At 33.3% G+C, this 60,948-nt stretch overlaps 2 protein-coding genes and 3 pseudogenes across 2 annotated transcripts; 3 read left to right on the top strand and 2 right to left on the bottom strand.

The window, feature by feature from the left end:
* Positions 1 to 11,480: 11,480 nt before the first annotated feature.
* Positions 11,481 to 15,437, bottom strand: LOC124846324 (Serinc-domain containing serine and sphingolipid biosynthesis protein). The gene is made up of 6 exons (XM_047323560.2): positions 15,087 to 15,437; positions 14,291 to 14,530; positions 12,918 to 13,029; positions 12,628 to 12,802; positions 12,176 to 12,416; positions 11,481 to 12,010 (listed from the first exon to the last, which is right to left on the bottom strand). Exons 1-6 carry the CDS (start codon positions 15,268 to 15,270, stop codon positions 11,733 to 11,735), a joined length of 1,230 nt encoding a protein of 409 aa, XP_047179516.1. The 5' UTR covers positions 15,271 to 15,437; the 3' UTR covers positions 11,481 to 11,732.
* A 2,530-nt stretch (positions 15,438 to 17,967) lies between these two features.
* Positions 17,968 to 18,802, top strand: LOC148197587 (putative CCR4-associated factor 1 homolog 11 pseudogene; annotated as a pseudogene).
* Positions 18,803 to 30,174: 11,372 nt separating this feature from the next.
* Positions 30,175 to 31,761, bottom strand: LOC148197588 (uncharacterized). The gene has a single exon (XM_088116334.1). The coding sequence runs from the start codon at positions 31,759 to 31,761 to the stop codon at positions 30,175 to 30,177; it is 1,587 nt and encodes a 528-aa protein (XP_087972460.1).
* A 5,875-nt stretch (positions 31,762 to 37,636) lies between these two features.
* On the top strand, positions 37,637 to 38,455 carry LOC148197589 (putative CCR4-associated factor 1 homolog 11 pseudogene; annotated as a pseudogene).
* Positions 38,456 to 58,466: 20,011 nt separating this feature from the next.
* LOC148197590 (putative CCR4-associated factor 1 homolog 11 pseudogene) lies at positions 58,467 to 59,294 on the top strand (annotated as a pseudogene).
* The last annotated feature ends 1,654 nt before the right edge of the window (positions 59,295 to 60,948 follow it).

Consider the following 60,948-nt stretch of genomic DNA (forward strand, 5'->3'; position numbering starts at 1 on the left):
TTCTTGGATGTTCTTACGTTTATTTGTGCAGCTGAAATTATAAGTTTCGTTGGTCCAAATGGCAATTCAAGGCCCAAAATCAGATTTTATTTGGAAAATAATGTACAGATGGGCCAAACAGGCAACTTTTACCCTTGCACCTCCCAATTTCCTTACATACACCCCTCTTCTCTTAAACAGGCCCAATACTAAGCCAAACAGTAACCCTATTCTAAATACACCTCCTAAATTTTCCTACCCATACCCCTCCTAAGCTAGACTCCACCAGATCATGCCACGTGTCCAAATCCTCCCCACATAGATCTAGCCAACCATGTTCCGCCACGTCAGCCCTAACCCATGAGCATCATCTTTCATCTTCTCCATTCTCGAAACCCAATCGCGTCTCCATCAACGCCAACCTCCATCCGGATCTGAAACCGCAAGACCGTCGCTACCCATCATCAACACGCCATCAGACCTCCACCTGCAAATCCAAAAACACGACAGAATCAAAGACGCGGTGCAGAGCAATTTCCCCAATCTGAAACCCTAATTGGGTGAGAAAGGGGGATGCCACGCGGCGAGCCCTCATTGGCCACGCCCTCTCTGGTCAAAACTGGTCAACTGAGGAGTTTTCTTGCAATTTCAGGAATTTTGAAGGGGCAAAAGTGCAGATAGAGGAAGTTTCAGGGCACTTGCGTAATTTTGAAAAGTCAGAAAAACTAAAAGATAAAATTCAGTTGTTGAAATTAATGTAATTTGGGAATATCAACAGAAAATATCTTCCAAATAATGTTATAATCTAAATCTTTTAGTTATTTGAAAGATATAAGATAAAAGATTTTGTCAACTGAATATCCAGAGTCCAAACCCAATCAAGCCCTATATAAAGAGACTCAGGGGGGACTCAGGGGGGACTTCGAGGAATTCATTCTCTCAAACTCCTCTCACTTTTCTTTCATCTTGTATTCAACTCCATTCATGGAGAGCTAATCATCTAGGGCTATTCTGCTGTAATTTCATTATGGATTCTGAGGTTAGATTGAGTTAATACAATTGTTTATTTTGATTATTGATTTAAGTTGTTCTCTCTCTATGTCTGTCATCTCTTTATCAAATTAAAAGTAAAGATTTTTGCATCATAATGTATTTGAATCTACATGCATATTGATTATATGAGTTCTAGGGTTTCTAGGTTTAATTGAGAATCTACTTTGATTTAATTTAGGAACTTTCATATGATTAAATGGTTTTTACTATCAATTGAGAATGTACTTTGATTGATTAGTAATGATTACAACTATAATCAATTGAGAATTTACTTTAATTGATTAACTTTTAATTTGGTTAGGAGATTTAAGAATAGACATGATTAAACACAATAGAATTTGATTGAGAATGTACTTTGGTTGAATTTATTGCGAATAATCTAGAAAGGTTTTGCATTTGATTGAGAATTTACTTTGGTTAAATGCACGATCGCCCTCAAATTAATTAAGAATGTACTTTAATTAATTTGAAACTTAAACAATAATTAATTGAACAATTATTCGTGAATAACCGATGATGAATCTATCTTGGAAAAGCAGTGGAATTAGCCTATTTTCATCATAACTGTTTTTAAATTTCTTATTCATACTTTAAACATTCTTAAACCATTACTTTTATTCATAAGCATTGCATAACATTCATAAGAGTCAGATATTTGAAAGCAATTCCGTGTTCGTTGGGAGACGACTCAGGGTTACGTTAACCCTATCTACTTTCTTAAATACTACTTGTCAATACTGAAGTTGCCTTGAAAAGTAGTATTAATTTGATAGCTTCAACGACAGCCTATCAAAGATGAAAGAAGAAGGTGGAGCTTGAAGGATTTTACTCTTGTGCAGAATCACTTACTAGTCTTCTTCTTTTATCTTTGTAAATATGTAAAAATTTTGTTTAGCTTTGTTTTAGAAGCTTATTAGCTTTTAGAGTAAAGTAGCGCATCATAAACCTTGATGTAGGTGAATATGTGCTTAAAATGGGTCATAGGAAGCCTTTGGAACATGTCAACATCAAGGAAGGCTCCTATACATTGAACTTGGATGATAGTTAGGGAGGAAGGCTCCTAAACATTGAACTTGTATGGTAGTTAGGGGGAAGCCTCCCATTCATCCCCCCTTGCCATAGGAAGCTTCTAGTTCCTTTCTAGTGCATTAAATGCTAGCCTACTCCTTCACCTATAAAAGGAGAGGCAACCTTGTATAATTTTTTAGAACTATTTTGAATGTTAGAGTTTCTTTGTCAAATTTGCAAGTCTCATTCACTTTAGTTCTCACTCTAAGAAATGTCTTTCTCTAGACTTCTTCTTACCTTCTACTTCAAGGTTGGCCTCACCTCCTAGAAGAACTTCTACCTAGACCATCCAACACCATCAACCATATCTCTTCATCTTGAAAAGCTTCCGCAACATTCATCATCTCACATGGAGTCCATCCTTTGAAGAGCTTCATCAACGCACCTTGGAGAGTATCTCTTGTTGAAGAAGCATCCTCAAAGCAACCTCCATCAATAGTTGATTTGGAATTCTATATTGTCAAAAACGAAACTCAAAAATCGATTATGCTTTCATCGAATTTCGAAGTCCGATGAAGGCAGAATCAGTTTTCGAAATCTTATTCTGTCGTTTTGAATTTAATTTATTATTATTTAATTTTTTTAAAATAATACATTTATAATTGTTTAATTTTAGCATGAGCATACGTTCAAGTAGAAATTTTGCACCACAAATAGTTTGATAACATCACAAATTCAAGTAGAAAAAATGACCAAATGAATAGTGCACAAGGTTGAAACAACTTTGTATTTTGACACAACTTCCAATAAGAAGCAAACAATTAAGATTGATTAAGAAAGGAGGCACTAAAAAAACCTAATAATAGCTCTAGAACAGACAAATAAAGAAATAAAATATGTTAAGTTGAACCAGATTACTCAATTAAAGATTCTAAAACTAAAAAACTAAAGTGTTCGACGAAATGCCTCAATGAACTAGCCAAAATTGCATAATTTCAAATTTGGAATCACAGTTTCTATGTTGAACTGCAGAGATCCTAATTTGCCTTTTAAATTGATATAATATCTTTAAGAACTTGTTTTTATCATATTTTTAGACCTTAAGCTCTTGCTACAATTCAACATACACCATAACTTCACAACAAACGCATTAATAACACATTGGTTCAACTTTGCACAAAATCAGTCACAACTTGGTGGTTTTAGAAGGTGAGATTTCATTTTAGCTACAATTGATCACTTATGACCATTCCAGCACATTTATTATGACCAATAAACTTTTGTTTGGACTAAAAGAATGCACGAAAACAACAATTAACATGGAAACTGAAATATCATGCATAATTAGCAAAATGTGCATAAAATTCACTCAACTAGACCCCCCATTCTGTGTTTGCTTGATTAGAATGATAACACAACAATGCAACTGACTCTAGAATGATTAAACAAAGGAGAAATAAATGGTCTAAGTCTAAGTATGTATGGCACTCCAAATTGGACTCTCGTGTCACATCAGTCTTAGTGAAACTGCATTAAACATAATTTTGTTCCTGTTTTTCATAAACACCCAAGCTTTGCTAGGAAATTCACTACTCATATGGTGTGCTTAGACTTGGACAAGTATATATGCATAAAAACAACACTTTAACTAATTTAAAAGATTCAAAATGCATCAAAAAATTAAAAAGAACAGTAAGGAACTCAATAGAACGTGTGTGGGTAATCTATCTCCAAAGCTAGCTTCTTTTAGAGTAGACAAAACTTACACCACACCATTCTTCAATATTAAACCAAGAATTAACACCAGAAACATATTTAAACTCGGAAATTAAAGACAAACTAAAATTGCATCAAAAGTTTGATTCAAAAAGAAAATGACTCAAACAATTGGAAGGCACCGATTAAAATGAAAAACCACACCGAGTTCCTTCATGGGTGACTCTCAGCATCTCCCACCTTGCTTGAGCCTTTTTACATGTTGAGATTTTGTTAAACTCATCAACAGTTAGCGTAGATGATATAATGGTACGGGCCTTTACATCATGTTGGGATCTTCTTCTATCTTCAGCGTTCCATTGTTCTCGTGGTTTGGGTTCCAACAAATTGTTAATAAATACAGTAGGAACAAAAGGACCATTTGTGACAGTTTCCCAAATCTCACTATCAATAGATTCCATGAAAATTTGCATTCTTACTTTCCAAAAAGCATAGTTTTCTCTAGTAAACAATGGAGGTCTATTGATAGAGGCACCCTCAGCAAAGGTTTGATGTTGCCCTATCATTTTGAATTACTATCAAAGCAAGCTCTAATACCAATTATAAGAGCGGTGCAACGAAATTGTTAACGCGTTCAATAAACCAAGAGGGAGGTGAATTGGTTTCTTATCGCAAATCGTTCTTTAAATAATTTTCTCACATAAATATAAATTCCTTAAAACAATTTAAACAAATTTAAAAAGTAAGGAAGAGAGAAATTTGCACAGGTAATTTTATACTGGTTCGGATCACACAAATCCTACATCTAATTGTTAATCTCAACCGAGAATTAATGTTTCACTAGCACAAACCAACAAACTGTTACAATCACAAAGAAAATAAACAAGTTGAATGTTAGAACACCTCTCTTGCTACCCCAAGAGATGAAACTCATTTCCCCTACAACCCACAAGGGATGAACACTTCCTCCAAATGCTTCATGAAGGATGACCACCTCCTTTGATCACATAGGATGAACACCTCCTTTGAATCTTCACAAAGGATGGCAGGCTTTCAACTCAGCGATATCAACAACACTCAATCACACTTCCAGTGAAAGTTCTCGCTCTATGTCAACTCGTCAAGTTCTCAAAGTCACAACACAAAGGTTACACAAACCCTAGAACACTTATCACCGCACGTAGCAGATAAGAATTTCGAAATACACTTATTTTGTATGTTGTATATTATAATGAGAGTCTCAATCTAATTTATAGAGATTCAACTCAAGGATACCTCCAAAAATTCATTGTCATCTATTTAGCATGTAATAATCGATTATCCAGTTATGGTAATCGATTATGCATCAATGAATGCACAATAATAAAAAACTTGCTTGAAAAATCTCATAATTTCTCGTGATAATCAATTATGGTAAGTCATAATCGATTGTTGATAATCGATTATCATAAGTGGTAATCAGTTATCTTGAGTATAAAATGAGATTTTCTAATTAAAAACGCATTTAAACTAGAGCTATCAAAACGGGTAATCCGGCCCGACCCAACCCGACCCACCACAGGTTGGTGGGTTAAACGGGTTGACTCATTGGCTCAATTAACTTTTTTTCACCCTCTTCTTCTGATATTCTTATAACATGTTACTTTGATCGATCAAATTGAAACAACAATAATTGGACCATTTGATATAAAAGAAAATGAAACAAAAGAACTCTATTGTTATATATTCTAAGCTATCAAGCATAAAATTTTGCCAATTTAGCTTAATGAGACATACACAACCGTTTGACCAAGAAACTACATATAACCATTAACAAAAATATATAGCAGGGGAACTTTTGGATAGACAACAACATAACACAACACAACACGAAAAGCTCTACTGCGAAGTAAATTTTTTGTGTTTTGAATAATTAAGCTAATTAATTTGATTTCAATAAAAAAAATAGGATTTGAATAATTAATTTAATTAATTTGATTTCAATAAAAAAAATAGGTGTGTTGGTGAGCCAACCTGGCTCACCACGGGTTCATCCCAAGTGAGCCAGGTTCTTAGCAAGCCGAGTCAAAATTAGCTCGCATCAAAATTTTCACATTTTTTTCCAACCCAACCCGCCTCAAACTCGTGGTGAGCCGGGTTGGCTCACTGATTTCAACCCATTTTGACGGCACTAATTTAAACGCTACCTGAGGCAAACAATACACATAATCAAATATAAACCACACCCTATAATCAATCTACTAAATTACAAAAACTTTAATATAAAAACAAGTCTTCATGAGGATCTTCTTGCAATAAGATCACTTGAGACTTGACTTTGAGATATCATCAAAACTTCTGCTCTTCAGTTTTATACTAACACATATAGCTTCTTATATCACTATGTGTTAAGTTACTTGATCTAAGATTGGTTCATATAACTTGCTATACCAGCTCTGATGCATTACAACCTATGAAACCCAAGATAACAGTTTTTTATCTTTCTTTTGCAATATGTGGGGGATTGTTATATAATAATAATAATTGAAAAAGAAACGTTAGTTTTAAACGTTGGCCAATAGTTTTTATTTTCTCATTAACATTCATAAGTGAATAATTTTTTTTTTCTCTCATTAAAGTTCTTAAGTGCCAACGGTTAGGTTTTTATTATTCATTATTGTGACAACGATTTTTTACTTGCGTAATACACCGCAGATAAGTCCTTAAGGACAGTGATCTACACGCCTTGGGAAAATTTTTTTGAGTTTGCAGCTTTTCTACAACAAAAATAACATAAGGTCTTTGATAACCGTTGAAGTCTCCACGACGAGTCGTGCAATTGTTCCTCTAATTTGTTTTTTCTGTAATGGAGTTCCATGAGGTAGATTGAGTAATCCACCAATTTGGACTTCGCTAATTTATTCCTCTTTAGCCATTAAACTTGGATAACATTCATACTATAGATATGAGAGGAAGAGCAAAAGAAATTAACCCCAATATTATAAAAAATAATAAGAATGTGGAATGATCGATACAACTGTCTAATTGAAGGAGAGGAATTCCACAAGAATGGTCATTTGTGTGATATTACTCAATATATGCAATTGTACATACAACATATCATTTTGTACATAGCATTGCAACAAACATTATTGTCAAACAACAATTTAAGTTCATTTTCTACTTAAATGCTCATATCTGATTTTCAAATTAAATTAACAATTATATTTCCAACAATATGACACACGGGAGCCTCAAACTCCACAACCTCCTCCATATAATCATATTATATCTTCTTTTGGGTATTCTAATCATTTCAATCGTAGTATGGTGCTCAATTTGCCATGTTCAAACACCTCAAATGTTCATGGACAATATTCACAACATGGTTGCTCCATATTCATTTGTACATCTTGTTCCTTCCACATACATTATCTTTTCATCTCAACCTAACTTCTTTTTAAGTCCATCTCTCAATATATTTGGAACCTCTACAATCATATCATTATCTACTTACAATCCAACTCCACCTATGGATTGTTATCGACATATATAATGTCTTCACATCGATATGATAATGAAAGTGAGGATGATGAAGATGACGATGGTCAAAATGATGAAAATATTGAACAACAATTTATTGTGCCAATTATACCATCATCGCAACCATCTACTAAACATGGAGGAAAAAAACCTAAAATACAACTAAGAAGGTCACTTGTGACACTTATTCACACATAATATTTATGTGTTTTCAATTTGGTTATTTTTTTATAATTATTTTTAATTTTGCTCATGTTCTTACTAATGTCACTGCAACTTTTTCTTACTTTTAATTAGGTTATATATTCAATTAATTAAATTAATTTCAGACATCATATTAAATAAATAAATAAATTTATTATGAATAAAAATTAGAAAAAAATGCTTTAAATAAAATTAAAAACCAATTTGAAATAAAAAATATATATATTTTAAACTGAAATCTTCACAGGTATGGTGATTTCAATTTTAAAGGAAAAAATATAAGTCTTCAAACTTCATACAACTTCAATTATAACAAAAACAAAAAAAAAGTTTTAAATTAAAGTCTTCGTAGATATGAAAACTTCAATTTAAAAAATAAAAAGAAAAAAAATGAAGTCATCATGCTTTAATAAAGTAAAATAAAAATCAACTTGTTTAAGTAAATTAACCTTGTTTCATAAATTACTCTTAAAATATTTAGTACTCTTGGTCAAATGATGTAATAAAAGGTAAAGTGTCATATTTTCACTTAAACACAATATTAATATATGATTTAAGTAAAGATTTAAACACTTGATTGGATTGAAATAATAAACTCAAACAAAAAGCTAACCATATTATGTTGGAAACTACCCTTCAAATGACAGAAGATTTCCTTTATAACGTTTGTTTTAGAAATATGAGATAAGAAGAAACCTAACGACGGAATATCTACCCATCCAACGACTCAATCAAACCCTCATCCTGCACCGTCAAATTTTGAGTTAATGACCAAATTACCCTTCTGACAGGGTAAAAAACAATCACTTTTTTCTCTTTCCTGTATAATTAACTTGACGCTGCACTTCTTTTGAATTTTCACACAAGATTTCAAAATTCGTTGAATTTTGAATTTCAATGATATATTAACCAAATTTCGAATTTTAATGAATACTTTAACTAAATTTTGAGATTTGATGATGATATAAATTTAATTTTGAAATTCAGTCACTTTTTAAGCTAGATTTCAAAATTGGTGACATTACAAACTAGATTTCAACACTGATTTTGAAATCCGTCCAGTTTTAAAATTCGATAAATTTCTTAACCCAACTCAAAATTTATTGATTTTCTAAACTAAATTTTGAAATTTGATAATTTTTTAAACTTAATTTTCAAATCCGATTTGTGTCCATAAAGGTTAGAAATCCGATGCATGGTAAATATAACTATATCAAATGAAAAAAAAAATTCAAACTAAAGACTTAAACTTGGATGAAATGAAATGAACAATAAGATGAACTTCAATAATAATAATAATAATAATAATAATAATAATAATAATAATAATAATAATAATAATAATAATAATAATAATAAACAAAACAAAACTCATCACCATATAGATAGAGTTGTCAACTTGATCCATGACTCATAGTCCAACCTTAACACATTCTTAAAAAAATCTCCTTTTAAGAAGTCCTTCAAATGGGAGTTAAAAGAAAGTCCTAACTCCCAAAGCCTCTTCTCAAGTGGGTTAGGGTTAGGGTTAAAGTAGGTTTAGTCCTACTACAAAACTTTAATTAATTTTTAGAAACAATATCATTTATATATACATATAAAATTATATATTTTATTATATAGTTTAATATGTTGTAATTTTATTATATTTAAATTAATACTTTTATATCATATTTATTATTATTTTATTAAATAAAATATATAATAACATTTTATAATTTTTGAATTTTCATATATTAAATAAAATATACAATTTTATATTTTTATATTATACTTATAGATAACAACTTTTATGAAATAACATTTCATATATATTTCTTATATATTGTCAGTCAAATATTTACTGATTTTATTAATTGTTAACTTTTGTAAAAAAAAATAAAAAAATTTAACAAAATATAGTCTTTATTAAAAAATAATATATTTAAATTAGTTGTAATAGTATCTAAATTAGAATAAAGTTTTAAATAATGTCAAACCACTACCTTATTTGAATATATGTATTTTTAATTGACTTCTATCTAAGACTAAGCAAAGAACATCTTAAAGATAAATGTGTTTTTGTGTTTTTAAGATAATACATGAAGAAATATAATATGTATATCTTATTTCACTCTAAATCAACAATAAATATAATTAAAAAGATCTTTATAGATATATTTAGAGGTCAAAACGTCTGTTATATAGTCCATTAAGGATATTGAGTTAAAAAATTGAATTTATCAATCCATTGATCTTATTCGTTTAAGTTAAAGACACGTGAGTCTATCTTAACGAATTAGTCTTTTTCTTTTTTAATTTAAAAGTTAAAATAAAAATAATTTAAAAAAGTAATTTTTTTATATTATATTTTTAAATATATAAATATACATTAATATTATAATTTAAATAATAAACACTAACAAATTAAATTTTAATTTTTAATTATAATATAATAATTTAGCATGTAAATATAATAATTATTTTAATTTATCCCAATAAAATTTTTAATTATTCAATTGAAATCTTAAAAAATATTTATATAGTTAAATATGTTTTTAATATATATAAATAATTCTTAAAATTTTAAAAAAAATATATAAATTAACTCGCAATCTATCCTTACCGGATCAAGAAAGATCAGGACAAAACGGCTTAGATATCTCATACTAAAACAATAAGAAAACTTTACCAGTATTTTCCATCAACTTAAACAATAGCAATAATCCCTTCATATTTCCCATCAACTTCAGCATGCAATATTTAAAATTAAATTTGTATAAATAGGAATATTACATTACCTGTAATTAAGTTTTTTTTTTTCAATTGAAATTTTATTATTGTTTTAAAATTAATAATAAGCGTAATGGGTTTTAACAGTCAACTATTTAAACTTTTAGAAAATGTTTTACTTAACAATTTTGGTTTATATTGAATAGTAAAAAATAATTGCATTTGAAAAAAAAATAATGAAATTGAACTTTGTTAACGAGATTTAAAAGTGTATATTAATAAAAGAAAATTAAACTAGTGGTTATTATTTATTTAACAAGTTATCACTTCTAAAAAAAACCCATGAATTGGCTCTAGACCACAGGATTTTTGTAAATCTTTTGATCCTGTAGACTTTTTTTATGGAAGATTTTTTGGTCATGTAGATTTTTCTTACCCTAAACCACATGGATGAGGACCAAAACAGAGAGACCTAATTGATGGGTCTACCCATAGCAATGAATACTATAAGTAGGAGAACAACAAAACAAGAACAATGATGAAGCATACAGACAACGTCAAGAGAAAAAGAATGATGCAATGGTGAACTTTGGAGTGCGGATATGACGATAAATATAGACGTTGAAGTAAATGCAATATGGTAAACAGTGATTACTGTGTACCAATTATTCTTTTTAACATTTGACATAATGATCCACTTGAAAGTGCACGAAAAAGAATGGGAGATGCAAGGGCAAACACCCATCAATGTACTAATTAAATGTTTTAAAAACAAGATCTAAAAAATTGTTTACCATTTTTTCCAAAGTTGATTTCTTCTTTTAAACTGAAAAAAAAAAACACAGGACATATGTATTTAATATTCCTTGTAATAAAACTTGATGATAATAACTTTCTAGAATAATTGTGTTAAAAAAAACTCGTTCTAAAAAATACCTACTTTTGCTTATCGTTGATTAACACTAATTTTGCATCTCCCTCAAGGATCTATACATCGCACTCTATCCAACTCTTCATTCTAAAATTCATATTTTTCAAACCTTCGCTTTTAAAAAAATAATAACTTTTTATTTTAGTCAATGTCGTGAGGAAGTTCTTTTGAAACACAATAATAAACTTGATTGGACTTTTGGTTTTGTAGTTATAACCATAAAGTAAACATGCATAAAGTAATTACTTTCCTTGTAAACGCACTAAAATACCCCATTGTTTCAACTATTATCATTTTCATAATCAAGAATGATCTTATTCATTCTTTCAATTTTAAAGATCAGTCACAACACACGTAAAAGGCAACGAAATTGCATAATTTTAGATGCAGAGAGTCATACCATATGGACAAATAAAGATTTGTACAAGGCACAAATCTTTCACTATACAGTTAAAAGCACAGGAGTATTGATAACACTTTATTCCAATGTCTGTTGATATAGATGCACACCGTATTTCCTGAATAAAGCAACAGCAGTCGACCGTAGAGAAGTTACTTAATTAGGGGACAAATTTTTCCTCAATCTTGAAACTGAGGAACATGATGCTCAGAACTCCCTCTCTGGGAACATGATAGGAGCTAAGAGAGACCATATGTACAGCAGAGCAGTTGCCCAGGAAGTGACAATCCGAACCCACACAGAAGGCCATCCCACGTCAACCAACTTCCCACTCTCTCCCACAGATGTTGACCAACCTGTCAGAAGCATTGCAGAATACATGCTTGCAAGAGAGAAGATCAAGTGGAAGAAGGCATATGAATATGAAACTGGCTTTGCTTTCTCCTCTTCTTCCTCCCTTGCATCTAGTGGAAGCAGAGGCTTTCCTGCAGAAACACCAGAAATGAAAGATTGTCGATATTTGCATCTGCAATTTTTTGCAATTTAATGCCAATCAAATAAAATAAGACATTATTTTTCTTCATGGCACCAAATTCAGCTTCGAGATCAATAAAACCATTATTCGAAACATTGGATTTAAATAATATTACCAGCTCGAGGGGAGCTAGGGGGGGAAAGTACTGCAGCAGAAGATCCAGCACGCACAGCAGAATAAACCACAGATAGAACAGTTGTGAGTAAACCCAATGTAAGGGTGCCAGTGGAAACAGCTTTGGAGTGTTTGTGAAGACCATTGCACTCGTAATCTCTTGGCTCACTAGCCAGTGCACTATAGCAAAGATAAGTGCAGTACAACGATATTACTGAAGCAGGCAAAACACTTCCGTTTACCTGAATATGAATATAGTTCAGAAACCTCAAATCCAACTAAAGTAATGAATGATCTACAGATAGGTAAAACCTATTCCCATCTAAACAATAAAACTTCAGTAGTTTATGCTTCAAGCCAAAAACTAGGAAAATTAACATACGCATATGAAAAACCAGGGAAATAAATTAGTAGTTAACTACAATGAAATAAAAAAGAAAAAAATAAACTTACTGCAGGATGCAAAGCCACTATGGCAAAAACAAATGCGAGAATCAGGGTCATGGTAATGAAAAAGACGTTGAGGCCACAGTCTTGTCCAGATGGTGTGAAGAGGTGATAAAGAACACCCGAAAATGCAAATGTTGCCACATAACAAACTAGTGAAACAACAAATAGAGCAACGTACCTGTATAAATACACAGGTAAATACTGAAAAAATCATTCAAAAATATAATGACAACTTATCAAATAAAGAAAATGACATTACAGGAATGATATAAAAATCAAACCCCAAAACTAACCAGAATTGTTCATCAAATCCAACCCATTTGTCATTCCATCCATGAACAAAATCTAACAAGAGCATGACTTGAACAAGAAGAAACATGCCTGAGCCAAACTTCGATATTGTTTCTGCATATTGTCATACGTCATCATTATCACAAACAACGAAATAATTTACACATCAAGTGCATATGAAGTGTATGCGAACTATACATATCCTCTTTCAATTCAATATGTTTAAGCACGATAATCTTTGGTATCTTTAAAATTTACGGCTTTTATTAAGACCGGATGCTGTTTTCTTTATGATTTCAAACAAATTGACTACACTGGGCATATATAAAAAACAATAAAGTGATAAAATGATATTTAAAGCAATATTTTGATCATGAGAAGTAATTCCAAATTCAAAGCTATAGCTCAAATAAATAAGGCACAATGATATATTATTTCAAGAATATTAGAAAAATCTTTTCATTCCAGCTGAACTTCCATCATCCAATGATATTGGGCGCTCCAAAAGTCCATTTAGTGAGCATGTCACGTAGCAGTTACATACATATTTTTTTATTTTAGTATGATCTGTAAACATTCAAACTTAATGCTCAAAAACATGGAGCTACTCAGGTAGTCTCTTCTTAAAAAAGCATTAACATATTTCAAATGATGAAAAAAAATTATCAATATTGGGTTGTTAACCAAATACACCTTTCACTTCCAACCCATTATCAAATTATGAGTAAACTCATACTTATGAAATGTTAGTCTAAGGCAGTCAAACTACACCCATGATTCAAGTCTTCTAACTGTGTGTTGCGGACAATAAATGAAATTTGTAAAATTCCTTTTCTTGTCTCAAATACAAGTTCTTTTCATATTTTGAAAATTTGAAGCTTATGATTATTTACCAACAGCTTTTCTTTCTCCAAATTACCCCCAAATTTCCAAATAGCTTTGTTCCCCTTTCTATAGACACATACATAACCACTTTTGTAATTTACTATGTAAAACTAATTTATTGTTGTATCCAAAGAAATATTTTAACATTATTTTGAGCCAACTTACCCAAACAAAACTGATTCTAATTATAATCAATTATTGAAATAATCTAGTTTTTGCAGTTGTCTCAAGCACACCCTATGTCTAGAAGCACAAAGAAGTCGACTTATTGAAGACTAGAGACATCAGGCATGAACCAGAAGTATAGCTACATTTTCTATTAACAAGTTGTATGTCCTGAGGTCATCCTGATACTGTTTATTGTAAAATTGTAATCATATTATGCAGGCCCAAATATAAGACTAAAGCAACGTACAAGTACAAAGAGTTCAACATGTATCATAATCAACTATCATGGATCAATGGAAATCACATTAGAAGAAATTCTTACCATAGAAGCTGATGATCTCGTTTGGAACGAAAAACATAAAGATTACCAGAATGAACCAGCAGATAATTTTCATCATCCAACCTCCATGGTGCATACTATCCCGAGGATCCCTCTGGGTTTTTACACCAATCATCAAAACCGCTAGAATAGTGAAAAACAGAAAATTCCCCAAGCTAACCCGCAAAACTGCATCCGTTTCAAACCATTCTCTGCTAGGAGTGTGGCTGAAGTGATTAATCCCTGCGGTATTAAAAACAGCATTAATAACAACGATGTCACCTACACATCTCATAAACTTCAGTCATCCATCAATATACTCTCATTATCAAAACCAAAATTAACATACACATCCTTGGAGAAAAAATATGATAATTCAGCGTGACTTAGCCCCCAACCAAAAATTAGGTTCAAAACTAATTCGAGGCCCCACTAGATTGCAAGGCCCTAATTATGGCTTAATATGCAACAACACTTCAGTTCAGAAAAGAAAATTATGCACTTGTACTACATAGGATATCCGGAATTACGTAACAAACCAATTTTTTACTGAAAAAAAATAAACACAATAGCCAGGCCTATATGCTAGATAAATAAGACCCCAGGGGCATCCTTTCAATCAACATCTTGTTACTTTCAAGACCAAATTAATTTTGTTTCGAACCTCAAAATAGTTAAAAACACAATGGGACATGGATTGCATACAGAAAACTAAAAAATCGCAGAGAAAATTAACGACTGAGAAAGAAGATGAAATCAATGATTATAGGGTAAATAAAAGGGGGGAAGGGATGGTTACATGGAAGAGACTCCATGAGAGGAGCCGCGACCTCGCGGAGGATCCAAGCCACGATGAGGGAGAAGGCGAAGAGGCCGCAGTAAGCGATCCGCGCGGAACGACGGCTGATTCCCGAAACGACGGTCCTGCACGCGTCGCATGCGCACGCCGCGCAGCATGACGCAAGGCAAGAAGCTGCCCACATCGATATCGATCCTCTTCTTCTTCTTCGGAAATCGAATTAGGGTTTCACGAGCGAGAATTGGTTCAAGTACGAGCTTTGGTGAGAGGTGTTAGGAATCGAATTTGGTTAGGGGGCACACGAAAACGAGTGAAGAGAACGAACAGAAAGAAAAAGAAAAAACTATGAAGAAAATTTGGTAATTACGCGTGACTTGACCTTTTCACCCCTTTTATGACGCGTTGTGTCATATCATATATCTTTAGGGGCATGATAACAATATATCTCTTTATTTAATATATTAAAATAATTATTATTTTTAACATTTTAAATGTTATTTTTGAAGAGGACTGTTTAACAGAAATATATTTAGTGATATTCTTATAACTTTTTATCTTCTTTGATCTTAATTTTATATTTTTAGTTATTTTTTCATGATTTTTACAAGAGTATTTCACTTTATGATAAGCATTTAGTTTTACTTTTTTTTCTTTTTTTTCTTACAATATATTTTTAAATTTAATTCATAGTTCATTTAATTGAGCAACTAGTCCAAAAAGAAGACCCCATCAAAAACGATTTCAACCTATTATTAGGTTTGGCCAGTATAATTAGACATACATTATGTATTTAATTTCAAAAAAATATTTATTTAAAAAATATTCGATTTGCAACTTTAAAGAAAATATTTATTTAAAAAAATGTAAGATTGAAGATGTAATTAAATCAAAAAAGACTTTATGCAAACCATTGACAAAATATTTATTATTATCCACCTCTCAAATTTTTAATCAACAAAAATAATCAATAACTTCGTTAGAAGTATATAGGCAAATAAGTTTGATGTCGAACTAAGTCACAAATTAATATAGTATATAAATTTTTTATTTCTTTTTTGTGAAGATATAAATAAAAGTTATATTTATTTAAAACAAAAAATAGAATAATAATAACAATAAATTATTTTATTTATTAAGAAATTAATGAATACAATCGAACATAATCTTTGTCTTATAATAAACTTGGATATTTTGATGACTTAAATTTTCAATCTATCACTTTTAGTTTTTTAAGGGGGAGAATAAAAAATTACAAGAGTTTGAGAATTTTTGCATCCAGGACAATTTATACAAAAGTGGATAATAATAGATAGAGGATTACTTCCTACACCACTCCACTTTGCTTCCTGCATCACCACATTTATTTTAAATTCCAAAATTATCCTTTATATTTTAAAATATCCTACACCATCACTCTTTTTTTCAACCGATTTCAATATTCGTTGAAGAAAAAATTCTTCAACGAATGTGCCACATCTGTTGAGTTTTTTTTTTAATTTTTAGTTTTTTAATTTATTGTATTTTAAATTAATATATAAATATTATTTAATTTTTTTTAAAATTATTACTTAATTATTTATAAATTAATTTTATTTTATTTAATAAAATAATTATTATTAGTTTTAATTTATGTATTATTACTTAAATAATAATTAAAAATTTTGTTATAAATCTACTAAACGGACATGTCACATCTGTTAATGGATGTGGCGACATCCGTTGAATTAGTTTTTTTTTTTAGTTTTTTAATTTTTTATATTTTAAATTAATGTATAAATATTATTTAATTTTTTTTAAATTATTACTTAATTATTTATAAATTAATTTAATTTTATTTAATAAAACAATTATTATTAATTTAATTTATATATTATTATTTAAATAATAAATAAAATATTTTTTAAAAATCTATTAAACGGATGTGGTCACATTCGTTGAAGTTTTTTTTTTAAATAAAAAACAATAAACTAAAATATAAAATATGTAAACAGATGTTAACATCCGTTGAAGGTGAAACGGATGTTAGACATCCGTTTTATAGCAAGGACAAATTAGGTATAGAGTGGTGTGGGGAGCGATTGGTGGTGGTGGAGGGAGCAACTCTCTAATAGATATTTATTTCACCTTTAAAAAAATTTAAATTTTAGAAAAAATAATGAAATTGAAAAAAAAAATAGATAAACCAAACACGCGTTAGAATATTTTGCAAGAAGGTTATTTTTCACCTAAATAGATTTCCTATTTGACTAATGTGTTATGAAGGAAAAAACAAAAACTGTTTTTTAAGTATTCAACTATAAAAATATTAAACACACTTCCTACCTACATTATGTTAAAAATGATATATTTTAACAATCAAAAGTTAATTTAACTTCATCTAGATCTTAACTGTAGTCCTGCAATTTAAATATAATAATATCACAAAATAGATAAGTTATCTACTTTTAATCATAACGATATAAACAAGTGTTTTAGATTTTAAATATATCTATCTAAAAAAATAATTATATCATTTTTAACTTGAACTATTGAAAAGATAATTTTTTTTGTAAATACATGTCAAATAAAATTATAGTTTATCATATAAAATTCAACCGAACAAGTCTAATCTGTTTTAAAATATCACCAACTCTAAAATATAAAATATAATCTCATTTTTATTGTATTTAATAAAAATATTAAATCTATTTTATATTATATAAAGAATATCTTTTAGAGAAGATAAAACAAGTTTATCATAAATTTATTTATACAAATTACTTTTATCTTATCTTTTTATCTTTTTTAATTAGAATATAATTTTTTTTTCATAATCCATCACTATAAAAGTATATAGTTGTAGCTTTGCATTATTAATTTTGGAGAGAGATATGAATAGAAATACTAAGATGGTCATCCTTCCTAGACCTGTGATGACACGATCAGTGTGGTCATATAATCTTGAATCGGAGTTCGAGTTGATTCATAAGATGATTAGATTCTTCCCTTTCATCTCTATGGACACCGAGTTTCCTGGTGTCATCTTCCAGTCGGATTCCATACTTCGACAACCACAAAATAATTACACTGTGATGAAGGCTAATGTGGACAATATGCATCTCCTTCAAGTCGGCCTAACCCTTTCAGACTGTCATGGCAACCTACCAACCTTTGGAACCTCCAATCGCTTCATTTGGGAATTCAACTTTTGTGAGTTCGACGTCACGTGTCATCCCCATGCTCCCCACTCCATTGCCTTCCTCCAACGTCACGGCATGAATTTTCACAAGAATCGAATTATTGGAGTTAGCATTATGCGATTTACTGAGCTCATGATGCTTTCAGGACTTGTTTGCAACAATTATACTCATTGGATTACTTTTCATGGTGCTTATGATTTTGCCTACATGATAAAAGTATTGAGCCACCGTTTTCTACACATGCAACCTCTTCTACCTCCTAACTTGAGTGACTTTCTACAACTCGTTAAATTCTTCTTTGGAAAGGAAGTATACGATGTTAAACACCTCATCAGATTTTGTCCAAACCTTTACGGCGGTTTAGATAGAGTTAGTGAGTCATTAGGTTTGGATAATAGTGCTAGAAAAAGTCATCATGCAGGGTCCGATAGTTTAGTTACTCTGCATGTTTTTAATGAGATTAAAAAACGCTATTTTCATACACAAAATGACTTGAAAAAACATGCAGGTGCTATCTACGGTTTATAAATATTCTGATTTTCCTGTTTTAGAATGATTGTATTTGTTTTGCCTTTATTATTTTCCTTACAATAGTAAAAATGTATAAATTTGATTTAATTACAATCATCTTATGTGTATTTTTTTTAGCCTCATATTTCGTATTTAATAATAATTTATATAATGATATAATTATATAAAAGGAATTTATATTTTCTTTTGTATATATATCTTTTAATTTTAATTTTTAATAAGTAATTTTTATAATTTAAAATAATTATGCTATCAATTTTATTTTTAAATGATTATTTTTTAAAATTTAAGTATTTTTTTCATTTGATCTCATTTTCTCACAATTATCATTTACCCAAACATTAGTTTCTTCCTTAAAAAAAAATAAAAATATTTGTATTCATTAAAAAAAACTCAAATCATTTTAAATATATTTAGTTAGTTCCTCTTCCATTAAAAAATTAATTGATGAATAATTATAAGTATATAATTTAATATTTTTTCAATAAATATTATACTTGTTAATGATAAATTTAATTTTATTTCATATATTAATTTATTCAAATTATAATCTCATCATCATTTATTAATATACTATATATTGTAGATATTAAATATGTATGTTTACCCTTATAGTTCCTAAGAGTTCTTATATACCGGGTTATATATACATATATTCTAGGCTTAATTACCTACTTAGTCCCCATGTTAGGAGGTAATTTTCTGTTTAGTACCCGGTTTTAAAAATGTAGGCATTTGGTACCTATGTTTTGAAATTTGTATCAATTCAATCCTATCCAGTTAACGGCGTTATAATTGATGCGAGAAATTAAGGACGTTAATGAAGATGCATTCAAACATTTGATAGCTATTCCACCCAGGCTATCATTAACGTCCTTAATTTCTCGCATCAATTATAACGCCGTTAACTGGATAGGATTGAATTGATACAAATTTCAAAACATAGGTACCAAATGCCTACATTTTTAAAACCGGGTACTAAACAGAAAATTACCTCCTAACATGGGGACTAAGTAGGTAATTAAGCCTATATTCTAATACTTTTAAAGGAATGTGACGAGTATAAAATTTTTTCTCAAAATATTTTCAAAAAAAAAAAATTCAAATAATCAAAACTTTATTCAATTATAATGCGAAAGCGAAACCATAATTATAAACGTAGTCTGTACAAAACAAAAAAATCAGAATATCACTTTTACATTAAAGTACTAAGTCTGAAAACTTTTAAACTATGAAAATTAAATAATTAACCTCGAACTTAAATGTCCCAACTCTCGTCGGCTACTTTGAACTGGTGTATCTGTAACAACATCTACTTTCGAACAAGTACAATCATCGTAAGTGAAAATCACAATCATAAACATGCAAAGGTGAGCAACCAGAAATTTCATAACATATAGCATCATATATATTCATTTTAAATACAGAAAAAGATAAACTATAGACTCATATCCCATCACAACCTTAACATCATAGTCAAACCGTTCATAACCAACGTTGTTTCCTTGCATTTTGTCGGTACAACATGTTCTCAATAACAGGTCGATTTGAGTCGTCTTCCATCGTAATTTCAGACCAACCTCCCCGACTTCTCAAGAACTAACAAGTAAAAACACCGATACTGCGTGCACCAATGCACTATACTTAGCACGAGCCGAAGCCATTGGACGAGACATCTAACTCTCTCGAGTCCACAGACAAGAGGAACGTTGATACTCAAATCTCTGTCTCTACACGAGACTCCAACATCCTTAACAAAGCACGGTAAGAAAAGCTCACACGACCAACATCAATACAAGGAATAACATAGTTTCATATTTACATCACAAGTCAAAACATAGCCCCATTACATGTGTCAGCCAACCAAGCACAAAATCCATCTCCATTACTTAATATCAAGAAGGCAAGAAAACTCAAGTGGACCCCATGTGGCCCACTAATACTCAATCAACATACAAATTGCCACATAGATCAACCATCTTATATATAACTTTCTACGACAGTTACTCCCTCCACCACCACATGTTGCTCCCTACATCTCCCCAGCTTTTCTTATTTCCAAAGTTGACCTTATTTAAATATTTATTTTTTCTTTTTACCTATTTTAATAAACCCTAATTTGATCTTACTTCCTTTCACTTTTCACTGTCGCAACCTCACACCTCCGCACCATAGAAACTTCTCTTCTTCCTTTCCTCTCCTCCTATTACTTCTCTTATTTGTGATTTTCGTTTCCTCCTCCATTTCCTATGCTTCCATTGTCACTAAGTTGGCTCTAGAGGTGGTTGGCTCGTGAAGAAGAGTGTGGTTCATGGTTGATTTCATCCCTAGAAATGTTGGTATCTACGCGTTGTTATTTGAAAAACGTAGAAGAAGTCAAACGCGAAGGCCTGAACGGATATGGGAGATTCGTTGGGCCTTCAATAGATTTTGATTTTCGTCAATAGATGTCAAGATCCGTTGAAGGCCAAACGGATCTCACATATTTGTTCAAGCTTTCGCGTTTGGCTTCTTTTATTATTATTTTTTTTTAGTTTATTAATTATATTTTTTGTATAAATTTTTATTTGTAGTATATAATTTGCGATTTTGGGTTATTTATTAATTTAATTATAATTATTTAATTTGTTTAAAATTTGTTATGTATAAAAAATCGTTGAAAGACCAAATGGATATAGGAGATGCGTTGGGCCTTCAACAGATCTTGATTTCCGTCAACAGATATTAAGATTCGTTGAAGGCCAAATGGATCTTCCATATCTATTGATCTGCATGGCAAAATGGGAACGAGGAGGTGCATGGAGCAACATGTGGTGGTGGAGGGAGTAACCCTCACTTTCTAGTGAAAAGAAACATAGAATGGCGATCATGACCTACCTCACGCAAGCCTAAGCAACCTAATGGTCTCCTTTGTAAGACACCTTTGATTGAATGAAACAAGAGTGATTTGCATTGATTTGCTTATCTTCTTTAAGATAGAATTTTGTCTCCTAGTTGTATTTTGGGTTTTAACTTGTGAGAGCAAGTGACGATCCAACCTTGGCACTTATCTTGGATCATTTCAAGTGGCGTGTCTTTAAAATCCTAAGTTTTCTTATCCTTTCTCTCTTCCATTTTAAATCTTTTTAATTTCATTGTTTCTTTGTCTTGCTTAGTCTTAGACTTATTTCTTTAAAACTAAGACTCCAACCCGCGAGAAGAGGGCACCACCTAGACTCTGATAATTACGCCATGCTCTAGTGTACTGAAGAGAGACCTCTACCATGCAAAATAGGATTATTGTACCACCATTCCCAAGAATTAAAATTCTTCTCTTCATCCCTCGTTGTGGGACCCATTCACATTCTAAACTTAGGAAACACCAATTCTTCTAAAACAAGACTTCCAACCAAAAAGAGTAGTGCCTTGTGTGCCATTCCCCATTGAATCAAGAGCTAAAAATTTGAGGAAAAGGTCATGGGACCCACACATCCTAGCCTACAAGAGCACCTACTTCTCTCTTGCCCCTAGGTTAGGGACGTAAACCCCATGCAGACTTACGCTTCCCTCCCCTTCGCTATCACCTAGACCCAGAAACTCCTAATACAAATAAGGTTTCAACTCATAACCACTTCCCCCTTCCACTTCCCTAAGCACAACCAATTTCAACCTTTATCTATCCAACACTATTAGCCCGTAACCTCGGTATAAAGATCTAGCACACACATTCTCATATTCTCTCACAGCTTAACAACCTGTAACACCTTTATATTATCCTAACACTCTCTTCCCACTTACACTACTCCCTCTCCATCTCAATTCAACAAGTTACTCCCAACAATACTCACCCTCTTCTTCTCTTTCTCCTGCAATGCTTTTCCCTAGTTCAAGACTCCTACCATTCCTCACTCACAACACCCTTATTTACCACCCATACCACTCTTTTTCTTTTCTTTCACACTCCAAACTCCTTACCCCAACTCGAGACTAGCCTCTGCCCTTACCTCCTCACTTCCTTTTTCTCACAACACTTACACACACAAGCATCCATGACCACTTCCCTCATCCACAACCATCACTCCATACTACCATCTTCCCCACCACCCACCACCCACCACCCACCACTGCTTTATGAAACCCTTGGACATCCCCACTAATACCCATCATGTACACACACTCATCCTCCCATCATTTCTCCCTCTGCTCAATTTTTCCTCTCTTGAACAACAATTATCTCACTCCCTGAATAATATCAACTATATTAACCTGTCCTTCCTCTAATTTCTGACTCTCTACAAAGAGGCGCCAAGTCTCCTCATCAATGGTCTTATATTTTGCACATGGAGATTCATTTTTTTTTGCTCCAAATACATATCTCGAGGTCATCTTAGTCTTAAAACCCCGGAATTTCTCAGCAATAGATGATAAACACTTATGTCTAAGTTGTTAAAATAGAATGACTCAATTTCTCACACCAAGAAGGGGGTGAATTGGTGAGATGTAAAAAATAAAATCTTTTAAAATCTTTTTCACAAAAACAATGCTTTAATACTTTTCTTGAATCGCAAGGTAAAATATTTTCAATGCAGTGGAAATTTAATCGAATAAGTGCAGAACGTAATTTATTGAATAAAGAGAGTAGGGATGAGAAAATTCAAACACTGTGTTTTTATACTGGTTCGGCCAAACCTACATTTAGTGTCCTTCCAACCACAGGAAACTAAATGCACTATAATGATCAAGGTTTTTACAACTAGGCTTTTATAGAGACCACACGTCAAAAATATAAAACACCTCTCTAACCCTCTAATCAAAATATAGGCAATACACAACAAGACCAGCAACAAGAATCCCCTCTTCTGGTGTCTAAACCCTTTGAGACACTCAAAGTGAAGAATGATGCACGCTCTTCTTCCTGTGATCACAACAGGGAACTTCAAACCAATCTTCAAAAGATTGTAGAATCTGATCTCTCAATGACACCTAAATGTGCAAGTTGATCAACCTTTGAAAAACACAACAATCTTGTTCTTCAAGAAATCACAAGTAGATGATCACTACGGTCACTCTTGTTCCTTGGAACTTTTCTTTACTTTCTGTAAGATCACAACTTTATGCAAAAGATATGAAAATGTTAGAATCACAAAAGTTCTTACAGAAATCAAATATAACTCATCTTAGACGCATTTTAATCGACTTAGCTACTAATGCATTCAAATATAACAATTATGTTATAACAGTTAGCAGCAATCACAACAATTAATTGAATGCGCAATTAATGCAGTCGAGTAACATTTAATGCTTGGTCAACACAATCAAAAATATGATCATTAGACAGTTATGTCAAGCATTAACAATATATCAAAACAATAACTAACTTAACCGAAAACAGCACACGTGCAATCGATTATGCAATAGTGTTAAGCATAGTGTTGAGACTGTTGATAGGGGGAGCACTGGTTTAGCTGAACCCACAATCTCAGTAATATCTGAATTTTTGATGATGACAACACATAATTAATAACATATGTGTATTATGTGTTACATGTTCTATGCTTACATGTTATATGCGTATATGAGAACATGATTGTGTTGTTGTTGTGTTGTTCACTGCATTTCACTGTGTTATATATGTGATTTTATACATGAATGCATGACACATGTTTCTGGATGAGAAAAACCACAAGCACTAATGTTGAATTTTAATTGTGTGCCTAAACAATAGTTTTAAGTCGATTTCTTTATGGTGTGAGTCGATTAAAACTCGTGTCTTTGCACAAACCTTTTTCAAAGTGTGCTGTGAGATTTTTCAAAGAGAAAGTTTTTCAAAACTACGATTTACACTGTTACATAGTCGATTATATGCGTGTTGCATTCGACTAACTATGTTACTATTTTGAAATTCTGTTAATGCTTGATATAACTGTCTAACGGTCATATTTTTAAATATGTTGACCAAGCATTAAATGTCATTCGACTGCATTAATTGCGAATTTAATTAATTGCTTTGATTGTTGCTAACTGCTATAACAAAATTGTTATATTCGAGTGCATTAGTAGCTTAGTCGATTAAAATGCGTCAGAGATGTGTTATACTATAAATTGACGCGAATTTGATTTATGTAAGAACTTTTGAATCTAACAGTTTTTGTAATATTTTTAGAAAGTGCTATCTTGCAGAAAGAGGAAAAGAGCTCTAAGAATAAAGAAGTGATTGTGGTGATCATTTCCTTGTGAGTTCTTGAAGAATAAGTTTGTTGTGTATTCAAAGGGCTGATCAATTCTGCACATTTGAGTGTAACTGCGAGATCAGAGTCTATAATCTATTGAAGATTGGATTGAGGTTCCCTATTGTGACTACAGGAAGAAGAACGTGTGACGTTCTTTACTTTCATATGTGTCTCAATGGGTTTAGACAGCAGAAGAAGGGATTCTTGTTGCTGGTCTAGTTATTGTACTGCCTATATTTGATTAGAGGGTTAGAGATGGTTTTATATTTTTGACGTGAGGCCTCTATAAAAGCCTTGTTGTAAAAACCTTGATTATTATAGAACATTTGCTTCCCGTGGTTGGAAGGACACTGGATGTAGGCAGGTTGGCCAAACCAGTATAAAAAGCAGTGTTTCAATTTTCTGATCCCTACTCTTTTACTTTTAATCGACTTTACTCTATACTTATTCGATTAAGTTTCCGCTGCATTAGAAAGTCTTTTACCTTGCGTTTCAAGAAAGCTTTAAGGGCATCACCTTTTGCGAAAAAGATTTTAAAAGACTTTGTTTTTACGTTTCACCAATTCACCCCCCTCTTGGTGTGAGAAATTGAGCCATTTTATTTTAACACAGTTTTGAAAAACTTTCTCTTTGAAAACTCTCACAGCACACTTGAAAATAGTTTGTGGAAAGACACGAGTTTTAATTGATTCATCCCATAATGAAGTCGACTTAAAACTGTTGTTTTGCCACATATTTAAAGTTCAACATAAGTGTTTGTGGTTTTCCTTTCAACATCATATGTCATGCATTCACACATAAAAACACATATGTAACACAGTGAAATGCAATGAACAACACAAACATGCTCTCATATATGCTTAAACAAATTTAACATAGTGATCAAAAGCATATAACATGTAAATATAGAACATGTAACAAACAATATACATGTGTTATTAATTATGTGTTGTCATCATCAAAAACTCAGATATTACTGAGATTATGGGTTAAGCTAAACATTTGCTCCCCTATCAACAATCTCAACATAAGTGTTGCGACATTTGGAATGTCAAATGTCGTCTACAGTAAACATAATAACGTTGTATCAATACAAAATTATCAATATAAACAAACTGTAATTCAAATGATATTAATTAACTTTCTAATAGATCGTTCCATATAATGTTCCGATCAACCTCGGACACATGGTCAAAAGATGGAGTAAGAATATTAATCCTATCATACGTTAGTACTCCAAGGTATGATCTGAAGACATCTGCATTTGGACCAGATGCCACACCAGTGACCACATTAACATCCATAGGTGTGCTTTCACCACTATTTCTTCTAACCATCAGTTGTCTCAACCTGGTGGCTCCTCTAGTAGGTATGGATGAGGAGCCTCATCCCACTAGTACAGTCAGGGGAAACGACAGCGGTTATTTTTGTATATAGGCAGCGGTTCCCGAACCGAGGCATATTCAGGCGAGGTAAAAAGTCTAACACTTTTGGTCTCGGTTGTGAACCGAGGCATAAACTCCAACCCTACTGCCTCGGTTCACCTCTAACCGAAGCATAAAAGTTTAACGTTTTTTAATTTATTTTTTTCGTAGCACATTAGGCCTCGGTTCTTCCTAACCGAGGCATAAAGGACCACTTTACTGCCTCGGTTGTGGCCCGAACCGAGGCAGTAGATTCAATTTTTTTTTCTCCTCCGCTACACATTCTGCTTCGGATTTGACCATAACCGAGGCCGTAAGGGGTCTTTTGACATCGGTTTTGACCAGAACCGAGGCATATAAGTACGTTTTTTTTAAATGGTGTCTGTTTCTGCAACATTCCCAACCACAAAAACAGACCTGCATATTTTTTTATAACCAGAACAGTCCAGAATGTTGCAGAAACATATATTTTAAATGAAATCTATATTAAAACATAAATATATTGAATGAAATCATAAATCAAATTCTTAGAAGCATAAATGAATCCAATGCAATCATAAATCAAGGGACCAAGCATAAATCCATGCAATGTACATGTTGAATATATAGTAATGTAGAAAAACATAAAACAACTTAGAAACATAAACTTAAAACTTAGTATATCCTAAAAGCTACTACATACTATTATATAAATGAATTACATATTTAGCAAGTGCTTTCCTCACAAGTTGGATTGACTTCTCTGGAATTGAAGCAGTCCTATTAAATCTCTGCATAAAGTACAATGATTTCAATTAGTGTATATGAAATTCAAATATAGAGAACATAAAATTTAAACCTAAATATTACCGTTTCCCATCCACTGGTGTAATGTGCACGGATGATGGTCACCATCCAAAACATAACGTAGTAACCACATTCGTATGACCCCATTTGTCTATTACACTACAATATATCATCATAATTATAAAATGTTAAGTAACATCATTTGAATGGAAGCAAATGTAACAAAGTATGGACTAAAATACCAAACCTTAAGAGAAACCCATGCAAGCTTTTTAGCTGTAGCAGTAGATCTCCCAGATAACATCATATGTGCTGCAAGGGAACTATTAAAAAAAATTCTTTTAGCATACATTTATATAAAAAAAAAGGACCACACATTGAGATTCTTACCAATCTACTACATGTCTAAGAGGGCTGGGAGGAGACTTATGCAACAAACAAAACCAAACAGCCGTGTTCTCCGGTATGGAGATCACAAGTAGCTGCCAATGACACCTGAAATTGGTAATAACTTATGAATGATATACCAAAATTAATAAATGAATGTGTTGAAGTTAACAAACTTCACTTACCCATGTATATAAGGGAGAAAATATATCTCCTTCCCCGTTCCAAAGCAAGTGGTGATGTATGTCTGGATATCATCAAATTTATTTCTCTCATGAGTCATAGAAGGGTCAATGAACCCATATACATCGTTGAACCCCTTCTTGTTACTAACATCAAACAGATACCTAAAATGAAGAAATAATATGATATAAGTAAGCTGATAAAATACATGTATATATAAAAGTTTTCATAAACTTACATCATCCACAGCTGAATGAGTGTAATATTAATTTCATCTCTCCCCGACGCAAGCTCCCTAACATCTTGCTGATGCAAGTACAATGGGATAAGAGATTCTCTTCCAAATGTAGTAGAATCCCAATGTACATTCATCGGGACCTCTGAAATGAGTTTAGCAAGGTCGTCTAACGCACCAAGAGGGTCATCCTCAGATAAATGAGTCTTCTTCGGTCTAGGACTTCCCTCTTGACCTATCTGCTGTTAAATGCAAAAATGGTTGTTATAACGTCAATTAGAAGTAAATATTAAAATTGAGAAGTATATAGTACGAGTGTTTACCGGGGGATTAGATACATGACCAACCAAATGTCTAGGCCAGGCGACAAAGGACCTAAATGCTTCTTCCACAGTGAAGAACTCATCTGTAGGCACAGGAAGAACGGCATCCGCTATGACAACTTCATCGACCGTGACCTTGACCTCATCTTCTGCAAGCTGTACACCATGCACTACAGTGGCTGTCTCATACACTGTACCACGAGCCACTAGCATGGTCCCAGTATCAGAGAGAATATATAACTCACATGGACGAGTGTCATCCATGTCGTCCCCTGGGGCACCGGCAGCTGAGCAACTTCCTTTACCGCTTCTACCTGTCAAATTAAATGTTAGTTTATGCAAAAAGTAAATTAGTAAGCAAAAATAAATAACCTTACCTGTAGGGGGCACAGCATGTTCCGCTACAGGAGATGGTGGAGGACGATTGCCATAATCCTCATAATGCTGCTGGAACTGGCGCGCAACCATTTCAGCAACTTCATCATATAACTCTGCTCGAACCTTCTTTGTGATCTCTTGCGTCATCTCTTTTCTTATTTCGTCCTTCATCTTTTCATATGAATATGGACGCGAGGAAGACCCAAAAAAATGTCGTATGCCTATGCCAGTCCCAGCAGCACGCACCCGTCCTGGGTGCTCAGGTCGTCCAATAGCTGTGGCAAGAATATCTTGACGACCTTCTTGTGTGAATTGACCTTGGGAGCTCTGCTCAACCAAGGAGTCCTGTCACATAACAAAAGTTCAAAGGATTTTTAATATACATGTTAGATATATAACAAAATTAATGTAATATAATAAGAAATGACATCTTACAATTCTTTCAGATATTTCTCTGGCATACTCGGAAGTGTAGGAGCCCGATGGTCTCATACGGGCTAACTTCCACTTGTCGTGCCGAGATGGTGGTGAAGGAGGAGGAAGAGGGTCATCACCCTTAGAAAGTGGAAGTCTACTATCTGACTTCTGCTTCATTATTTTCTCTTCAAGCTTCCTATATCCACCACGAGACAGTAGGTGTGGATTTTTATTCTGAGCGCTTATTCCCTGTGCTTTTGACCTTTTTTCCTGTGACAAAATTAAACAATTGTCATGGTAAATAATTATGAAGGATGAATTGAATGATTTTACTACACTTACCTGCCACGCCTCAGAAGATCGAAGCTCTACAAACTGACGCCATGTTTCTTCGTCAATTGCTGAATATTTGGAACATGGATTTTCATCACTTTTTGGTCCAAATATATATCTAGACGTCAATTTTGTCTTAAACCCTCGAAATCGTTCTGCAATTGCAGATAAACACCTATTCCTTAAGCTCTCGACGTTTGGCATATCAAATGTTATCTGCAACAAAGAAAGTAATAACCTTATATAAATACAGATTTATCAATATAATGAATATAGAAGATTGAGCAATATTGCTTAACTTACCAATAGATCTTGCCAGATGAGATTCCGATCAGCCTCAGAAACATGGTCAAACGATGGAGTAAGTATAGAGATACGATCACGTGCCAATACTCCAAGGTAAGACCTAAATACATCTGCATTTGGGCCAGATGCAACTCCAGTGACCACGTCAATAATGACAAGTGTCCTCTCACCTGCATTTCTTCTAAGTATAAGCTGTCGTAACCTCGTTGCTCCTCTCGTCCGTCTAGAAGTGGTGGGGACTTCATCGCCCGACGAATGAGGTGACTCAGCCATATATCTGTCACAATAAATAAGATGAAATATAAATAAAACACTTATAAATTGTGCAATATATTATTTAACAAAAGCCATAAATATTTACACAAACATGAAATTCATACATAATCATATCGATTGGTCATATATATATTCCCTCATTGTGATCTTCTCGTATTGCTTGTATATCATCAATTAGAGGGTCGTCATCCAAATTTATTGTCGTTTTAAATGGATGGTTGTCAGCGATATGAATATTACTTAGATTCTCTTCTTTTTCTTCAATTTGCCTTTTTCCTTGGAGAGCAACATACCAATGGTCAGATGCAAGATCTTTTACATAAAAAACCTGACTTGCTTGATATGCCATGATGAACGGTTCGTCTCTATAACCAACCTTTCGAAAATCAACAAGTGTCATACCAGATTCATCTATTTTGACACCACTCTTATTGTCTATCCACTTACATTTGAAGAGTGCAACGGAAAACTTAGTGTAATCAACTTCAAATATCTCTTCAATTCTACCATAGTATCTCATGGAACCAACTATAGGATTTTGATCTTTGGATGTGGAAAACTGTAGCGACTCAGCTTCTAGACTGACGCCACTATTTTGTACTGTGCTTTTATCATCCAAAGTTTTGGTATAGAATGTGCAATTATTAATTTCGTATCCTGTACAACATACAACATCAAACTTCAAGCCATTTGCTAACCAAAACAAAGTCTCAGAGGCCCGTGATTCTTTCGAAACTTCAGATTTGAACCAGGACAAGAATGTTCTGTTATGCTCCATCAACTGCCATTTCTCTGATTGTCGTGGATACTTGTCCCTTACAACGGCTTTGTGAGCTTCCAAAAATGGGATTACTTCATCTGTGTTGTTTAATATGTATAGATGTGCTTGCATCAATTCTTCACAACTTTTCGTCACCACATTCACACCTCGGATGCTTTTACTTGTAGAATATCTACTCAACCATGATGTCCGAGGGATTCCTATCGGATTTGCTTTAGTCATATACTCAGAGCAAAACTCAATACTTTCTTCAGCAATATATCTTTCAATCATCGAACCTTCTGGACGATATTGATTTTTGACGTACCCTTTCAAAATCTTCATATAACGCTCAATAGGGTACATCCATCTTAAGTATACTGGTCCACACAACTTTATTTCTCTGACCAAATGAACAAGTAAATGCACCATGATGTCAAAAAAGGATGGAGGGAAAAACATTTCTAGTTGACACAAGATGATGATAATTTCGCTTTGAAGTTCATCTAACTTTGTAGGATCGATGACTTTACTACAAATTGACGAGAAAAATGAGCACAATCGAGTTATGGTCAGCCTAACTTTTTTGGGAAAAATTCCACGAATTGCCACTGGTAACAACTGTTGCATTAAGACGTGGCAATCGTGAGACTTCAGTCCAACAAGCTTTAAGTCCTGCATTGACACTAAGCTCTTGATATTTGAAGAATATCCTTGTGGTACCTTGATACTCTTTAAACAAAGACAAAAACTTATCTTCTCTTGTTTGGACATTGTGTAACATGCAGGGGGCAAATAAGTACGTTTACCAATCTCTCTTGGTGCCAACTCTTCTCGGATTTTCATGTCAACCAAATCCAAATGCGCATTCACTCCATCTTTTGTTTTTCCCTGGATGTTTAGTAGTGTACCAATCAAGCTATCACAAACATTTTTCTCAACATGCATGACATCTATGCAATGTCTAACATCTAACTTTGACCAATATGGAAGATCAAAGAATATTGATTTCTTCTTCCAAGGGGTCGCTACAGAAGACTTCTTCGACGTTTTCCCAAATATATGATGTACTTTATTAACTTTCTCAGCAACTTCAAGTCCAGTAAGTGGAATGGGTGCATTGTCTTTCTCTTGTTCTCCATTGAATGCTTTCTTTAACCTTCGATATGGATGATTAGATTGTAAAAATCGCCGATGACGCATATACACTGTCTTCCTTCCGTGTTTTAATTGTTGAGCTGCAGTGTTTTCTTCACATATAGGACATGCTTTATGACCCTTCACACTGTACCCCGACAAATTACCATAAGCTGGGAAGTCATTAATGGTGCAAAATAACATGGCATGCATCATGAAAGTTTCTGAAGCAAAGGCATCAAATATTTCAACCCCATCAACCCACAACAACTTCAAGTCTTCAACTAGTGGCCTTAGATAAACATCGATGTCATTTCCAGGCTGCTTTGGACCAGATATTAACATTGACAACATCATGTACTTTCTTTTCATGCACAATCCAGGAGATAAGTTGTAAATTATCAGTATAACGGGCCAACAACTGTGATTGGTACTTAAATTACCAAATGGATTCATTCCATCAGTAGCTAAGCCAAACCTAAGATTTCTACATTCTTCACCAAATTGGGGAAATTCTTGATCAATAATTTTCCATTGCTTTGAATCAGCCGGATGACGAAGCATCCCATCAGTTGTTCTCTCATCTGCATGTCATCTTAGGTTTTTAGCGTCTTTTGGATTCGCAAACAAACGCTTAAGTCTGGCAACTAGTGGAAGGCACCAAACTACTTTCAAAGCAGAACCATTCTTTTCTGTGATGCCACCTTCTTCAATGTTTTTCGACTTGTATCGTGATAACCCACATTTTGGACACTTTATCAAAACTTCATTCTCATTCCTATATAATATACAATCATTCGGACATGCATGTATCCGTTTATATTCCATACCCATCGGACAAAGAATTTTTTTGGCATCATAATTACGATTGGGTAACGTATTTCCATCTGGCAGCATTTCATTCAACAACGACAACAATTCTGTAAAACTCTTATCACTCCATCCATTGCTCGCCTTTAAATTCATCAGCCTTAATACCGCTGACAACCGTGTGAACTTAGTTGAACCCGCATACAAAGGAGTCTCCGCATCAGTGGACATCGTTTCATACACATGCGCTTGGGCAAAAGCTTCTGCGCCAACATCGCGGATCATGTCCTCTAAGTTGTCTTCTTCTGCTTGATCTTCCATATCCATATCCATTGTGGAATCATAAACATTTTCAGTTGGAGAGACAGTTGGAAAGTCTGTTAATTCGCCGTGCCATATCCATGTTGTATAACTTCGTATGAAACCATCATAGATAAGATGTTCTCTAATATCAGTTGCGTTCAACTTCCTCCCATTCAAACAGTTCACACAAGGACATCTGAACTTGACTTCATCATCACCACTTGTACTCGCATTACGTTGCGCAAACTCTATAAAGTCTTCTACCCCTCTCTCGTACTCAATGCTGATGCGTGGTAAATTAATCCACCCTCTATCCGTACGCATGTTGACTGAAATTGTTTACACAATTTCAATAATCTTGAATGATCACTTTGATCGTGTTTGTATTCAAGGTGTGACCCTATCCCATTCAAGAAGATTCACTTTTTTTAGTTTATTAAACATATCAATTTTAAACAACATATCTTAAATTTCACGAAATTTTGCCAGTTGGTCTTCAGGTTACACGAAATGAAAGTGATTATAAATCACAATCAAATATGCACCCGAAGATCAATACAAAACACAACGACAAATTTTCGTGAAATTTAAGACATATATATTAAAATTGATATATCATAATAAGCTATGAAAAAGTTATTACTCTTCCTAAACTGTCCAACCGGACAATTCAAGATTCAATACTTGTAAATTATTATTACCATCTCCTCTGTTTTCATTTCTAAAAAGTATGTTTGTTAAAAAAATATGGAGATAGTAAATAAATTTTGTATTGAATCTTAAACGGGAAACTAAGGCTAATTCACAGTTAGAAACAATATATTCAAGCATATCATAAGAACATAAAAACATTTCACAGTTAATTCACAGTTAAAATAACTCTCATATTCATCTCATACCACACATAAAAATATTTTCTATTTTTTTGCTTAATTTTGATTACTTAATCACAAGCAATTAATTATTTTGGTTAATTGATTACTACTATTTTTCATGCCAAAGTATTCTAATACCACAAATTACACAATGAAAAGTATTCTAATACCACAAATTACACAATGAAGATGGAGAAAATTTACGGGCAATAACCTGGGAGCGTGGGAGCGTGGCAGTTGGGGAGAAACAAATCTGAGATTGAAATGGAAGCACAGGCAGACGCAACCACCAAACCACCGGCACCGGCGACGGAGAACGAACCACAGGCGCAACCGCAAACGGAGCAAAACCACACGGACCGAAGCTCTGGCAGACGCAAATGGAGCCACACGCGACCACACGCGACCACACCGGAGACGACGACGATGAGGGGTGCAAACGCCGAGAGGAGAAGACGCAGGGCGACGGAGCAAAAACGCAGGGTGCACTGTGTTTCTTTTTCTGTTTCTGTAGCAGCGCTGAGAAGAAGATGCGCGAAGGCGGTTCGTTCGCGCAAGAAATTTAAACACATATGCCTTGGTTCTTCACTTAACCGGTGCATAAAGGACATACCACCTCGGTTTACAATAAACTGGTGCCTAAACAGAGGCTTACTGCCTCGGGTCTTTACACAACCGAAGCATAAACATGTTACCACCTCGGTTTAGAATCAACCGGTGCATAAACTGAAGCTCAAACGTCAGAGTTTTTTCAGGTTGGCAGGTCTGCACAGAGTCATATACCTCGGTTCCTGCAGCAACCGAGTTCGATTCTCAACTTTACGCTTCGGTTCGTTCAGAACCGAGTTAGTAGCTCTTTGCAGGTCCACTGAAAGGTCAGCTGGCAGACACATATGCCTCGGTTCTGCGTAGAACCGAGTTCGTATATGGCTTTAGGCATCGGGTGTTGGAGAACTGAGGCATATAGTGTAGCGTTAATTACCTTTCTGCCACCGTGTTTTTATACGCTTCGGTTGTAGTGAAACCGAGGCGTATGAGGCGCTTTCAAATCCCCTTTTTTTACTAGTGTCCCCTCATGAATGTGGGTGGTCAGCCATATATCTGTCAAAATAAATAACAACATGAAATATTAATAAAAGACTTATGTAATATCATATAATTTAACAAAACATGTAATAGGGGTCATATGAAATATTAATAAAAGACTTACGTAATATTAATAAAAAACTTATACATAAATTTGAAATTCATACATAAAGATATGGATTGGTCATATGTATATTCCCTCGTTATAATCTTTGTCTTATAATAAAGGTTTAATTGCTTCCTTTGTCCCCAGTTTGGTTGAATTGTGTCAAATTCATCCTCATTTTTAAAAAAGTTTCATTGTCGTCCTCACGTGGTGTAAAAGTGTCAATTGAATCCAAACATAGAAAAAATTTGTGTCAATGTAGTCATCTCCGTTAAATACACACTAACGGTGTTAAGTGACTGATTATTTGGCACTAGAGAATTAAAACGTGGCAAATGAGTGAGAGTAGTGGTAATGACGTGTAGTGGCTAAATATTCAAGGATTATAACTAACCAGAGCCAGACGAAAAAAGCAAACCAATGAGAAAAAAATAAATAAACAGGGCTAAACCCAGAAGAAGATCATCATCGTACCCAGAAAAACCCTCACTTAGCAATCACCAACCACTTACCCCCAAGAGAAAAAAAAACGATTTTTCATGAAAAAAGAAAAAGAGAGGAGGAAAGGTAACAGCCAATGACAGGCCACCAACCTTTCGCAGCAGTGATCACCTTAAATTCAAATAAAAAAATTAAAATTTAACATAAGAAGGAAGATGACAGTTAAAAACAAAACCCAGAAAAAAGGGTAATAGGAGAAAACCCACAGGGTGTTGGCGTGCTGGATGTCAGCTTCAAGGACTTTCAAGGAGTCCTTGAAAGACTTACGCATGGAAGCTACGTACATCGCAGCGATCACACCACAAAAAAACAACAAAAAAGGAAAAGTCTGTGAAATGGAAGAAGAGACGAAGAGAGAGATTGGTTTGGTGAATGAAACCCTTCTGGGCTATATGTCTGGCTCTAGTTTCTGGTAGAGTCACAGAGACAGTGAAGAGAAAGTAGAAGAGATGGAAGAGAGAGAAAGAGGTGCTTCGTGTTGCTTCTATGCTGTTCTTGAAAGCCAAGACGGTGGGATTGTCAGGACACGTGTTCGCATCAGCACCATCGCCCTTCCATTATTCATTGACACGTCATTACCACTTAACACCGTTAGTGTGTATTTAACGGAGATGACTACATTGACACAAATTTTTTCTATGTTTGGATTCAATTGACACTTTTACACCACGTGAGGACGACAATGAAACTTTTTTAAAAATGAGGATGAATTTGACACAATTCAACCAAACTGGGGACAAAGGAAGCAATTAAACCTATAATAAACTTGGATATTTTGATGACTTAATTTTTCAATCTATCACTTTTAGTTTTTTAAGGGGGAGAATAAAAAATTACAAGAGTTTGAGAATTTTTGCATCCAGGACAATTTATACAAACGTGGATAATAATAGATAGAGGATTACTTCCTACACCACTCCACTTTGCTCCCTGCATCACCACATTTATTTTAAATTCCAAAATTATCCTTTATATTTTAAAATATCCTACACCCTCACTCTTTTTTTCAACGGATGTCAACATTCGTTGAAGAAAAAATTCTTCAACGGATGTGCCACATCCGTTGAGTTTTTTTTTTTTAATTTTTAGTTTTTTAATTTATTGTATTTTAAATTAATATATAAATATTATTTAATTTTTTTAAAATTATTACTTAATTATTTATAAATTAATTTTATTTTATTTAATAAAATAATTATTATTAGTTTTAAAAAATTAATTTATTTCACCTTTTAAAAAATTTAAATTTTAGAAAAAATAATGAAATTGAAAAAAAAAATAGATAAACCAAACACGCGTTGGAATATTTTGCAAGAAGGTTATTTTTCACCTAAATAGATTTCCTATTTGACTAATGTGTTATGAAGGAAAAAACAAAAACTGTTTTTTAAGTATTCAACTATAAAAATATTAAACACACTTCCTACCTACGTTATGTTAAAAATGATATATTTTAACAATCAAAAGTTAATTTAACTTCATCTAGATCTTAACTGTAGATGATAAAATACCTGCAATTTAAATATAATAATATCACAAAATAGATAAGTTATCTACTTTTAATCATAACGATATAAACAAGTGTTTTAGATTTTAAATATATCTATCTAAAAAAATAATTATATCATTTTTAACTTGAACTATATTGAAAAGATAATTTTTTTTGTAAATACATGTCAGATAAAATTATAGTTTATCATATAAAATTCAACCGAACAAGTCTAATCTGTTTTAAAATATCACCAACTCTAAAATATAAAATATAATCTCATTTTTATTGTATTTAATAAAAATATTAAATCTATTTTATATTATATAAAGAATATCTTTTAGGGAAGATAAAACAAGTTTATCATAAATTTATTTATACAAATTACTTTTATCTTATCTTTTTATCTTTTTTAATTAGAATATAATTTTTTTTTCATAATCCATCACTATAAAAGTATATAGTTGTAGCTTTGCATTATTATTTTTGGAGAGAGATAGGAATAGAAATACTAAGATGGTCATCCTTCCTAGACCTGTGATGACACGATCAGTGTGGTCATATAATCTTGAATCGGAGTTCGAGTTGATTCATAAGATGATTAGATTCTTCCCTTTCATCTCTATGGACACCGAGTTTCCTGGTGTCATCTTCCAGTCGGATTCCATACTTCGACAACCACAAAATAATTACACTGTGATGAAGGCTAATGTGGACAATATGCATCTCCTTCAAGTCGGCCTAACCCTTTCAGACTGTCATGGCAACCTACCAACCTTTGGAACCTCCAATCGCTTCATTTGGGAATTCAACTTTTGTGAGTTCGACGTCACGTGTCATCCCCATGCTCCCCACTCCATTGCCTTCCTCCAACGTCACGGCATGAATTTTCACAAGAATCGAATTATTGGAGTTAGCATTATGCGATTTACTGAGCTCATGATGCTTTCAGGACTTGTTTGCAACAATTATACTCATTGGATTACTTTTCATGGTGCTTATGATTTTGCCTACATGATAAAAGTATTGAGCCACCGTTTTCTACACATGCAACCTCTTCTACCTCCTAACTTGAGTGACTTTCTACAACTCGTTAAATTCTTCTTTGGAAAGGAAGTATACGATGTTAAACACCTCATCAGATTTTGTCCAAACCTTTACGGCGGTTTAGATAGAGTTAGTGAGTCATTAGGTTTGGATAATAGTGCTAGAAAAAGTCATCATGCAGGGTCCGATAGTTTAGTTACTCTGCATGTTTTTAATGAGATTAAAAAACGCTATTTTCATACACAAAATGACTTGAAAAAACATGCAGGTGCTATCTACAGTTTATAAAAATTCTGATTTTCCTGTTTTAGAATGATTGTATTTGTTTTGCCTTTATTATTTTCCTTACAATAGTAAATATGTATAAATTTGTTTTAATTACAATCATCTTATGTATATTTTTTTTAGCCTCATATTTCGTATTTAGTAATAATTTATATAATGATATAATTATATAAAAGGAATTTATATTTTCTTTTGTATATATATCTTTTAATTTTTATTTTTAATAAGTAATTTTTATAATTTAAAATAATTATGTTATCAATTTTATTTTTAAATGATTATTTTTTAAAATTTAAGTATTTTTTTCATTTGATCTCATTTTCTCACAATTATCATTTACCCAAACATTAGTTTCTTCCTTAAAAAAAAATAAAAATATTTGTATTCATTAAAAAAAACTCAAATCATTTTAAATATATTTAGTTAGTTCGTCTTCCATTAAAAAATTAATTGATGAATAATTATAAGTATATAATTTAATATTTTTTTCAATAAATATTATACTTGTTAATGATAAATTTAATTTTATTTCATATATTAATTTATTCAAATTATAATATCATCATCATTTATTAATATACTATATAGTAGATATTAAATATGTATGTTTACCCTTATAGTTCCTAAGAGTTCTTATATACCGGGTTATATATACATATATTCTAATACTTTTAAAGGAATGTGACGAGTATAAAATTTTTTCTCAAAATATTTTCAAAAAAAAAAATTCAAATAATCAAAACTTTATTCAATTATAATGCAAAAGCGAAACCAAAATTATAAACGTTGTCTGTACAAAACAAAAAATCAGAATATCACTTTTACATTAAAGTACTAAGTCTGAAAACTTTTAAACTATGAAAATTAAATAATTAACCTCGAATTTAAATGTCCCAAGTCTCGTCAGCTACTTTGAACTGTTGTATCTGTAACAACATCTACTTTCGAACAAGTACGATCATCGTAAGTGAAAATCACAATCATAAACATGCAAAGGTGAGCAAATAGAAATTTCATAACATATAGCATCATATATATTCATTTTAAATACAGAAAAAGATAAACTATAGACTCATATCCCATCACAACCTTAACATCATAGTCAAACCGTTCATAACCAACGCTGTTTCCTTGCATTTTGTCGGTACAACATGTTCTCAATAACAGGTCGATTTGAGTCGTCTTGCATCGTAATTTCAGACCAATCTCCCCGACTTCTCAAGGACTAACAAGTAAAAACACCGATACTGCGTGCACCAATGCACTATACTTAGCACGAGCCGAAGCCATTGGACGAGACATCTAACTCTCTCGAGTCCACACACAAGAGGAACGTTGATACTCAAATCTCTGTCTCTACACGAGACTCCAACATCGTTAACAAAGCACGGTAAGAAAAGCTCACACGACCAACATCAATACAAGGAATAACATAGTTTCATATTTACATCACAAGTCAAAACATAGCCCCATTACATGTGTCAGCCAACCAAGCAAAAAATCCATCTCCATTACTTAATATCAAGAAGGCAAGAAAACTCAAGTGGACCCCATGTGGCCCACTAATACTCAATCAACATACAAATTGCCACATAGATCAACCATCTTATATATAACTTTCTACGACAGTTACTCCCTCCACCACCACATGTTGCTCCCTACATCTCCCCAACTTTTCTTATTTCCAAAATTGACCTTATTTAAATATTTATTTTTTCTTTCTACCTATTTTAATCTAAAACCCTAATCTGATCCTACTTCCTTTCACTTTTCACTGTCGCAACCTCACACCTCCGCACCATAGAAACTTCTCTTCTTCCTTTCCTCTCCTCCTATTACTTCTCTTATTTGTGATTTTCGTTTCCTCCTCCATTTCCTATGCTTCCATTGTCACTAAGTTGGCTCTAGAGGTGGTTGGCTCGTGAAGAAGAGTGTGGTTCATGGTTGATTTCATCCCTAGAAATGTTGGTATCTACGCGTTGTTATTCGGAAAACGTAGAAGAAGGCAAACGCGAAGGCCTGGACGGATATGGGAGATTCGTTGGGCCTTCAACAGATTTTGATTTTCATCAATAGACGTCAAGATCCGTTGAAGGCCAAACGGATCTCGCATATCCGTTCAGGCTTTCGCGTTTGGCTTCTTTTATTATTATTATTTTTTTTAGTTTATTAATTATATTTTTTTGTATAAATTTTTATTTGTAGTATATAATTTGAGATTTTGGGTTATTTATTAATTTAATTATAATTATTTAATTTGTTTAAAATTTGTTCTGTAAAAAAATCGTTGAAAGACCAAATGGATATAGGAGATGTGTTGGGCCTTCAACAGATCTTGATTTCCGTCAACAGATATTAAGATTCGTTGAAGGCCAAACGGATCTTCCATATCTATTGATCTGCATGGCAAAATGGGAATGAGGAGGTGCATGGAGCAACATGTGGTGGTGGAGGGAGTAACCCTCACTTTCTAGTGAAAAGAAACATAGAATGGCGATCATGACCCACCTCACGCAAGCCTAAGCAACCTAATGGTCTCCTTTGTAAGACACCTTTGATTGAATGCATTTATTTGCTTATCTTCTTTAAGATAGAATTTTGTCTCCTAGTTGTATTTTGGGTTTGAACTTGTGAGAGCAAGTGACGATCCAACCTCGGCACTTATCTTGGATCATTTCAAGTGGTGTGTCTTTAAAATCCTAAGTTTTCTTATCCTTTCTCTCTTCCATTTTAAATCTTTTTAATTCCATTGTTTCTTTGTCTTGCTTAGTCTTAGACTTATTTCTTTAAAACTTAGACTCCAACCCGCGAGAAGAAGGCACCCCCTAGACTCTGATAATTACGCCATGCTCTAGTGTACTGAAGAGAGACTTCTACCATGCAAAATAGGATTATTGTACCACCATTCCCAAGAATTAAAATTCTTTTCTTCATCCCTCGTTGTGGGACCCATTCACATTCTAAACTTAGGAAGCACCAATTCTTCTAAAGCAAGACTTCCAACCAAAAAGAGTAGTGCCTTGTGTGCCATTCCCCATTGAATCAAGAGCTAAAACTTTGAGGCAAAGGTCATGGGACCCACACATCCTAGCCTACAAGAGCACCTACTTCTCTCTTACCCCTAGGTTAGGGTGATGAGAGGGTCGCACCTCCCACAAAAGTTGTGCATAAAAGAATGCAGTATAGTTACTAGGAAGTGACTCCTAGGTCGTCTCTCAAGGACCAATTTGGGTTCAGTCTCAGATCAAACACGTAGTGGGGGGTTTTGAAAGTGTTTTTGCGATTAGAAATTAACAACATTAAAACTGGAAAGTAAATACAACCAAACATAATTGAAAACACTGAAATAAATAAACAAACCATGAGGACCGAACTGTCCAACAGATGGCCGAACGGTTCTACATTGAGACTGAACGGTTTCTAAAACAAGATGTGTAAACTACTTAGAAAAAGGAAATTACTTCGCTTAAACTAAAATATAGTATGTGCATTGTAGCTTAAAAACACCGTGCAGCTGGGGTTGAATTTCAATTGCTAGAATTAATTTAAATGCAACTAGCTGCAAGAGAAATCTGAAAACGCATTCAAGAAAAAATACATATAATTCCTTTAAAAAGCAACGTGTCACTGCTTGAGAAACAATGCATCCAATGCTAATAATTGCATTGCTTTACGCTAATGAATCAAGTGAAATGTAACTTGGAAATATATGCCAAAGGAGTGTGAATCATTTGAACTGCAGCAGACAAATCATCACACGCATCTTCCATTAATTTAAAACAATATTTCAGCATAATTACTATGTGGCTGGAATTAAAGAAGCAATGCAAAGGTGCTGGAGCAATTAAAAGCAGCAGGAACTAACATACCGTGATGAACTTAAATGCAATAAATTAATAAGAAAATACGGTTTTGGCTAAAACAGAAATGTACTCCAATATAATTAATATCCCATTGAGTTAGGTGCAGGCTTGAAGCTAGTAAAATGAAACCCTTTGGAGCTTTCTCCTTCAGAACGTAACTATGCACACTACTTTCTTCCTTCCTTCATCACCGTGCACCCACTTCTCCCTTTTTCCAAAATTAAAATTCAAACCCAAGAGCTACTGGAAGAGAAAGAAAATGAGAGCCTCCCTGGCAGCTGGACCACCCCCAAATGTTCAAAGGTGAAAAGCAGAAAAGAAAGGGTGGCGGCTGGACACCATTTCACGTTACAGCCCCTTCATCCTCCGTTCCCCCATTAGGTCACTTCCTTTTTCCAACTCTCCCCCCTCTTTACTGTGGCCGCTGGATCCAGTGAAGGATTGTTGGACCGTCCATTTTTTCTTCTACTGTGGCGGCTCTAAAATGAAAAGATCCTGGACCCTGTCAAGCTGCTGGAATGATGTGCACCCCCTGTTTTTCTGGACCGTCACCCCCTGCTGGATGCTTCTCTCCTAGACGTGTTGGACCTGCACCGAGAGTTTCTCTCTGCTGGGCTTGCTGCTGGAAAATGAAGATACATTTTGGGACGCGTGGCTGCTGCTGGGCCGTGGGCGTCATGTGTTGTGCTTTTCACTTTCAAGAATAATATTCTCTTGTCAGCCCATATTTTTGTCATATATGCATGCTTTTCAATTTTGATTTGGACCTTCCACAGTTTGCAAAGCAATAACTAAATGCTCTGAACCAAAACCGTGTGGGTGGTGGCCCCTCTTTTCCATTCAGCATTCACGGCTCATTCTTCCAAAACCAAAGAAAAATTCTCCAATCTCTATGCTATATAAAACAAAACCGTATGGCCCCTCCACTTTCCGTGCCTTTTGCACATGGGCTGCACCTCCTAATCTCTCTCAGTGCCTTTCTTTCTAATCACCATGCACCAAATTTAAAAGAAAGAAATGATGTTTCTGACCACTTTCTCCAATTCATGCGTGCTGCCATCCATTCTCCGTAACACTCCACTTTCCAATTTTAAAATCCAAAAGCTTTCCTTGTGGGTCGTGATGTGCATGTGGCTGCTTTTTTTCTTTGCTATTCAATAAAGCCAAGCTGTTGTATGCCTTGTTTAAGAGTGTTGGGAGGTTTTAGCACTATCCAATTATCAATTCCTAGCCACCATAAGTACCTAACAGCAAGCAAATGCAAACATATTAGAAATCACTCAAACAGTAAGCATTGGACTGACATAGGGGAGTAAAAAAAATACTGGGAACAACACAGAACGAATTTGAACAAAATAAAAACTATACGTGAAAATAGACATCCATACAAAACTATGAAAAAAAATTGCATGGAAAACGGATAAGAATTGAACTCAAACGAGGACACACAAGTTGACACAACATTCACGCAGCACTGTGCGAAAATTGAAACGACTGAGATGCATTGGGCTCAATTGCCATTTCTCATTTAACCTTCAAATGTCCCAAATTGTATCTCCAAATTGTCCTTGTAAAATAATTAGCTCAGATAATTCAAATTAGTTAAAATAAGAATTTCTGATCAAATTTAGCACAATTAGGAAAAATAGGATAATACTGTACATTCAAGCACAATTCCTTGATTAAATCCGGTACAATAAATTAAGTGAAATCAATAAAATATTGATTCATCATAGGGACGTAAACCCCATGCAGACTTACGCTTCCCTCCCCTTCGCTATCACCTAGACCCAGAAACTCCTAATACAAATAAGGTTTCAACTCATAACCACTTCTCCCTTCCACTTCCCTAAGCACGACCAATTTCAACCTTTATCTATCCAACACTATTAGCCCGTAACCTCGATATAAAGATCTAGCACACACATTCTCATATTCTCTCACAGCTTAACAACCTGTAACACCTTTATATTATCCTAACACTCTCTTCCCACTTTCACTACTCCCTCTCCATCTCAATTCAACAAGTTACTCCCAACAATACTCACCCTCTTCTTCTCTTTCTCCTGCAATGCTTTTCCCTAGTTCAAGACTCCTACCCTTCCTCACTCACAACACCCTTATTTACCACCCATACCACTCTTTTTCTTTTCTTTCACACTCCAAACTCCTTACCCCAACTCGAGACCAGCCTCTGCCCTCACCTCCTCACTTCCCTTTTCTCACAACACTTACACACACAAGCATCCACGACCACTTCCCTCATCCACAACCATCACTCCATACTACCATCTTCCCCACCACCCACCACCCACCACCCACCACCCACCACTGCTTTATGAAACCCTTGGACATCCCCACTAATACCCATCATGTACACACACTCATCCTCCCATCATTTCTCCCTCTGCTCAATTGTTCCTCTCTTGAACAACAATTATCTCACTACCTGAATAATATCAACTATATTAACCTGTCCTTCCTCTAATTTCTGACTCTCTATAAAGAGGCTCCAAGTCTCCTCATCAATGGTCTTATATTTTGCACATGGAGATTCATTTTTTTTTTGCTCCAAATACATATCTCGAGGTCAACTTAGTCTTAAAACCCCGGAATTTCTCAACAATAGATGATAAACACTTATGTCTAAGTTGTTAAAATAGAATGACTCAATTTCTCACACCAAGAGGGGGGTGAATTGGTGAGATGTAAAAAATAAAATCTTTTCAAATCTTTTTCACAAAAACGATGCTTTAACACTTTTCTTGAATCGCAAGGTAAAATATTTTCAATGCAGTGGAAATTTAATCGAATAAGTGTAGAACATAATTTATTGAATAAAGAGAGTAGGGATGAGAAAATTCAAACACTATGTTTTTATACTGGTTCGGCCAAACCTACATTCAGTGTCCTTCCAACCACAGGAAGCTAATGCACTATAATGATCAAGGTTTTTACAACTAGGCTTTTATAGCGACCACACGTCAAAAATATAAAACACCTCTCTAACCCTCTAATCAAAATATAGGCAATACACAACAAGACCAGCAACAAGAATCCCCTCTTCTGGTGTCTAAACCCTTTGAGACACTCAAAGTGAAGAATGATGCACGCTCTTCTTCCTGTGATCACAACAGGGAACTTCAAACCAATCTTTAAAAGATTGTAGAATCTGATCTCTCAATGACACCCAAATGTGCAAGTTGATCAACCTTTGAAAAACACAACAATCTTGCTCTTTAAGAAATCACAAGTAGATGATCACTACGGTCACTCTTGTTCCTTGGAACTTTTCTTTATTTTCTGTAAGATCACAACTTTATGCAAAAGATATGGAAATGTTAGAATCACAAAAGTTCTTACAGAAATCAAATATAACTCATCTTAGACGCATTTTAATCGACTTAGCTACTAATGCATTCAAATATAACACTTATGTTATAACAGTTAGCAACAATCACAACAATTAATTGAATGCGCAATTAATGCAGTCAAGTAACATTTAATGCTTTGTCAACACAATCAAAAATATGATCATTAGACAGTTATGTCAAGCATTAACAATATATCAAAACAATAACTAACTTAACCGAAAACAACACACATGCAATCGATTATGCAACAATGTTAAGCATAGTGTTGAGACTGTTGATAGGGGGAGCACTGGTTTAGGTGAACCCACAATCTTAGTAATATCTGAGTTTTTGATGATGACAACACATAATTAATAACATGTGTGTATTATGTGTTACATGTTCTATGCTTACATGTTATATGCGTATATGAGAACATGATTGTGTTGTTGTTGTGTTGTTCACTGCATTTCACTGTGTTATATATGTGATTTTATACATGAATGCATGGCACATGTTTCTGGATGAGAAAAACCACAAGCACTAATGTTGAATTATAATTGTTTGGCTAAACAACAGTTTTAAGTCGATTTTATTATGGTGTGAGTCGATTAAAACTCGTGTCTTTGCACAATCCTTTTTCAAAGTGTGCTGTGAGATTTTTCAAAGAGAAAGTTTTTCAAAACTACGATTTACATTGTTACATAGTCAATTATATGCATGTTGCATTCGACTAACTATGTTACTGTTTTGAAATTCTGTTAATGCTTTGATATAACTGTCTAATGGTGATATTTTTAAATATGTTGACCAAGCATTAAATGTCATTCGACTGCATTAATTGTGAATTCAATTAATTGTTTTGACCGCTGCTAACTGCTATAACAAAATTGTTATATTCGACTGAATTAGTAGCTTAGTCGATTAAAATGCGTCAGAGATGTGTTATACTATAAATTGACGCGATTTTGATTTCTATAAGAACTTTTGAATCTAACAGTTTTTGTGATATTTTTCAGAAAGTGTTGTCTTGCAGAAAGAGGAAAAGAGCTCCAAGAATCAAGAAGTGACTGTGGTGATCATCTCCTTGTGATTTCTTGAGGAACAAGTTTGTTGTGTATTCAAAGGGCTGATCAATTATGCATATTTGGGTGGAACAACGAGATCAGAGTCTACAATCTTGTGAAGATTGGATTGAGGTTCCCTTTGTGACTAGAGGAAGAAGAGCGTGTAGCGTTCTTGACTTTGAGAGGTGTCTCAAAGGGTTTAGACAGTAGGAGAGGGGATTCTTGTTGCTGGTCTAATTATTGTACTGCCTATATTTGATTAGAGGATCAGAGAGGTGTTTTATATTTTTGACGTGAGGTCTCTATAAAAGTCTTGTTGTAAAAACCTTGATCATTATAGAGCATTTGCTTCCTGTGGTTGGAAGGACACTGGATGTAGGCAGGTTGGTCAAACCAGTATATAAAGTAATGTTTGAATTTTCTGATCCCTACTCTTTTACTTTTAATCGACTTTACTATGTACTTATTCGATTAAGTTTCCGCTGCATTAGAAAATCTTTTACCTTGCGTTTGAAGAAAGCTTTAAAGGCATCACCTTTTGCGAAAAAGATTTTAAAAGACTTTGTTTTTACGTTTCACCAATTGACCCCCCTCTTGGTGTGAGAAACTGAGCCATTCTATTTTAACAATTGGCACTAGAGCTGATTTTCATAAAATATTTGAAAAGCTAGTCGATTACCATTTTCGTTTAATTGACTGATCGTGGAAAATGGATTTCAATTCTCAGACCTTTGGTGAAGATACTTCGACAAATAGACCACCACTATTTGTTGGAGAAAATTATGCTTTCTGGAAAACAAGGATGCAAATCTTTCTTGAATCGGTGGATAAAGGAGTTTGGGATGCAACTCTAAACGATCCATATGAGCCCACTCATGTTTTAAATGGAAAAGTTGTTATGAAAATTTTTTCTGAGTGGACTCAAGATGAGAGAACTACAAAGCTCGATACGATGTTAATGCTAGAAATATGATTGCATCAACACTAACAATGGACGAATTTTTCAGGATATCACAATGCAAGACGACCAAAGAGATGTGGGAAGTCCTTGAAGTCACACATGAAGGAACGAATGAAGTAAAGAGAGTTAGAAAGAATATTCTCATACAGGAATAGGAGTTGTTCAGAATGAAAGCGGGAGAGACTATCTATGAAGTATAGAAGCGATTCACACACATAGTCAATCACCTAATGGCTCTTGGAAAAGTGTTTGACAAGGAGGAAATCAACATTAAAATATTGAAAAGTCTCAACAGAAGCTGGTAGCCAAAAGTCACTACAATACCTGAATCAAGAGACTTGAGCAGCATGAACATGGCCACCTTATTTGGAAAACCCAGAGAACATGAATTGGAGCTTGGAAGGCAAAAGGAGGAAGAAGAAATTGAAGAAAAAAATCAATTTCTCTAAAGGCCACAAGCAAGAAAGTTGCAAAGAATCTTGAACCTAAAGCTGACTTAGAAACAGAACTACATGACAAAGAGAAAATAAACATGATGGTAAGGAAGTTTAATCGATTTATGAAAAATAAAAGTTCCACCACTGACTATGTACATCCTGTAAAAGGAAAGAAAAGTTCAAGAACCAATGTTGTCCAATGCTACGAGTGTGGAAGAGAAGGACACATCAAACTAGATTGTCCAGACTTGAAGATCAAACAAAAGGGAAGCAGAAAATTTCCACAAGACAAGGGAAGGAAGCAAAAGAGTGCATACATTGCCTGGGAAAATAGTGATACTGATTCTTCAAGCAATGAGGATTGCAACATTGAAGAAGAGTCAAATATTTGCTTCGTGGCTGGATTTGCACGGATTGATTATGATAGTGATGAGGAATTTGAAAATGAGCCTATAGAAGTAAAGTATGACATGCTGCTAGATGTGTTTCAGGAAATACACGCAGAGGCTATGCGACTCCAATATAAGGTAAATCAACTTACCTTTGACAGAAAGGATTATGAACATAGAATCAATAATCTGGTAGAGGAAAATGAAAAATTGAAAAAGGAGTTAAAAAATGCCTTAAAGTCTGCTAAGATAGTCAAAACTGAAACAAAGATAGTTGAAAAAGAATGTGAAAAATGTCCTGTTCATATTGAAAAAATTGATTACTTGACTAGCACTCTAACAAAATTCACACAGGGAAAAGAAAAGTTAGATTCCATTCTAAGAGCTTCTGGTAGAGCTGTCTATAGACAAGGAATTGATTATAAGGCTCAAAGTAATAGGTCTAATTCAAAGAAATTTGTTGATCTTAGTAAACTTGTTACTCATGCATGCTTTTATTGTAACAATACTGGTCATAATGTTAGAAATTGTTACTATAGAAAAGTTGGTGTTCCAAAAGGAAAGTACAGGTGGATCCCTAAGGAACAACTTTCTGAAACTAACAAGACATGACCAAAATTCAAATGGGTATCAACGTAAAAAACGTTTAACTGTTTTGTACGGTAATAGCTACTGCTGAAGCAGTATTCAACTCAAGGATGAACTACCATGATGAAATAAAAAATTCTTGAGATTCTGAAAGTGGTAACTACTGTATTTTCATTGCATCATGCTTAATAATTGTTTGTATGATTGATGAATGCATGTTTGTTGAATGATTAATTGAGTGATTGTATTTAAGTATAAATTCGAATATGTTTGAAGTATGTATGCCTCTGTTTCTAAAAATACTCTGTCAAACATGAGTCGACCTTGACTTAATAAAATCGTTTGTTAATCTCAGTTTCATATATTGTGTGTTTTAGAAAAATTTAAACTATGGATTAAATCGATTAAGTTGAAATTTTGGAGCGAAAATGAATGTTAATTGTTCCCTCCAAATTTAATCTTGCTAAGTTTTCAAAACTAAAACACAAAAACATGTCATTCACTTTCTCAGCAAACATCTGAATCTTTCCTTTCTAGCACTTTGTGAGCAATATTTTTTCGGTATAACAATGGCGTCTAGTTCATCTCAAAGGAAACGAGTGAAAACCTTGGGTACTAAAAACATGAGCCGACCATCACAGCTTGAAGGATGGATAAGCGACGATGAAGCTTAATCAAAATTTCTAGACGGTTGGAAAATGAGAAGTCTTACTAAGCATAAATTCTTGAAACTCAGTTTCTTCAGGATCGAAGGTTTTCAATTTCAAAGTTGGCTGAAACGCCAAGGGCTAAAGAAATTTGCTGAGATGACAGATCGCTAGTATCCAGAACTGGTAAAAGTGTTTTACTACAATCTAAGGATTAGTGAAGGGACGTTGTGCTCCAAGGTAAAAGGAATAGACATCAAACTCACAGATGAAATTTGGACTAAGATAATCGGTCTCAAACTAGGAGGAGAAAGATGTCATCTAGGTATGGAAGCTTTCATAAGTTCTCTGTATATCAAGACAACCTAAGGAATCTTGAGGATATTCAAGATTACTCCCATTAAAAAACTAGTGGAATGAAAAAGGATGATCGATTGGCTGTTTTCATCATCTCCTGGATATTAATGCCTAGAGGAAGCAACCATGCATAAGCCACTACTGAAGACTTGCATCTGTTGAAAGCAATCAAAGAAAATATCCAAGTAGACTGGCCTGCAACTATTTCAGACAACATGCTGAAAGTAACCAGACTGGAATCAGCAAAGCTGCCTTATTGTGTGTTCATTTCCAAGATTCTTGTTTATTTTGGAGTTGACTACATTGGTGAGTCAAGCGATTCCTACAGCAAAACAAGCATGATTAGCAAGTCTGCTCTACACAAGATGGGTATGCAACATACTCCAGATGGTTGGCAGTTTAAGAATGAAGTTGTTGAAGAAGATGAAGAAGAAGGACAATCATCTTTAATTCCTTATAGGGCTAGTTCTTAATTTGAAAGAACTCTGCTGAGAGAAATAAGATCTCGCAAGATTATGTGTCAAGGAACCAGGGATGATGTGACTGAAATGAAAGAGCATTTATTGTTTCAAAACCGAAATGAGGAAGAGAAAAATGAAAATGATTCAGGTGAGGAAGGGAGTACACCTGTTGAAACTGCTGCTATGGAAGAGGAAGAAAGTGAAGATGACAATGTTGCTGAAGAGAGCAACAGTGAGATGCTTCTTAGAACCTATTTGAAGAAAAATAAGAAGAAAATCTAAAATTTTATTCAATCTAGAATGTTTTTGTTTTTAAGCTCCCTTGTTTTCTTTTGTAATAGATCGCTTTATATGCCATTTTTGTCTTGGCTTTATCTAATTGTACTCTATGGTTGATTTAAATGAATTAAACAGATTAAAATTGATTATGCTATGCCTGTATGTGAATGAACTATTGATTACTGTTACATTCATACATTTGCATACTTATATTATACCTGTGTTATTTCCTGTATCATCACTAGTGCAAAAAAGACTTTTAACGTCACCCTTTAGACGTCTGACCCTCGAATATCCAACGTAAAAAATGGCCGGTGGCATTTTTCATAAATAAAACAACTATTTAGACGTCGACTATGGAGGGGCCCGACGTCTAAATACTCATATACGTCGACTCTCCTGAATAGACGCCAAAACTAAACGAAAAAGTTAAAAAAAACTAAATTTTAGACGTCTGTTATTGGGGGAACTGACGTCTAAATGTGCAGCCCAAGAATTTAAAAAGTCACTTTTTGACTCCATTTAGACGTCTGATCCCGCCACTCCGACTTCTAAAGCACTTTAGACGTCTGTTATTAGGGGAACTGACGTCTAAATACACAACCCAAGAATTTAAAAAGTCACTTTTTGACACCATTTAGACGTCTGATCCCGACACTCCAACTTCTAAAGCACTTTGGACGTCTGTTATTGGGGGAACCGACGTCTAAATACACAACCCAAGAATTTAAAAAGTCACTTTTTGACTCAATTTAGACGTCTGATCCCTTCACTCCGACTTCTAAAGAACTTTAGACGTCTGTTATTACGGAATCGACATCTAAATGTCGGCATTAAAACATCGCGAACGCGAGATAGCCGTTACACGCACTCATTGTTCATCATCTTCGTAACGTTTTCTCTCTACGGGTTACGCTTTTCAGGTTCATTTTCTCACTTTTGCACCGTTTTAAATTAATTTTACTCCGATTATATCACTAATTGATGCATTATATTTAATTTGAACCGATTAAAATGCGTTTTCGTTGGGTTTTGGTGCAGTTATTCCGTGTCCTTGGGCGGCGTTCTTCGGCGGCGATTTCTTGTGTTTTGCACTCCTTCAATTCCCTCCACTACATTTTTAAAACCATCCAATAAAAGAAAAATGTACAATACATTCTCTTCAACTAAAATATAAAGTTGTAAACTCAAATCACCATGAGTCAGGAGCAACCTCAGAGACGTCTGACCTGTATGGATCAGATGGACGTCTATAGAGACGTCTGACCTAAAGGGTCTGACGTCTCATTAACGTCACCCATATAGACGTTGGACAGAGATAAGATGTTAAAAGCCCAAAATAACAAACGTCTAAAGTCCTTTCTGCACTAGTGCATATTGATTCTAAAATGCTTGATCTAGAAAGATCTTGAAAGGTTTTGCAGGAACATTGCTTACTGGATGGATAAAATTGGCAAATCAACTCACGGGGAAGCAATGAAGTCGATTATGACTAAGGGCAAATCGGCTGTATATCAACAGGGGTTAAAGATTCCAATATTTGGATATATGATATCTTTAACTATTGATATATGTGCTATTAATTGTTTACTTTCAATATATCTCTTTGCTATAATTGACTTGAGATGATTAAGAGATTATATTGCGTTTAATGAATGATATTGTACCATTGTTGCATTGATATTTTTGTACTGTTTCTGATCTGATACATTTTTGACATATGTTGATATATGCTCTGATATATATTGTGAATACTGTATTGTGCATCTGTGTTTTGAGATTAAAACATGCATAATGATCGGGGGAGCATTACATATACATTGAGATGTTTCATATGCCTACATCTAAGGGGGAGAATATATATTAAATCATGTGAATATCATTGACATAGGGAGCCTCATTATATGTTTTTTGATGATTATCTGATGCATCTCTGTACGCTTGATTATCTATATATCAATACCATTGTGCTTACCTTTTTTGCTAATGCCCAAAGGGGGAGAATTATGTTGATTGGTAATTGATTGATAATTTGTATTGAGTTGTGCAACATGGTTGATTATTGATCATGGTTTTGCATCATAAAAAAAGAGGGAGATTGTTGAGATTGTTGATAGGGGGAGTGATGACAAATTTATGAACACCGAAAAACGGTACCAAAAACTTGTTTAACACTCGGCAAGTGTGACCTAATCGTATCAAGTAATAAACTCGGTAAGACCAAGTATCTTTCTTCGAAAGGACTCACGGCCTAGTTAGTTATATGATTTCTTGATTATTTAAGACTTGTGAACAAATTCTTGAGGTTTCAAATGCAAAAGTCAATAATTAAACATGTATGCATGAGTTTTGATCAATGGAAAAGAGGAACACAAACACGTGAAATGAATTATATGGATGAGTATGTTGTTGGGGTAATCAATTTCATCTTATCCACTCTCATATATTTTAGGAATTCATCATTCTTTTCATCAATGTTAATGCCACTCTCTAAATCACCTTGCGAAGAAAGCTTATCCTTAATTATGAGTTCATACAATTCCTAGCATCCCTAATAATTAATTCTGAAGCACAGAAGCTTAAAGGCAACCAACCCTCATATCCCTAAGTCTAGGCAATATGCTATTGGGAGAATTTCCCTAGATCTAGATTTCCCTGTATGTGTCCATATCGACAAAATCAATGATCATGACATCGAATGAGTTAAACAATGCATGCTTTGAGCAAAGAGGAAAAACTCCAACTAATGATGAAAGAAAGCATGTATCATAAACATGATGTTTAAACACAAAATTCCATATATGAGAGCTTCAAAAGATTACATTGATTCCCCAACAACAAGAAGAGTTTAGTTCACCATATTCATGGTGAAACTAGATGAAATACAATGAAAGAGTGAAAGATAGAACCCTAGAAAGTTGAGTAGGTAGCCTTAGCATCCAAGATCTTCCTCCTAGGGGTGGAAAGGTGAGTGTTTGCTTCATACTCTGCCAAAGATACAAACCCTAGGAAGTCCTAAAGCTTATATACTATTCGAAATATTACAGAAAAGTGGGCCTAAGGCCAAAATAGTGCCGCTCAGCGACAAACTACCGCTCAGCGACAAACTACCGCTCAGCGATAAGTGCGTGTGTTGATTCTTCCCCTCAGCGGCATTTTCACCCCTCAGCGAAGCCAACGGGAGTTCATTAGTGCCGCTCAGCGGTAAACTGGCGCTGAGCGGTACTTGCAGGTTCTCTTCTTTTGCACTTTTTGAGTTCTTTTCTGATTCCATCTCTATCCTTCTTCACTTCTTTCATCAAATTCACCTTAAAACCTGCATAAAACACTGAAATCAAGCATAAACCTGTCCAACTCTCTTATTTCCAAAAATATGAACAAAAACATGATTCCAAGCTAGTTTCTGAGTGTTAAAGGTTGCTTTTAGTATCAATTTTAAGCATGAAAATAACATTTTTTCAACTGTTATCGAGGAGCTCTAGTTTAGCTGAACCCATAATCTCAATAATATCTGAGTTTTTGATGATGACAATGCATAATTAATAACACATGTGTATTATGTGTTACATGTTCTATGCTTAAATGTTATATGCGTATATGTGAACATGATTGTGTTGTTGTTGTGTTGTTCATTGCATTTCACTCCATTTCATTGTGTTATATATGTGATTTTATACATGCATGCATGACACATGTTTCTGGATGAGAAAAACCACAAGCACTAATGTTGAATTTTAATTGTGTGGCTAAACAACAGTTTTAAGTCGATTTCATTATGGGGTGAGTCGATTAAAACTCGTGTCTTTGCACAAACCTTTTTCAAAGTGTGCTGTGAGATTTTTCAAAGAGAAAGTTTTTCAAAACTATGATTTACACTGTTACATAGACAATTATATGCGTGTTGCGTTCGACTAAGTATGTTACTATTTTGAAATTCTATTAATGCTTGATATAACTGTCTCACGGTCATATTTTTAAATATGTTGACCAAGCATTAAATGTCATTCGACTGCATTAATTGCGAATTCAATTAATTGCTTTGATTGTTGCTAACTGCTATAACAAAATTGTTATATTCGAGTGCATTAGTAGCTTAGTCGATTAAAATGCGTCAGAGATGTGTTATACTATAAATTGACGCGAATTTGATTTATGTAAGAACTTTTGAATCTAACAGTTTTTGTACTATTTTTAGAAAGTGCTATCTTGCAGAAAGAGGAAAAGAGCTCTAAGAATAAAGAAGTGATTGTGGTGATCATTTCCTTGTGAGTTCTTGAAGAATAAGTTTGTTGTGTATTCAAAGGGCTGATCAATTCTGCACATTTGAGTGTAACTGCGAGATCAGAGTCTATAATCTATTGAAGATTGGATTGAGGTTCCCTATTGTGACTACAGGAAGAAGAACGTGCGACGTTCTTTACTTTCAGATGTGTCTCAATGGGTTTAGACAGTAGAAGAAGGGATTCTTGTTGCTGGTCTAGTTATTGTACTGCCTATATTTGATTAGAGGGTTAGAGATGGTTTTATATTTTTGACGTGAGGCCTCTATAAAAGCCTTGTTGTAAAAACCTTGATTATTATAGAACATTTGCTTCTCGTGGTTGGAAGGACACTAGATGTAGCCAGGTTGGCCAAACTAGTATAAAAAGCAGTGTTTGAATTTTCTGATCCCTACTCTTTTACTTTTAATCGACTTTACTCTATACTTATTCGATTAAGTTTCCGCTGCATTAGAAAGTCTTTTACCTTGCGTTTCAAGAAAGCTTTAAGGGCATCACCTTTTGCGAAAAAGATTTTAAAAGACTTTGTTTTTACGTTTCACCAATTCATCCCCCCTCTTGGTGTGAGAAATTGAGCCATTTTATTTTAACACAGTTTTGAAAAACTTTCTCTTTGAAAACTCTCACAACACACTTGAAAATAGTTTATGGAAAGACACGAGTTTTAATTGATTCATCCCATAATGAAGTCGACTTAAAACTGTTGTTTTGCCACATATTTAAAGTTCAACATAAGTGTTTGTGGTTTTCCTTTCAACATCATATGTCATGCATTCACACATAAAAACACATATGTAACACAGTGAAATGCAATGAACAACACAAACATGCTCTCATATATGCTTAAACAAATTTAACATAGTGATCAAAAGCATATAACATGTAAATATAGAACATGTAACAAACAATATACATGTGTTATTAATTATGTGTTGTCATCATCAAAAACTCAGATATTACTGAGATTATGGGTTAAGCTAAACATTTGCTCCCCTATCAACAATCTCAACATAAGTGTTGCGACATTTGGAATGTCAAATGTCGTCTACAGTAAACATAATAACGTTGTATCAATACAAAATTATCAATATAAACAAACTGTAATTCAAATGATATTAATTAACTTTCTAATAGATCGTTCCATATAATGTTCCGATCAACCTCGGACACATGGTCAAAAGATGGAGTAAGAATATTAATCCTATCATACGCTAGTACTTCAAGGTATGATCTGAAGACATCTGCATTTGGACCAGATGCCACACCAGTGATCACATTAACATCCATAGGTGTGCTTTCACCACTATTTCTTCTGACCATCAGTTGTCTCAACCTGGTGGCTCCTCTAGTAGGTATGGATGAGGGAGCCTCATCCCTTGATGAATGTGGGTGGCCAGCCATATATCTGTCAAAATAAATAACAACATGAAATATTAATAAAAGACTTATGTAATATCATATAATTTAACAAAACATGTAATAGGGGTCATATGAAATATTAATAAAAAGACTTACGTAATATTAATAAAAAACTTATACATAAATTTTGAAATTCATACATAAAGATATGGATTGGTCATATGTATATTCCCTCGTTATAATCTTTGTCTTATAATAAACTTGGATATTTTGATGACTTAATTTTTCAATCTATCACTTTTAGTTTTTTAAGGGGAAGAATAAAAAATTACAAGAGTTTGAGAATTTTTGCATCCAGGACAATTTATACAAACGTGGATAATAATAGATAGAGGATTACTTCCTACACCACTCCACTTTGCTCCCTGCATCACCACATTTATTTTAAATTCCAAAATTATCCTTTATATTTTAAAATATCCTACACCCTCACTCTTTTTTTCAACGGATGTCAACATTCGTTGAAGAAAAAATTCTTCAACAGATGTGCCACATCCGTTGAGTTTTTTTTTTTAATTTTTAGTTTTTTAATTTATTGTATTTTAAATTAATATATAAATATTATTTAATTGTTTTAAAATTATTACTTAATTATTTATAAATTAATTTTATTTTATTTAATAAAATAATTATTATTAGTTTTAATTTATTTATTATTATTTAAATAATAATTAAAAATTTTGTTATAAATCTACTAAACGGACGTGCCACATCTGTTAATGGATGTGGCGACATCCGTTGAATTAGTTTTTTTTTTAGTTTTTTAATTTTTTATATTTTAAATTAATGTATAAATATTATTTAATTTTTTTTAAATTATTACTTAATTATTTATAAATTAATTTAATTTTATTTAATAAAACAATTATTATTAATTTAATTTATATATTATTATTTAAATAATAAATAAAATATTTTTAAAAAATCTATTAAACCGATGTGGTCACATCCATTGAAGCTTTTTTTAATTAAAAACAATAAACTAAAATATAAAATATGTAAACGGATGTTAACATCCGTTGAAAGTGAAACGGATGTTAGACATCCGTTTTATAGCAAGGGCAAATTAGGTATGGGGTGGTGTAGGGAGCGGTTGGTGGTGGTGGAGGGAGCAACTCTCTAATAGATATTTGTTTCACCTTTTAATAAATTTAAATTTTAGAAAAAATAATGAAATTGAAAAAAAAATAGATAAACCAAACAGGCGTTAGAATATTTTGCAAGAAGGTTATTTTTCACCTAAATAGATTTCCTATTTGACTAATGTGTTATGAAGGAAAAAACAAAAACTGTTTTTTAAGTATTCAACTATAAAAATATTAAACACACTTCCTACCTACATTATGTTAAAAATGATATATTTTAACAATCAAAAGTTAATTTAACTTCATCTAGATCTTAACTGTAGATGATAAAATACCTGCAATTTAAATATAATAATATCACAAAATAGATAAGTTATCTACTTTTAATCATAACGATATAAACAAGTGTTTTAGATTTTAAATATATCTATCTAAAAAAATAATTACATCATTTTGAACTTGAACTATTGAAAAGATAATTTTTTTTTGTAAATACATGTCAGATAAAATTATAGTTTATCATATAAAATTCAACCGAACAAGTCTAATCTGTTTTAAAATATCACCAACTCTAAAATATAAAATATAATCTCATTTTTATTGTATTTAATAAAAATATTAAATCTATTTTATATTATATAAAGAATATCTTTTAGAGAAGATAAAACAAGTTTATCATAAATTTATTTATACAAATTACTTTTATCTTATCTTTTTATCTTTTTTAATTAGAATATAATTTTTTTTTCATAATCCATCACTATAAAAGTATATAGTTGTAGCTTTGCATTATTATTTTTGGAGAGAGATAGGAATAGAAATACTAAGATGGTCATCCTTCCTAGACCTGTGATGACACGATCAGTGTGGTCATATAATCTTGAATCGGAGTTCGAGTTGATTCATAAGATGATTAGATTCTTCCCTTTCATCTCTATGGACACCGAGTTTCCTGGTGTCATCTTCCAGTCGGATTCCATACTTCGACAACCACAAAATAATTACACTGTGATGAAGGCTAATGTGGACAATATGCATCTCCTTCAAGTCGGCCTAACCCTTTCAGACTGTCATGGCAACCTACCAACCTTTGGAACCTCCAATCGCTTCATTTGGGAATTCAACTTTTGTGAGTTCGATGTCACGTGTCATCCCCATGCTCCCCACTCCATTGCCTTCCTCCAACGTCACGGCATGAATTTTCACAAGAATCGAATTATTGGAGTTAGCATTATGCGATTTACTGAGCTCATGATGCTTTCAGGACTTGTTTGCAACAATTATACTCATTGGATTACTTTTCATGGTGCTTATGATTTTGCCTACATGATAAAAGTATTGAGCCACCGTTTTCTACACATGCAACCTCTTCTACCTCCTAACTTGAGTGACTTTCTACAACTCGTTAAATTCTTCTTTGGAAAGGAAGTATACGATGTTAAACACCTCATCAGATTTTGTCCAAACCTTTACGGCGGTTTAGATAGAGTTAGTGAGTCATTAGGTTTGGATAATAGTGCTAGAAAAAGTCATCATGCAGGGTCCGATAGTTTAGTTACTCTGCATGTTTTTAATGAGATTAAAAAACGCTATTTTCATACACAAAATGACTTGAAAAAACATGCAGGTGCTATCTACGGTTTATAAATATTATGATTTTCCTGTTTTAGAATGGTTGTATTTGTTTTGCCTTTATTATTTTCCTTACAATAGTAAATATGTATAAATTTGATTTAATTACAATCATCTTATGTGTATTTTTTTTAGCCTCATATTTCGTATTTAGTAATAATTTAGATAATGATATAATTATATAAAAGGAATTTATATTTTCTTTTGTATATATATCTTTTAATTTTTATTTTTAATAAGTAATTTTTATAATTTAAAATAATTATGTTATCAATTTTATTTTTAAATGATTATTTTTTAAAATTTAAGTATTTTTTTCATTTGATCTCATTTTCTCACAATTATCATTTACCCAAACATTAGTTTCTTCCTTAAAAAAAATAAAAATATTTGTATTCATTAAAAAAAACTCAAATCATTTTAAATATATTTAGTTAGTTCGTCTTCCATTAAAAAATTAATTGATGAATAATTATAAGTATATAATTTAATATTTTTTTCAATAAATATTATACTTGTTAATGATAAATTTTATTTTATTTCATATATTAATTTATTCAAATTATAATATCATCATCATTTATTAATATACTATATATTGTAGATATTAAATATGTATGTTTACCCTTATAGTTCCTAAGAGTTCTTATATACCGGGTTATATATACATATATTCTAATACTTTTAAAGGAATGTGACGAGTATAAAATTTTTTCTCAAAATATTTTCAAAAAAAAAAATTCAAATAATCAAAACTTTATTCAATTATAATGCGAAAGCGAAACCATAATTATAAACGTCGTCTGTACAAAACAAAAAATCAGAATATCACTTTTACATTAAAGTACTAAGTCTGAAAACTTTTAAACTATGAAAATTAAATAATTAACCTCGAACTTAAATGTCCCAACTCTCGTCAGCTACTTTGAACTGGTGTATCTGTAACAACATCTACTTTCGAACAAGTACGATCATCGTAAGTGAAAATCACAATCATAAACATGCAAAGGTGAGCAACCAAAAATTTCATAACATATAGCATCATATATATTCATTTTAAATACAGAAAAAGATAAACTATAGACTCATATCCCATCACACTACAAAAAAGTTGGGCATTACCGAAGGCCAGAAGCCGTCGGAAACTGCCATAAGCCGTCGATAAAGGGTGTTTACCGAAGGCTTATCGACGGCCAGAAATCCTTCGGTAAATCTCTTGTCGCTAGAAATTACCGAGGGCTTTTGCCCTTCGGTAATTACCGAAGGCCAGAAGCCTTCGTTAATTACCGAAGGGCAAAAGCCTTCGGTAATTTCCGAAGGGCTAAAGCCTTCGGTAATTACCGAAGGGCAAAAGCCCTCGGTAATTTCCGAAGGGCTAAAGCCTTCAGTAATGACCATACGAGGGTATTTACCGAAGGGCAGAAGCCTTCGGTAATGACCTACTGTGGGCATTTACCGAAGGGCAAAAGCCTTCGGTAAATTGCAGAGAAGGTTTCAGAGAAATGGTATTTCTTGTGCAACCCAGACCTGTATATCAAATTTCAATTACAAACAGACCTGCATATCAATTTTCAAGCACATACAAACATGCATAATCTGCATCTCAAAGATGCAATCAATTATCAATATCCATTGAACATCAATTAATCCAACGAACATCCATTAATGTATAGATAAT

Source organism: Vigna umbellata, chromosome 5 (assembly GCF_029865625.1).
Source record: "Vigna umbellata cultivar VRB3 chromosome 5, Vumbellata_1.0, whole genome shotgun sequence".
NCBI classification, from domain to species: domain Eukaryota; kingdom Viridiplantae; phylum Streptophyta; class Magnoliopsida; order Fabales; family Fabaceae; genus Vigna; species Vigna umbellata.

Bases quoted from the DNA above. Each gene is read 5' to 3' on its own strand.
- LOC124846324 (XM_047323560.2), bottom strand. From the start codon at position 15,270: ATGTGGGCAGCTTCTTGCCTTGCGTCATGCTGCGCGGCGTGCGCATGC. The intron at 12,417-12,627 runs GTAAGTTTATTT...ATTCATATTCAG, and splicing joins TAGTGGCTTTGCATCCTGCA to GTAAACGGAAGTGTTTTGCC. The intron at 12,011-12,175 runs GTAATATTATTT...GTGTTTCTGCAG, and splicing joins CCCTAGCTCCCCTCGAGCTG to GAAAGCCTCTGCTTCCACTA.
- LOC148197588 (XM_088116334.1), bottom strand. From the start codon at position 31,761: ATGCATGTTGAGAAAAATGTTTGTGATAGCTTGATTGGTACACTACTA.